The 53800-nt window shown below is 48.0% G+C and overlaps 4 protein-coding genes across 4 annotated transcripts; all 4 read left to right on the top strand.

The window, feature by feature from the left end:
- Positions 1 to 6660: 6660 nt before the first annotated feature.
- On the top strand, positions 6661 to 7723 carry LOC123093969 (germin-like protein 8-5). The gene is made up of 2 exons (XM_044516032.1): positions 6661 to 6850; positions 6976 to 7723. Exons 1-2 carry the CDS (start codon positions 6730 to 6732, stop codon positions 7542 to 7544), a joined length of 690 nt encoding a protein of 229 aa, XP_044371967.1. The 5' UTR covers positions 6661 to 6729; the 3' UTR covers positions 7545 to 7723.
- Positions 7724 to 31191: 23468 nt separating this feature from the next.
- Positions 31192 to 32247, top strand: LOC123093970 (germin-like protein 8-11). The gene is made up of 2 exons (XM_044516033.1): positions 31192 to 31376; positions 31503 to 32247. The coding sequence occupies exons 1-2, from the start codon at positions 31256 to 31258 to the stop codon at positions 32069 to 32071; spliced, it is 690 nt and encodes a 229-aa protein (XP_044371968.1). The 5' UTR covers positions 31192 to 31255; the 3' UTR covers positions 32072 to 32247.
- A 7202-nt stretch (positions 32248 to 39449) lies between these two features.
- LOC123093968 (germin-like protein 8-5) lies at positions 39450 to 40545 on the top strand. Its single transcript, XM_044516030.1, has 2 exons — positions 39450 to 39682; positions 39808 to 40545. The coding sequence occupies exons 1-2, from the start codon at positions 39562 to 39564 to the stop codon at positions 40374 to 40376; spliced, it is 690 nt and encodes a 229-aa protein (XP_044371965.1). The 5' UTR covers positions 39450 to 39561; the 3' UTR covers positions 40377 to 40545.
- A 3943-nt stretch (positions 40546 to 44488) lies between these two features.
- LOC123093967 (germin-like protein 8-11) lies at positions 44489 to 45555 on the top strand. The gene is made up of 2 exons (XM_044516029.1): positions 44489 to 44672; positions 44797 to 45555. The coding sequence occupies exons 1-2, from the start codon at positions 44552 to 44554 to the stop codon at positions 45363 to 45365; spliced, it is 690 nt and encodes a 229-aa protein (XP_044371964.1). The 5' UTR covers positions 44489 to 44551; the 3' UTR covers positions 45366 to 45555.
- The last annotated feature ends 8245 nt before the right edge of the window (positions 45556 to 53800 follow it).

Genomic DNA, 53800 nt, shown 5'->3' with positions numbered 1-53800 from the left:
AAATGATTATTATTTGAAATGTTTCTGCGTACCGAGCTGGTGATAGAAGCATTTCATCTCGAAACAGAATTTCACCTGCTTTATAAAGGAAGCTACACAACTGAATGATACATGGTGTCGAGGAAATCCTCATACAAGATTATCAAAGAAAAGCACAGCAAAACAAGCCAAACACGTTAACAAGCTCAGAAAGTACACAACTAGATGCCTCAACCATTCTGCTGAGAAGAAGCACGGGAGAGGCTGGACCACCTTCATACCCAACCAGGACCGCCACCAACATGAAACCACGCACCACCTAGGATTCTAGGAGAAACCACTAGACTTTGTTGCACAGTCACGACCCAACTACCGCCGGAGAGGACCCTCTGGCCTCTTGCACTGAACAGAGGAGTGTCATCCATGTCGGCAAGCAGGAAGGACGAAGAGAGGATGTCGTCACGTGTAAAAGATAGGTGCAAACGATATCGCGAGTCACCGGAGTTTAGGGTAGGGTCGATTGGATCTCCACACCATTTTGAACATGTAGCCACAACCGAAAGAAAGTCGCACTCATCGGCGACACCCCAAAGAGGGTCACGACGCAATGCACCACTACCATCGCGTCTATCGTGGCAGTCAAGTGTATTCGTCCTGAACTGGCGGGGAGGAGAGGCATGGCAATGCCCCCAAGAGGGACATGAGACCCGCAAGCATCACGGCCACAGGATTGAGGCTCTGAGCTTTCATTCAGACCCTCCCCGGCACCTCGCCAAGGGGGACTCAGGCCACCAGAACCACCACAATAGGTCGAGAACTCTAGATCAGGTTAAGGCCTTCGCCACCACTGACGGGTGACCACAATGCACCTCGCCACCCCCATGACCAAGAAACACCACCATGCTACTCAATGGAAAGTGAGAAATGCAGACTTCCATCCAGGGTCATCGTCCCGGCATCCAACACTCCAACCTCGCACACCTGCACCAACATATGTTGGTCCAAGATCTTCAAAAGGGGACATCAAAACCCTAGCAAGGCTTGGCCTGGCCCAAGCCCACAGCCACGGCCAGATCTGGTCAGACCCAAGACTGTTAGTGACCCAATGTGACCACATTGGGTTGGTGCATGGAGGAACTCACCATCAAAGGACCCTCACCCACGAGCAACGAAGTGCATTCATTCCTCATCTGACCATAGTGTTGCCCCTAATATGGGTGAGTGTCGGCTCCAGCCAAAGTTTGTTCATCCACACATACAAGTGAGGTGGACCACAACCCCACTAGTCAGGGCATGCCATCTCAGGCAGCTGGAACTCCTCCAATAGCGATGGATAGCAGCGGCGCCATTGCCAGGTCTTCAGCTTGTGTTCTATCTCCGTTGCAACCTTCAGCTTCTTGAACGCTTCAAACGCCTCATCTTTAGATTGTAGGAGAACGACCCACATGTATCTCGAGTAGTCATCTACCACAAGGAAGAAGTACTTCTTTCCTACGTGAGTTTGCCGGGGTGATAGGGCCACATAGATCACCATGGAGCAGCTCGAGTGCATCACTTGCATGATAGGTAGACTGAGTAGGGTACGACCTACGGTACTATTTTCCAACCATGCACATGTCACATACTCAATCAACATGGTCGATAAATGGCATCCCGGATACCATCTCCATCTTTGACATCTTCTTCAAGGCGTATAAGTTAACGTGTCCAAATCTAGCATGCCATAACCACGAATCATCATCACTCTTGCCAAGCTAACACTCTGGTTGAGAGTGATCAAGGTTGAGGATATAAACCTTGTTCCGTGTGTGTTTCACACGCGCTAGCACGTATGGGAGGTTGTCAAAGATCGTCATCACTCCGTTCTCAATATCCACCTTGCATCCATTCTCGTCAAGTTTTCCGATAGAGATGACGTTGTTGCGAAGCCGTGGGGTGTAGTATACTCTGGTGAGTATGTGATGTTCTCCTGTGAGACCCTCGAAGAGGACATAACCTTGCCCGCAAATCTCCACATCTGAACCATCACCGAAATTAACCAAGCCTTGAACATCATATTCTAGCTTGAGGAATTTCTCCTTGCACCCCATATGTGGTTACTAGCTAGCACCCGTGTCTAGATGCCATGACATGTTCTGGTTTCCGAATAACTTTGGTATTACTTTCTTCTCATGAAGTAGCACCTTCTAGTTTGGTTACACAACCACCATTTGGACGAGATCACAAACTTCGGCCATCGGAAGACCTGGATGTTTGTCTTCCTGCTTCGCCAAATTTGCATTGATCTCCCGCTTGTTAAGCTCCGGACAATCCTTCGAAAAGTGACCCATCTCGTTGTAGTTATAGCACTTTACCTCAGACATACCCAAGTTTCATGGCTTCCGCTCTTTAGATCAGTCCGCCTTAGACCTTGTGGCTTGCCTTTTCCATTTCCTTTTCCGGTTTGTCCGCCGTGCTTCACACTGCTCGAGCCATCACCATGTTGCGTCTTACTCTGCTACTTCGGGACTCCCAATCTGCGCGCGAATACATGAGTTGGTCACCACCTCCTCCTTCTGGCAGTCACGAGCATTTTCTTCCCATGTCCGCAAGCGTCTGGTCGCCTCTGTTATGGTCATGTCGTCGATGTCGTAAAGCTACTCCAGTGTGCCGATGATGTACGTGAATTTGTCAGTCACCAAACCGAAAATTTTCTACATGATCTCGTCGTCTCGAGCTTTGCACCAAGCACATGGATCTCTCCCTCCAAAGTATTCAAACGCATGGCATAGTCATTCACCAATTCAATTTCTTCCATCTGCACTTGTGAAATTGGCACTTCAGCACTTGTGCCCGAGCGTGACGCGAGCTTCTCTGATCCTTATCTCTTTGAGTGCGTTCCCCACCTCTCTTGCCTCCTCAATATCAACCAATGTCATCAACATGGAATCCGGCACAGACTGGGCTATGGCGGCCATGGCACCTTCGTCGCACTCCTCGTTGACGTCGTCGTCCGTGATAGCCTGCCACACACGAAGGGTTCGAAGAATGATCTTCATGTTCAGCGCCCACACGTCGTAGTTGGCGTCAGTGAGCATGGGGTACTGGATGGGGATGTTACGATGCGCCAGTACGTTGGCGCTGCATGTTCCGCCACCACTAGTTGCTGACTTGCCGCCCTTTTTCACCTTGTTGCCGTTCTTGTTCTGCTTGGAACCGTTGTTGCCGTACTTGGAGTTGACCGACTCCTTGTCGCTGATCGTCAAGGCTCTGATACCAACTGTTGGTTTTTGATCTTGCTAGATCAAATCACTCAGAGGTGTGTACGCACGTACAAGCTAGCAAGCACACATGCACACTGCTTGATTGATGAACAGTGCCTATGCACGTCTCGCCGTACGTGCGTAATGTAGCCTGGCCTAGCTAGATCGATCGTATCGAATCAATTTCGATGAAACAGCTTCTCTCGTTGTAAACTTGTTGTCAAAACTGAACAGAGGGAAACTGATTTTGCGGTGCGGACACCTTGCACCTTTTCTGATTTTTCCTTACGTATATAGAGGGATACAGACTTGCCACGTCCAACTCGCTGCCGACTCGGCTGGCAACCAACACGACGCAACCTTGACTCGGTACAAACACCTCGTCCAGTTTACACTCAAACACTAGTGAACTATCTTTAGGACTCTCTACCTACGTAGACTACAACTAGGTTGATTACTACACTTCCAGCCTGCAGACTAGTACTACTCTTCACCTTCCCGATGCCCTGCTTGTGCCCGACGCTGACAGCTCCTAAGCCGCCATGAGCTCGAGTGGCATCTCCGAGGACGATGCAACCCTGTCGGTTCCCTAGCCCCTTCGTACAACTTCCCCATCAATGACAAGCACAATGATGTGCGATGTCTTCGTTATTTTAGGTGTCATATTGAGTGTTTAAGGTGATGTTTATCTTAACAAGTCATCAGATTATGTTTAGTACCATGTTAAACAAGTAGCACATTCATTAGTTTAGAACTTGTTAGATGCAAAAGCTAGTGCCCTAAAGGTGCTACTAACCTGTCAGTTTGGAGTTGTAGCCATGGCCACGAACGAACTGGGATCTACTTCATTTTATACCGACAGATGATTCTGATTCAACGTAAGTTCACTATGAGATTAATATTTAAAACTGAAGACAAGGCATCAGGTGGTATACAAATTTATAAGGAAATACAAGATTCCCCTTATGATAAAGTTTTTCCATGGTCGATGCACAGAAATTGCATCTTGCCCAAGGATAACCTTCTAATGAGAGGGTGGACTGGGAATGATCAATGACACTTCCGTGGGCATAAAGGGACAGCGATAACCTCTTAGCTAACCCGACATGGCAGGTTACACTATGTCCTTTTAGTCTAAGTAGACCACCAGATAGCAACGAGGATAGGACTAGTGTGTGGATTAACTCTTTTCCCTTGTCCATGGAAATTGGTTATCTGTGGGGGAGGCAGCAATACGTTGGACAATTTGAAAACTAGGAACTCTGCTTGCTTTAATATAGAAATTTCCCGGATGATCCTGTTGTTATATTCTAGAGCCTAATAGTAGGAGCATTTCGCAGAAATGACATGATGGAGGAAGAATTGAAGAACGGGTCTTAAAGTTCAATCTGGTGATCCAGGAGGAGTATGCTCGAAGCTGTGGTTGGAACCCGGTTGTGCTCAGGATTGCAGTGTGAAAAGCTGAATGTGCAAAAGTTTTGCTTCGTAGAGTTGTTGTTGTGGTCTCTCCCTTTCTGGTGTATGTAAGACTTAGTTTATTAGTCCTTTGCTATGAACCTGCTCTTTTAGTTGCCATTTGCTCTATTTTCCTGCATGTCTTTTTTGAGCTTACTTTTGGATCGGAACTCTTGTAAATTTAATTAGCCGGTTGTTTAATGGAAACTGATGAGGTGTCTCGTTTTCCAAAAAACCATATGATCGTTATTTTTTTCAAAATTTAGAACTAGAAATTTGATTTTTGCTACGTTTAAGAAACTAGGCACACTGAACACCAGGTTCCAAAAACCAGCTCCAACATATATAGACAACCTGCATAAATATACGAGAAGTGATTACTATCTGAGTTGGTTCTTTGTAACAAGCTTGTGATAGAAGCATTTTATTCGTCTGATGGAAACATCCTGATCTTTTCTTCAACAAACCTACCAACTCGTGCACCTCTGACAAAGTAACCAGTTTATGGGTGGCCACCCAGTGTAGTCACTGGATATACTGTTTAGCTCTAATAAAAGGTGCAGGTGAGGTTTGGTATCATGAACGTAGGCAGGAAAGCCAACCGAGATTGTTAGATTTATGCACTGAACTGGCCATGATGAAACTCTTATCAAGAGGATGCTACTACTCCTAGTAAGATCGTCATATCTCTCTTTTTGGTTAGGCTGGTTCATTAACGCCGGCGCCTCTTCCTGCAAGTACTCAACTACTGCGAGAGAAATTTAACCATGTAAATATATATATATATATATATATATATATATATATATATATATATCTGATTACCATGCTGATAACAGGGGCTGCTACATATATTAGTGTATTATAGGTGGATTCATGTATGGGTCCACGCGCCTTGATTTCTTCCTTGTCGGCACAATCCCTTAGCTACTGCATCGTTTTATGTTGGTGGATTTCATGAAAAATCTGCTGGATAATATATAATTTGCTTATACTAGTGTTGTAGTTCGAAAAGATAGATTGCATGTATTTTATAATAACTTCTGGAAAGAACAGGTTGATAATACTTCTTGCAACATGTTAACTAGTCTTGCTAAGATCATGTGAAAAGTTCCTCCTCTCCACCGTCATGGCCTATGTGGCAGCTCTCCTTTTGGTTGGGCACTTCGTCCACTAAGGTCGCCACTTCCTGTAAATACTCAACCACTTCGAGAGACATCTGACCAAGTAAATACCAGATTGACATGATGATAACGTACAGGGGCTGCTACATGTAGCAGATGTATTAGGTGGATTCATGTGTGGATCGACGCGCCTCGCTTTCTTCCTTGTTCGCACACAATATGCCGCGTCATCTTATGTTGCTGGATTTCATGACAAATCTACAGGCAAATATATAATTTTATAGTTTGAAAAGCTCGATTGCACACATTATTCTATATCAACTTCTGGAAAGAACAGGAGTAGTAGTCACTTTATATCTCTTAAGAAGTCATGCAGGCACCCATGAATCAAGCCCACGCATGAGTAGGTGACAAAATTTGTCAAGGTCGGCCTGGAGGTAGAAAACGATTGATGGCCTTACATGAATTGGCTTTTCTCAACTGCTCTTTGACTAACTTTGTGCATGCGCACCAGACCACCAGTTCAGACTCTGACCAAGTATGTGATACTGTATCTAGTTAAACTAGTGGAATTTCAGTTGTTTATCTTGTCAGTATTTCTTATCTTCAAAATATTTTCCTAAATGGTGATGGGTGGTGACTTTTCCTGGAACAAGCCCTGCATGCATCGTGCCGACTCAGGAGAGAGTTTCACATTGCTTCTTTGATAACGGGAGACCATTTCCCTGTAAAGTTATGCAAACTAGTTTAATCAGCAACGGGAGACCATTTCAATCTGTTGATCGGTTGCACTTGACTTTGTCTATTGCTCACGAGTTCTGAGCCTATATAAACACATGCATCCCCTGCATGTTTAAACCATCGTCACTCACGCCACCAACAGAAATAGGAATACGAGAGAACAGAAGAGCCAAAGACACTAAAACAAAATGGCATCCTCCTCTTCCTTTCTCCTCCTTGCTGCACTTCTTGCATTAGTCTCATGGCAGGCCACTGCTTCTGATCCTAGCCCACTCCAGGACTTTTGTGTCGCCGACATGAATTCACCAGGTACTATCCATTTTGTTATCATGTTTTCACCAAATACATATGTTGAAATCTATTTCTGGAAATTATATGCAAGCCAAAACAACTTTGTAAAATCTGAGCTTACATGTACATCTCTTGTGCCCCAGTCCGTGTCAACGGGTTTGTTTGCAAGAACCCGATGGAGGTCAACGCGGACGACTTCTTCAAGGCGGCCAACCTCGACAAGCCTAGGATGCCCAACAAGGTTGGATCCAACGTCACTTTGATCAACGTCATGCAGATTGCTGGACTCAACACCCTCGGCATCTCAATTGCACGCATCGACTATGCTCCCTTGGGTCAAAACCCACCACATACGCACCCTCGTGCCACTGAGATCCTCACGGTGCTCGAGGGAACATTGTACGTTGGTTTTGTCACATCCAACCAGCCCGCCCCCAACAAAAACAAGTTCCTCTCCAAGGTGCTCAACAAAGGTGATGTGTTTGTCTTCCCCGTGGGGCTCATCCACTTCCAATTCAACCCCAACCCGCACCAGCCCGCTGTTGCAATTGCCGCACTAAGCAGCCAGAACCCAGGGGCTATCACAATTGCCAATGCAGTGTTTGGGTCAGACCCACCAATATCAGATGATGTTCTTGCCAAGGCATTTCAGGTGGAAAAGAATACAATTGACTATCTCCAGGCCCAGTTCTGGGAGAACAACCACTACTAAGATAGACATTTTTCAATTACCCGGAGACCAGTGCACAAGTGAAGGACACGGTTGAGTTCCTAGATATGCATCCTAATCTATAAAATAAATGGAGCATATGTCATTCCAATGTGTGTCTGTAATCAGTGAATGTATTTCTACCTTCCGAATAATTGACAATATTATATTTGTCACACTAATATGATCTCATTTGCTTGTTTTGGAATCTGACGTGTCTTATTTATCAAAAAAAAAAACTGGGTTCATTTCCCCTTGTTATGAAATAATATATTATTATATGACAATTAAATATATGTTTAATGATGGGGTCAACACCTAGGATTTTCTTGGAACCCTGTTGTGCTCAGGATTATTATATGTTTAATGTTGTTGGAACCCTGTTGTGCTCAGGATTGAAATGTGAATGTTGAATTTGCAAAAGTTGCTTTGTCGAGTCATTGTTGAGGTATCTCGCTTTCTGGTGCATGTAATAAGTAAGTTACGGTCCCTTTCCTATCGAGCTTGCTTTAGTTGTTTTAGCTTCCTTTTGGTTCAAAACTCTTGTAAGTTCGACAAGCAGTTTCTTTAATGGAAATCGATGAGGTGGCTTGTTGTATCAAAAAACAGATGAGTGTTATGCTTTTGCCTTATGTTAAGTACTTTTTTTTTGCTAAGTTTTAGAAATTGGGCACATAGGGGACCAGGTTCCGAAAATCAGCTACAACATATTACGGTAAACATGCATAAATATACAAACAAGCTATTATTACCTGAGCCCCCACCACCACCACCACCACCACCATCCAAATGATTATTATTTGAAATGTTTCTGCCTACCGAGCTGGTGATAGAACCATTTCATCTCGAAACAGAATTCCACCTGCTTTATAAAGGAAGCTATACAACTGAACGATACATGGTGTCGAGGAAATCCTCATACAAGATTATCAAAGAAAAGCACAGCAAAACAAGCCAAACACGTTAACAAGCACAGAAAGTACACAACTAGAAGCCTCAGCCATTCTGCTGAGAAGAAGCACCGGAGAGGTTGGACCACCTTGATACCCAACCAGGACCCCCACCAACATGAAACCACACACCACCTAGGATTCTAGGAGAAACCACTAGACTTTGTTGCACTGTCACGACCCAACTACCGCCGGAGTGGACCCTCTGGCCTCTTGCTCTGAACAGAGGAGTGTCATCCATGTCGGCAAGCAGGAAGGACGAAGAGAGGATGTCATCACCTGTAAAAGATAGGTGCAAATATGATATCGCGAGTCACCGGAGTTTAGGGTAGGGTCGATTGGATCTCCACACCATTTTGAACATGCAGCCACAACCGAAAGAAAGTCACACTCATCGGCGACACCCCAAAGAGGGTCACGACGCAATGCACCACTACCACCGCATTTGTCGTGGCAGTCAAGTATATTCGTCCAGAACTGGCGGGGAGGAGAGGCATGGCGATGTCCCCAAGAGGGACATGAGACCCGCAAGCATCACGGCCACGGGAATTGAGGCTCTGAGCTTTCATTCAGACCCTCCCCGGCACCTCACCAAGGGGCACTCAGGCCACCAGAACCACCACAATAGGTCAAGAACTCTAGATCACGTTAAGGCCGTCGCCACCACTGATGGGCGACCAAAATGCACCTCGCCACCCCCATGACCAAGAAACACCACCATGCTACTCAATGGAAAGTGAGAAACGCAGCCTTCTATCCAGGGTCGTCGTCCTGGCATCCGACACTCCAACCTCGCACACCTGCACCAACATATGTTGCTCTAACATCATCGGAGGGGGACATCAAAACCCTAGCAAGGCTTCGCCCGGCCCAAGCCCATAGCCACGGCTAGATCTGGTTAGACCCAAGACTATCAGTGACCCAATGTGACCACATTGGGTTGGTGCATGGGGGAACTCACCATCAAAGGACCCTCACCCACGAGCAACGATGTGCAGCCATTCCTCATCTGACCATAGTGCTGCCCCTAATCTGGGTGAGCGTCTGCTCCAGCCAAAGTTTGTTGATCCACACACACAAGTGAGGTGGACCACAACCCCACTGGTCATGGCGTGCCATCTCAGGCAACTGGTGTTAGAAGGGAAAGACAGGATTGGTGGAATAGTTCGTTGTATTGCTTGAGCCTCATGGGCATATATATAAGAGAAATGATCATCTTGGAGTACAAGGCAAGGTAGAAGAATATCCTATGCTATCCTAGCTTTCCTAATAATCACGATACTCAACATCCCCCCGCAGTCACAACGGTAGCGACGCAGATGGTGAGACTGGAGAAGAATCCGAAGGCAAGCTGACGGACACCCCCCCCCCCCCACAGTCGTAACGGTCGGTGCATTGTGGAGTTATGGCTGGAGTGAAAACCGACGATGTTGCTCAAGTAGGCGGTAGCCCTTTGTGCCGTTTGTCGATGTAGCCGAGAGCGTGGGTGGTGGAGCCGTGTTCAAGGTAGCCATGCAAAGAATGCTGTGATCGATGTCGAGTCGTTGTAGCCGGTGTCGAGGAAGTCACCGTGGAGCCACGGGCGCAAGGAGGCGCCAAGTTAGTCATGGGCGCAGTGGTGTCGAAATAGTGGTGCGCCAGGAAGTAGATGATGTTGACGACGCGTCGCGCCGGGGTTGCCAACCCCGGGGACACATCGTAGACGAAGGCACGCGTCGGTGTTGGCAGCACCGGTCATGCGTAGACGGACGAAGATGAAGTTGACGAAGCGCCGCACCAGGCTTGCAAGGCCCGGGGACACGTCGTGGACGAAGGCACGCGACGGTGTTTCTAGCTCCGAGCGTGCGTAGACTGGGACCTGCACGAGCTGTATGCCATGCCGAAGAAGTCGAAGAGGCCAGCAGAGAAGGAGTCGATGAAGGTTGTGGCGCCAGTCGGCGCGGGGCCAATGTAGCCCGCGGTTGTTGGAATAAATGAAGCGGTCGGGGTAGATGACGGCGACACTGGCGACGGGCTGGTGTTGGACGAAGATGAAGGGGGTGGATGGGCGGCTGCGGCGGCTACGGGGGTAGTGGCGGCGACGGCCGAAGAAGAGCGGTGGCGGCTGCGGCTAGGTTAGGAGTGCGGCGGCGATGCTCGAAGTAGGCGAAAAACCCTGACAACGTGACGAAGACCGGCGCGGAATGGACCGCGGGCCACGGCGCTACGACCCAAAGGGGCGACGCAACAACGGCGGGCAGGTCGGGGCGACAGCGGGAAGACCTCAGGGAGGCGGTGGGAACCGCGGGCCGCAGCGCTACGGCCCGAAGGGGCTGGGCAGCGGCGGAGCGCGGGCTGGTGCAACCGCTGGGACGGCCTCGGGGCGGCGGCGGGGACCGCGTATCACGCCACTACGACCCGTATGGGCGACTCAGCGGCGACGCATGAGTCGATGCAGCCGCGAGGAGAACCACGGGGCGGTGGCGCTGTGGGACGACGGGGCAACGCAACGGCAGCCCGTTGCTCGATTGGTGGAGGGGCACGCTGAACTCGGGGGACGATCTTCACAGGACCTGTGGAGGCGCGCGTAACCGAGGGGCCAGGTCGGTCGCGCGGTGTAGATGAAGCGGATCACGGCGGCGAGCGGGTGATCAAGCCGATCGCGCGCTAGGTCGGGGACGCCACTCGGTGGAGACGGCGGCGGAGTCCAAGATGAGGTCGGCGACGACGGACGGCGTGGAACATCGTGCAGACGAGCGTGTCAGCACCGGCACCTGGGCTGCCAAAGCAACGCCGGCACCTGGGCAGCGAGGCCCAAGCGACCAACAGAGCAGGGATGCCCGAGTTGAATCAGCCGACGAGCCTGACGCTGCCGTCCCGATGCAGCCGAGGACGTGGCCGCGAGATAGACCGCCAGGCCGCCGTGCAGACACGGCGGAGGCGGGTGGCATTGATCGATTGGCGGGCCGACGCGCGAGCAGCTATTATGATTGGCCACCGCATGGCGCGAGGCCGCCGGGTGTAGGCGATGCAGGTATCCCGATCGGAGCAGGGCGGTGACGGCCGGCGCAGGGCGACGGGCGGGCCGGCGCACGGACGACGGCCTTGAGAGCTGCCTGTCGCGCGAGGCCGCCGGATCAGTGAAGTAGCCGACCGGTCGCACCGATGTTGGAGTAGAGGCGCAGGGTGTCGACGACGACGGCGGGCAACGCGAACTGATCTTAGATCGGAAAACCAAAAAGTAAACGCCGATCAAACCGATCAACAAGAGAGGGGAAACCCCGAGCAAGGGCTCGGGAAAAGACTCTCTAGGGCAGCCGGTCAACACGACCGGCGGACGAACCCGAGGTACGGGCGACGTTGCCCCCGGCGGCGGTCATGGAGGCCGACCGCCCCGGAGGCGGCGCGCGGGTGCGGAAGCGTTGGGCTAGGGTTTAGGATTGAGATAAGGCTAATACCATGTTAGAAAGGAAAGACAGGATTGGTGGAATAGTTCGTTGTATTGCTTGAGCCTCATGGGCATATATATAGGAGTACATGATCATCTTGGAGTACAAGGCAAGGTAGAAGAATATCCTACGCTATTCTAGCTTTCCTAATAGCGATGGATAGCAGCGGCGCCACTGCCGGGTCTTTAGCTTGTGTTCCATCTCCGTTGCAGCCTTCAGCTTCTTAAACGCTTCAAACGCCTCATCTTTAGATCAAAGGAGAACGACCCACATGTATCTTGAGTAGTCATCTACCACAAGAAAGAAGTACTTCTTTCCTGCATGAGTTCCCGGAGTGATAGGGCCACATAGATCACCATGGAGCAGCTCGAGTGCATCACTTGCATGATAGGTAGACTAAGTAGGGTACGACCTGCGGTACTGTTTTCCATCCGTGCACATGTCACATACTCGATCAACATGGTCGATAAATGGCATCCCGGATACCATCTCCATCTTTGACATCTTCTTCAAGGCGTATAAGTTAACGTGTCCAAATCTAGCATGCCATAACCATGAACCATGATCACTCTTGCCAAGCTAACACTCCAATTGAGAGTGATCAAGGTTGAGGATATAGAGCATGTTCCGTGTGTGTTTCACATACACTAGCACGTATGGGAGGTTGTCAAAGATCGTCATCACTCCGTTCTCAATATCCACCTTGCATCCATTCTCGTCAAGTTTCCCGATAGAGATGATGTTGTTGCGAAGCCGTGGGATGTAGTATACTCCGGTGAGTATGTGATGTTCTCCTGTGAGACCCTCGAAGAGGACATAACCTTGCCTGCTAATCTCCACATCTGAACCATCACCGAAATTGACCAAACCTTGAACATCATATTCTAGCTTGAGGAATTTCTCCTTGCACCCCGTATGTGGTTACTAGCTAGCACCCGTGTCTAGATACCATGACAGTTCTGGTACCCAGATAACTTTGGTATTACTTCTCATGAAGTAGCACCTTTTGGTTTGGTTACACAACCACCGTTCGGACGAGATCACAAACTTCGGCCATCAGAAGACCTGGATGTTTATCTTCCTGCTTCGCCAAATTTGCGTTGATCTCCCGCTTGTTAAGCTCCGGGCAATCCTTCGCAAAGTGACCCATCTCGCTGCAGTTATAGCACTTTACCTCAGACATACCCAAGTTCCGTGTCTAGATACCATGACAGTTGACCGACTCCTTGTCGCTGATCGTCAAGGCTCTGATACCAAGTGTTGGTTTTTGATCTTGCTAGATCAAATCACCCGGAGGTGTGTACGCACGTACAAGCTAGCAAGCACACAGGCACACTGCTTGATTGATGAACAGTGCCTATGCACGTCTCGCCGTACGTGCGTAACGTAGCCTGGCCTAGCTAGATCGATCGAATCGAATCAATTTCAACGAAACGGCTTCTCTCGTTGTAAACTTGTTGTCAAAACTGAACAGAGGGAAACTGATTTTGCGGTGCGGACAACTTGCACCTTTTCTGATTTTTCCTTACGTATATAGAGGGATACAGACTTGCCACGTCCAACTCGCTGCCGACTCGGCCGGCAACCAACACGACGCAACCCCGACTCGGTACAAACACCTCGTCCAGTTTACACTCAAACACAAGTGAACTATCTTTAGGACTCTCTATCTACGTAGACTACAACTAGGTTAATTACTACACTTCCAGCCTGCAGACTAGTACTACTCTTCACCTTCCCGATGCCCTGCTTGTGCCCGGCGCTGACAGCTCCTGAGCCGCCATGCGCTCGAGTGCCATCTCCGATGACGATGCAACCGTGTCGGTTCCCTAGCCCCTTTGCACAACTTCCCCACTCCCTTCCATCAATGACAACCACAATGATGTGTGATGTTTTCGTTATTTTAGGTGTCATATTGAGTGTTTAAGGTGATGTTTATCTTAACAAGTCATCAGATTATGTTTAGGACCATGTTAAACAAGTAGCACATTCATTAGTTTAGAACTTGTTAGATGCAAAAGCTAGTGCCGTTAAGGTCCTACTGACCTGTCAGTTTGAAGTTGTAGCCATGGCTGCGAGCGAAGTGGGATCTACTTCACGTTACACCGACGGATGATTAAAATTCAACGTAAGTTCACTATGAGATTAATATTTAAAACTGAAGACAATGAATAAGGTGGTATATAAATTTATAAGGAAATTCAAGATTCCCCTTATGATAAAGTTTTTCCATGGTCGATCACAGAAATAACATCTTGCCCAAGGATAACCTTCTAATGAGAGAGTGGACTGGGAATGATCAATGACACTTCCGTGCACATAAAGGGACAGCGATAACCTCTTAGCTAACGCGACATGGCAGGTTACACTATGTCCTTTTAGTCTAAGTAGACCACCAGATGGCAACAGGGATAGCACTAGTGTGTGGATTAACTCTTTTCCCATGTCCATGGAAATTGGTTATTTGTGGGGGAGGCAGCAATACGTTGGACAATTTGAAAACTATAGGAACTCTGCTTGCTTTAATATAGAAATTTCCCCGATGATCCTGTTGTTATATTCTAGAGCCTAATAGTTGGAGCATTTTGCAGAAATGACGTGATGGAGGAAGAATTGAAGAACGGGTCTTAAAGTTCAATCTGGTGATCCAGGAGGAGTATGCTCGAAGCTGTGGTTGGAACCCGGTTGTGCTCAGGATTGCAGTGTGAAAAGCTGAATGTGCAAAAGTTGCTTCGTAGAGTTGTCGTTGTGGTTCCTCCCTTTCTGGTGTATGTAAGACTTAGTTTATTAGTCCTTTGCTATGAACCTGCTCTTTTAGTTGCCGTTAGCTCTATTTTCCTGCATGTCTCCTTTGAGCTTCCTTTTGGATCGAAACTCTTGTAAATTTAATTAGCCGGTTGTTTAATGGAAACTGATGAGGTGTCTCGTTTTCCAAAAAACAATATGATCGTTATTTTTTTCTTAAATTTAGAATTAGGAATTTGATTTTTGCTACGTTTAAGAAACTAGGCACACTGAACACCAGGTTCCAAAAACCAGCTCCAACATATATAGACAACATGCATAAATATACGAGAAATGATTACTGTCTAAGTTGGTTCTTTTAACAAGCTTGTGACAGAAGCATTTTATTCGTCTGATGGTAACATCCTGATCTTTTCTTGAACAAACCTACCAACTCATGCACCTCCGACAAATTAACCATTTATGAGTGGCCACCCAGTGTAGTCACTGGATGCACTGTTTACTCTAACAAAACGGGCTGGTGAGGTTTGGTATCATGAACCTAGGCAGGAAAGCCAACCGAGATTGTTGATTTATGCACTGAACTGGCCCTAATAAAACTCCTAGCAAGAGGATGCTACTACTCCTAGTAATATCGTCATATCTCTCTTTTTGGTTAGGCTGGTTCATTAATGTAGTCGCCTCTTCCTGCAAGTACTCAACTACTGCGAGAGAAATTTGACCAAGTAAATATATATCTGATTAGCATGATGATGACAGGGGCTGCTATACATATTAGTGTATTATAGGTGGATTCATGTATGGGTCCACGCTGTTGGTTATAAGCCACGGCGATCGCGTCGGGCGTGCGTGTGTGCGTGCGCGGGACGCGTCGGGTGCATGGCATGCGTGCGTGTGTGACTGTTTGGCCATTATCTGGCCAGAGTCTGACCCATATCCGACGTGTGTCCGGGGCATTACTGGGTTGAGTGTTTAGACTAGGGTAGGGGCGCGTGCTGTGTGTGCATGCGTGGCGCTGGACCAGGTGCAGCCGTTGGTGCGCAGGTCAGGGTGATCGAGTAGGGGCCGTTGCGGGCTCGCCGCGTCATGGACGCGATCGTGCACGGAGTGGACGCGGTCGGAGCGGGCCGAACCGTGTGCTCGGGCGGGTGCAGACGTGGGGTTCGTGCCCATCGTCTGCCCCGGGTAAACCGTGCGCTCGGGCGGGTGCAGACGTGGGGTTCGTGCCCAACGTCTGTCCCGGGTATAAAACCCGCGAGGGGCGCGTTGTAATGGTTGTGGTGTCGAGTATGAGCTCCTGGAATTGACGTCGTTGCGTCGGAAAAACCACCGTGCCCCCTGTGTCCTTCTTCCTCTTCTGATCTTCTTCTTCCGTGTGTCATTCGAGTGCAGCAGAGGGAGAGAGAGTGAGTACTACGGTGAGAGAGAGAGAGAGAGCTAGGGCAAGGAGCAGCAACAACAATTGGCATCAGAGCGACCATGCTAAAGTGCGGCCGTGGCGCGCGGCGGCGACCGCGGCGGACATGCAGGCTATGTCGCGCGGGGAGCGCGTGGCGACCTTGACGCACGGCGAGTTCACGGTCGTGCGGTGTGATGTCGTGCTCGAGACTAGCACAGCGGTAGCGGAGGCGAGGAGGTCGCGGAAAACCGACGTGGTGGCGCAGAGGTTGCGGCGGCTCGGCGCAACGGCCGTGGGGGGCACGGAGACGCATCATGGCGGCACACGGAGCACCGCTGCAACTGCAGCGAGTGGCGCTTGATGAGGCGTCGTGCAGTGGAGTTCGGCGGTGCGCGAAAGAGGCCGGCGAGGTGGGCGCGCGGCACAGCGACTGCAGCGGCTTGTGCGGGGTGTCGTGGTTCTAAGTCTGACAGTAGAATGGGGGGTAGGTATGGAGAGGCAAGATCTTAGCTATGGAGTAGTTGTACACACGAGTGTTTAACGAGTTCAGGCCCTTCTCTGAGGAAGTAATAGCCCTACGTCTCGGAGCCCGGAGGCGGTCGACTGGTTTATGTGTATATGAGTTACAGGGGTGCGAACCCTTCTACCAGTGGAGGGGGGTGGCTTATATAGAGGACGACAGGACCCCAGCCAACCCATGTAGCAGAGGGTTAAAGTACATTAAGGCCGGGCATTACTGGTAACGCCCTACATAAAGTGTCATCCTGACCATTAAGACTACTTAATTACAGACCGTTTGGATACAGAGTAGATCCCGAACTCCTGGTGGTCGAGTGAGTCTTCATGGTCGAGTGTCTTTAGGTTTGTCGAGTGTCTTCTAGCCGGTCGAGTGGAGTCTCTCTTGGTCGACTAAAAGGTAGCTTCGTCTAAGGATGTCCTTGGGTATGGTATCCTGGATAGGTCCATGACCCTACCCTAGGTACATAACATCATCATTAGCCCCCGAATGGATCGAGGTTCGAGTGAGGAAGGAGTTGATGATTTTCTCCGACCTATTTCCCGTGCTTTGATTATGTCGTATCTTGGATCGGCGATTTTTCTTTCGGCGTTGGCGTCAACTTTTACTTCAGTCGCCTTGATCCATTCTTGTCTTCTGTCGAGTGAACTTTTTGAACTTTAGTGAACTTCCGAGCGACGGACCGCAGGAAAGATATCGTCTGACAGATTGATCTGCCGTTAGCGGATTTTGTGGGATCCGAATTTTGGGAAGCGCGCGAAACGGGGCGGACCACGGTACTCGGAGGGGATAAGGCGCGGACGCCTCGATTTCCGCACCGCCTTTTTCGCCACATATCGTGCGTGCGCGACTGTTTCGGGATGTGACAGGACCACCCGGGCCTACTTGTCAACCACTCGGAAGTGTCCTTATATAAAGCGTCGGGCGAGGGTTTTTTGAACAGTGCCTTCCCATCCTTCTCTCTGCCCGCTGCGCCTGCTCTCGCCTCTGCTTATCCACTCCTCGCGCGCTTCGCCGGCGATAATGGTGAAGGAGAAGAGGCGGCCTTGGAGCGCGTGAAGAAGGCGACGGCGGTGGGGAAAGCGAAGGGGAGAGCGTCCAGTCGGGGCGGATCTTTGTCAAGATCCCGCCTGCCAAAGGGTTGGGTCCAAGGGGATTGGATCCGCTCGACCATCACCGAGACGGAGCTCAATGACCTGGCCAACGAGGGTCTGATCCCCCATGGGTCAGCAAGGCTTCCGGGGTCCGAGTGTCAACCGCAGCGGCAGGAGGGTGAGTGCGTCCTCCTAGCCACTCATATCGATCGTGGATTCTCTCTGCCGCCGAGTGTTTTCTTCCGAGGGTTCTTGAACTTCTTTGGGGCGCAACTCCACCATTTCACTCCCAATTCTATCGCCCATCTCGCTGCTTTCATTTCCATGTGCGAGAACTTCCTGGGTTGTCGACCTCATTGGGGTCTCTTTAAGCACATATTCACCTGTCGCTCACAGACGGTGAAAAAGGCGAGTCCGGGTGACGAGTGGACTAAGGTTATCTAGATGTGCGGGGGTCTTGGGATTCAGATGAGGAATAAGAGTACTTTCCCGGCCATGACCCTTCCTGAGTCGGTCAGAGGGTGGCAGTCGACTTGGTTTTACTGCCAAGACGAGCCGACGCCGGGGCAGTCGACTGGTCTCCCTCCGTTTTGCATGGACCGGGTGGACAAACCCTCTTCTCTGAAAGTGCTTCCTGAGGAGAAAGCTCAGGTAAAAATGCTGATGGAGCGTGTAGTCCAACTCGTTAGGGACGGAGTGACGGGTATGGATCTTCTGGAGGTCTTCCTTAGGCGGCGCATCCAACCACTTCAGTACCGAGGCCATCCGATGTGGCTGTATTGTGGTACCGAAGACACCACTCGGGTCCATCCAGAAGCGGTCGACGACACCACACTGAAGAGGTGGGTGGCCGCAATCACGGGGAATAAGGACAACCCTCGAGGGGCTAGGAGGATCCCACCACTCGACTGTACCTTCACACTAGACACGGTATGGCCACTTATTTCCAATTGCAATCTTGCTTTATTCATTCTGCTTCGCTGCGAATTGGTCGAGTGATCTTTGTTTTGCTTTGTTGCCTGACAGGCCACCACGGAGTTATACTCGATGCCCAATGGAGCGCAAACACCGACTGAGGAGGAGGAAGGAAGTGGGGGCGAAAGCCTGGAGGAGTGGGATTCGGATGCTGGCGACGATGATGAGGGTGATGACTCTGGTGAGGAGGAAGAAGAGGAGGAGGAGGAGGAAGTTGTACCTCCTCGCTCGGAAAGACGCTCGAAGCTTGTCCATGATCCCGCGGTCGAGCGCGGTAAGGGGGTCGCAACCGTCACGCAGTCGTCCAAGCGCCCTCGGACTACTTCTCCGGCGCCGACTGAGAAAGCTCCGAAGCAATCTCGGGTGGCGCCATCGAAGTCGGCGAAGGTCTTGCCGAAGATGAAGATGGTGATCCCCATTATCTCAGGGTAATGGTGTAGCTTGAATTTGTCTGCTCCTCATGAACTTATTCTTGGTTGACTCACGAGCTAATCGACTGTCTTCTGAAACTGCAGTGCTCCTACTTCTGATACCTCGGCCAGAGCTGGAGATCAGGAGATGGAGGATGATGTTACTTCGAAACCTGGTATGACTCTTGGAGTTCCACCTTTAGTCGATTGGCTTCTGTCTCTAATTTTGATTCTTTTTCTGCAACTTCTTCATCTAACGTCGTTATCGATCTTCCCGACGACGACAACGAGGAACCACCAAGGCAAAGGAGGAGCAAGAAGGCGTCTGCTGGCAAGGCGACTCGGGACGTGCCAGCACCCGAGACGTTGGTCGTGGAGGGAGACAATGTCACTGGGCCTACCGTAACCTTTGCGGTGCCGTTGACGAGTGCTCGTCCTTCGTCGTCGAGTGCTGCTCAACCCTCGCTTTTCTCAACCTACCCCGTTCCAGAAGACCAAGCTAGTGCTGCTAAAGAAGCAATACGCCAAGCGGGGGTCATGATGGAGCAAGTTAAGGCAATACGACAAGCCAGCCAGGCAGCCTATGACGCCAGTTCGGCTCTTCACAGTAATGTTCAGGTCAGTCGGTCACTGCATGTTCTGTTAGGATATGATATCTGAAAACTCTTCTTTCTGAAATTCTTAGATTTTGTCCTACACCCACTGGGTGTGTCGATTGAAATTCCGGATTAGTGGGGGCACGCTGAGTGCACCCACTGGGTGTAGTCCCCAAGGCTATGGTCGACTGCTGGCAGTCGACCATAGGCTTTATGTCTTAAGTTTTTTCCTTACTCAACTAGGTCGAATAGATTCATAGACCGGTGGGGGCACGCTGAGTGCACCCACTGGGTCTAGTCCCCGAGACTGTGGTCGACTGCTGGCAGTCGACTATAGTCTGAAGAACATCTTCCGTTTTTTTATTGTTGGTCGACTGGTCGACTCTAACTGATGAAACTAGTGGGGGCACGCTGAGTGCACCCACTGGGTGTAGTCCCCGAGACTGTGGTCGAATGTTTGTATTCCGCCATAGTCTTAGAAACGCTATGATCTTTCCTTAATCACTCGGAAGTGAATTGTCTTTGACATCTGTCGATTGGTTCTTCGTAGAAATCCTGTGACCTTGCGGCTCGTTACACTGAGTTGGAGAACAAACACATTCAGCTCGAGCTTGATCTGAAACTGGCCCAAGAGAACTTGACGAAGGCGAAGGAGGAAGCTAAAGGTATGTTTGGTGAGACCTTCGACGACTGCCTTTGCCTCTCACTCATTTTCGAATCTTAATCTCACTGTAACTTTGCAGACAAAGTGAGGGATGCCCTGAAGAAGCAAGACCTTGACTTGGCTGAGATGCAAAAAACTGCTTTAGAGAAGACCAAACTTGCAGATGAGAAGCTGGCTTCAGTGACCAAGCTTGAAGAAGAAAACACCAATTTGAAAGCTGCTCTTGATGCTGCCAACCAGGAGGTCAGTCGACTGAAAAGTGACAAGACCACTCTGAATGACAAGGCCAGTGAGTTGATGAGAAAGAAGAACGATCTAGAGGCTTATCTGGGTGGACTCGCCAAGAAGTTGTTCCTCATGCTTGAAGGTAATCTTTTGTATCAAACAAATATTTTAACTGTAAGCTCCGATTGTTGTCTTGACTCGGTGGTTGTGCTTGCAGAATTTTGCCAGAACTTTGAAGAGGAGACTGGTCGACTGGAAGTAAACCTGTACCCCATCAACTCTCCCGTGAAAGATGAAGTCGCCATGAATGTGCTCCGGCTTGAATCTCGTGTTGCTGCTGTCATCGACTATCTCGCAAGGCTGAAAGTCGCAACTTCTCGCATCGACACAACACTCTGGCCAAGAGAGACACTCCAGAATGACCTCGAGTCTCTGGTGACTCGACTGAACAAGGTCCCAAGTCGAGTGCAGGAGTGGAAGAAGTCTTCGGCCAGGTGCGGTGCGGATGTTGCTCTGTCTCTGGTCCGTGTTCACTGCAAGGATGCACGAGAGGACAAGCTGGTGGCTCTTAGGGTGGCTAATACCAAGAAGCACAATTTCCGATCTTTCATGGAGACCTTCATTGCTGCTGCCACTCGGATTGCAGATGGAATTGACCTGGACGAGTTTGTTGCACCTTCCAGCCCTCCACAGGAGGGGTAAAAAACTTCCGAGCTTGATACTTTAAATTTGCCTCGGTATGCCGAGTGAGTTTTGTAACCGACAAACCTTAACAGGCCTAGCGCCTGAGCACTTTCGGTTCCGTTAGGTGTTATCCGAACTTGGATTCAACGTTGAATATGTTTGCATTTGGTTTGAGGTGTCTTTTGCAGGTTAAAGCGAAGCCCTCATTGCAATCGACTTGTTCCTCAATACACTTAGGCGAGCAATGGGCTGCAGCTAAGCCCCCGAGTGAGAGGTTTGCTCTCCACTCGGTAGGATTTTCAAAAACTTAGGCGAGCACTGGGCTGCGGCTAAGCCTCCGAGTGGGAGATTTGCTCTCCACTCGGTAGGATTTTCAAAAACTTAGGCGAGCACTGGGCTGCAGCTAAGCCTCCGAGTGGGAGGTTTGCTCTCCACTCGGTAGGATTTTCAAAAACTTAGGTCAGCACTGGGCTGCAGCTAAGCCCTCGAGTGGGAGGTTTTCTCTCCACTCGGTAGGATTTTAGATACTTAGGCGAACACTAGGCTGCAGCTAAGGCCCCGAGTGGGAGGTTTGCTCTCCACTCGGTAGGATTTTCAAGAACTTAGGCAAGCACTGGGCTGTAGCTAGGCCTCCGAGTGGGAGGTCTGCTCTTCACTCGGTAGGATTTTGTATTGGTGGCGTAGCTCGGAAGGAGAGGGTAGCAGTCGACCTGCACCTCGTCCTCCTTGCAGAGCGCACGTTGTATTTGTGGCGTAGCTCGGAAGGAGAGGGTAGCAGTCAGACCTGCACCTCGTCCTCCTTGCAAAGCGCACGTTGTATTCGTACTTAGGCGAGCGCAATGCTGCAGCTAAGCCTCCGAGTGGAAGGCTGGCTTACCACTCGGTAGGATTTTGTTTATCTTAGGCAAGTACTTGGACTGCAGCTAAGCCTCCGAGTGGAAGGCTGGCTTACCACTCGACAGGATTTTGTTTATCTTAGGCGAGTACTTGGACTGCAGCTAAGCTTCTGAGTGGAAGGCTGGCTTACCACTCGACAGGATTTTGTTTATCTTAGGCGAGTACTTGGACTGCAGCTAAGCCTCCGAGTGGAAGGCTGGCTTACCACTCGACAGGATTTTGTTTATCTTAGGCGAGTACTTGGACTGCAGCTAAGCCTCCGAGTGGAAGGCTGGCTTACCACTCGACAGGATTTTGTTTATCTTAGGCGAAACGGATTTCGCAGCTAAGCCTTCGTGTGGGGACTGGCTCACCACTCGGTTAGGATTTTTTTACAAACTTGGGCGAATCGGATTCGCAGCCAAGCCACCCACTGGGGATTGTTTTGTGTGGACAAAAGAAATAACGATTACTGGGCAAATTATAAAGCTCTTGTCTTTGATAAATAAACTACAGAAGTACTTTTATTACAACTCATCCGAGTGAATACTTAAGTGTAAAAGGGGCGGAGAAGCTCCGCGTTCCAAGCTAGGGGCTCGTCGATCTGATGCTCGACATTGTAAAGACGGTATGCTCCATTGTGGAGAACCTTGGTGACGATGAAGGGACCTTCCCAAGAAGGAGCAAGCTTGTGTGGTTTCTGCTGATCCACTCGGAGAACTAAATCTCCTTCCTGGAAGGCTCGACTCTTCACGTTTTTGGCGTGGAAGCGACGTAAGTCTTGTTGGTAAATGGTCGATCTGATCAGAGCCATCTCCCTTTCTTCCTCTAAAAGGTCGTCTACATCCTGCCGCGCTTGTTCTACTTCAGCTTCGGTGTAGAGCTCGACTCGGGGAGCATTGTGGAGAAGGTCACTCGGCAAGACCGCTTCAGCTCCGTAGACCAAGAAGAATGGAGTTCTTCCAGTCGACCGGTTGGGCATGGTCCTTAACCCCCAAAGCATCGAGGGAAGTTCGTCGACCCATGCGCCAGCCGCATGCTTAAGATCACGCATCAAACGGGGTTTCAACCCTTTGAGAATCAAACCGTTGGCTCGTTCTGCCTGTCCATTCGACTGTGGATGAGCGACTGAAGCATAGTCGACTCGTGTGCCTTGAGACGTGCAGAAAGCTCTGAATTCTTCGGAATCGAAGTTTGACCCGTTGTCAGTGATGATGCTGTGCTGGACTCCATATCTGAATATCAATTCTCTGATGAAGCTGACAGCAGTACCGGCATCGAGGTTCTTGATGGGTTTAGCTTCGATCTACTTGGTGAACTTGTCGACTGCTACCAGCACATGGGTAAAACCGCTTCTGCCTGTTCTCAAAGGACCGACCATATCCAAACCCCATACTGCAAAGGGCTAGACGAGTGGTATAGTCTTCAAAGCTGACGCAGGCTTGTGTGACATATTGGAGTAAAATTGACATCCCTCGCACTTGTCGACTATCTCCTTCGCCATTTCATTCGCTCTTGGCCAATAAAATCCGGCTCGGTATGCTTTGGCCACGATGGTCCGAGAGGACGCATGATGGCCATAGGTCCCTGAGTGGATGTCATCAAGGATTATTCGACCTTCCTCCGGTGTTATGCATTTCTGACCAACTCCAGTCGCGCTTCCTCTGTACAGCTGTCCCCTTATCACGGTAAAGGCCTTAGATCGGCGGACGATCTGTCGAGCCTCTTCTTCGTCCTCCGGGAATTCTTTCCTTAAGATATACGCGATGTATGGTACTGTCCAATCGGGAGTGATCACTAAAACTTCCATGATCAGGTCGACCACTGCTGGGACTTCAACCTCAGTCGGATTCGTAACACTCTTAGGTTGCGGAGCTTCGTCGGTAAAAGGATCTTCCACGACTGACGGAGTGTGGATATGTTCCAAGAACACATCACTGGGGATGGCTTCTCTCTTGGATCCTATCTTTGCCAAATCATCAGCTGCTTGATTTTTCAGTCGGGGTATGTGGTGGAGCTCTAACCCTTCGAACTTCTTTTCGAGCTTCCTCACTGCATTGCAGTATCCAGTCATGGCTGGGCTTCTAACGTCCTATTCCTTCATCACCTGATTGACCACCAAATCTGAGTCGCCATAGACCATAAGGCGACGGACGCCCAGTGAAATGGCCATGCGCAACCCATACAAGAGTGCTTCATATTCTGCTTCATTGTTGGAGGAACCAAAGTGGATTTGGAGCACATATCTGAGTTTATCTCCTCGGGGGGAAACCAAAACAACCCCAGCACCAGAACCATTTAACATCTTAGATCCATCAAAGAACATGGTCCAATGCTCCGAGTGAACTTGAGTCGGCTGCTGTTGCTCAATCCACTCGGCAAGGAAATCTGCTATAGCCTGGGACTTAATGGCTTTCTTTGCCTCGAATTTGACATCAAGGGGAAGGAGTTCAATCGCCCATTTAGCCACTCGACCAGTTGCATCTCTGTTGTGCAGAATCTCTGACAATGGTGCGTCGCTGATGACTGTAATGTCATGATCAGAGAAATAGTGAGCAACCTTCTTCATGGTCATGTAGATCCCATATACAAGCTTCTGATAATGAGGATATCTTTGCTTCGATGGGGTCAAAACATCAGAGAGAAAATACACTGGGCGCTGAACTTTGAAGGCTTTCCCTTCTTCTTCCCGCTCGACCGTAAGTACTGTACTGAGGACTTGTCCTGTGGCTGCAATATAAAGCAACAGAGGTTCTTTGCTGATTGGAGCAGCAAGCACCGGCTGGGTGGAGAGCAGAGTTTTTTAACTCGGCAAACGCTGCATCAGCTTCTGGAGTCCACTCGAACTTGTCTGCCTTCTTCATCAGTCGGTAAAAGGTCAATGCCTTTTCACCGAGGCGAGAGATGAATCGACTTAACGCGGCCAAGCATCCAGTAAGCTTCTGGACGTCGTGCACACGCACAGGGCGTTTCATTCGGAGTATGGTGCCAACTTTTTCTGGGTTAGCATCGATTCCTCGTTCTGAAACGAGAAAACCGAGTAACTTTCCGCCAGGTACTCTGAATGTGCACTTCGATGGATTGAGCTTGATATCATACCTTCTGAGATTGGCAAATGTTTCAGCTAGGTCAGTCAATAGGTCGGAATCCTTTCGCAACTTGACCACGATATCATCCATGTACGCTTCCACATTCCGACTGATTTGAGTGAGTAAACACTTTTGAATCATTCTCATGAACGTGGCTCCGGCATTCTTGAGGCCGAATGGCATGGTGATATAGCAGAAGCACCCGAATGGAGTGATGAAAGCTGTTTTGATTTCGTCAGGTCCATACAGACGGATCTGATGATACCCGGAATAAGTGTCTAAAAAGACAATCTCTCGCACCCTGCGGTCGAGTCGACAATTTGGTCGATGCGAGGGAGAGGAAAATGATCTTTTGGGCAGGCCCGATTGATATGTTTGAAATCAATGCACATGCGAAGTGAGTTGTCCTTCTTGGGAACCATGATGACATTGGCGAGCCACTCGGAGTGGTATATCTCTCAGATAAACTCTGCTGCAAGGAGTCGAGCCACCTCCTCGCCAATGGCTTTTTTCTTCTGAACGGCGGACCGTCGAAGATGTTCTTTAACAGGTTTCGCTTTTGAGTCGACTCTAAGGCGATGCTCAGCCAGCCCCCTGGGAACACCCGGCATGTCAGCTGGCTTCCATGCAAAGATGTCCCAGTTCTCACGGAGGAACTGGATGATCGCTTCTTCCTATTTAGAGTCGAGTGTTGTGGAAATATGGGTCGGAGCTGCATTGGGGTCAGTCGGGTGGATATGAACTGGCTTCGTCTCCCCAGACGACTGAAATGCTGACTCTGTGGCGGGCTTCTTGGCCCGCAGCAAATCACTCGGATCTGCATTCTTCTTGTATTCCTCCAGCTCTACCACTGTTATCTGGTCATCCGCAATCTTTGAGCCTTTCTGGAAACACTCTTCTGCCTTCTTCCGGCTGCCAGTGATAGTGATCACGCCTTTGGGGGCAGGCATCTTTAATTTGAGGTACACATCACATGGTCGAGCCATGAAGTGGGCATAGGCTGGTCTTCCCAAAATAGCGTGGTAGGCGCTTCGGAAATCCACGACTTCAAATGTCAGCTTCTCTTTGCGGAAATGCTTCGAGTCGCCGAACACTACATCCAGAGCTATTTGGCCGAGTGACTCAGCCTTCTTTCCAGGGATGACTCCGTGAAAACTCATGTTGCTGGAACTGAGCCTGGACATCGAAATGCCCATTCCCTTGAGCGTGTCTGCATACAGTATATTCAATCCACTGCCGCCATCCATCAATACCTTCGTCAGTCGAGTGCCTTCGACGACTGGGTCGACCACCAGCGCTTGCCTCCCAGGGGTGGCAATGTGAGTAGGGTGATTAGACTGGTCGAAAGTAAGGGAGTTTGCGACCATCTCAGATAGCTTGGCGTCACCGGGGCGACCATATTGACCTCACGGTTGATCACTTTCAGTCGACTTTTACTCTCTACATCAACAAAAATCATCAGAGTGGAGTTGACATGAGGGTACTCTCCATCACTGTCTTCCTTGTCCTCGGCCTTGTCCGACTCCTTCTCTTTGTCCTTCGGCTGTTTTTCTTGAAACTGCTGGATTAAGAGCCGGCACTGGCGAGTGGTATGCTTTGGGTAGATGAAGTTACCCTCTTCGTCTTTCTTTGTGTGTATATGACACGGTAAATCCATCACGTCATTACCTTCCTTATCCTTTACCTTCTTGGGGTTCCAAGATCCTTTGGGCTTCCCTTTGAATTTGCCCTGAGTCACGGCCAGAGCCTCTCCAGGAGCACCTGGCTCGGCTTTCCACTTCTGCTTCCGACTGGAGTTTCCTTTCTCCGACTGACTCGGCTTGTACTTACCTCTCCGGAGTTGGTCCTCTTCTTCACCATTGGCGTACTTGGTGGCTATTTCCATCATCCGACTCAGGGTCATATCTCCAGTTCGACCAAACTTCAGGCTCAACTCTCTGTTCTTGACACCATCCTTGAAGGCGTAGACCGCTTGATGGTCCGACACATTCTCCACAGTATGATGCAAAGTGATCCATCTCTGGATGTAATCTCTCAGTGTTTCACTCGACTTTTGTACGCAAACTTGCAGCCCTGTCAATCCGGCCGGTCGCTTGCAAGTTCCCTCGAACGTCCTGACGAACACTCGGGAAAGATCTTCCCAGGTGTAAATGCTTCTAGGAGCTAACTGATTCAACCAAGCCCTGGCCAAACCCTCTAGCATAAGTGGTAAATGCTTCATGGCCACCTCATCATTACCGTCACCAATCTGAACAGCCACTCGGTAGTCTTCAAGCCAAGTTTCAGGCTTAGACTCTCCGGTGAACTTACTTACTCCAGTCGCCAATCTGAAGTTGCGGCTCTGATGGCTCTACTAAAGCATTCTGGACCTGAAACATGGACTCGGCTGCTTGTGGGCACATCTCTGTCATGGCCACCTCTGTGAGCTCTGTTTCGGTCGACCAAACCTTGCACGATGACGGATCTCGCGTCAAAGCCTGGCTCCCTGGGGTCGACTGGAGCTCTCCGCCCAACACCGAGCTGGCGCCTGTCATCTTGCTGCCGATGGGCGTTAGACCCACTTCTCGGGGGAGGAGTGGGCGCTCGACGCCTATCATCATGATCAAAGCGATCATCATAGTGGTCCCGCCGGCCTTCACGTCCAACTCGCCTCGGAGGCGACCTTGGGCTGTGAACCGACTGAACAGTATTCGCAGCGACGGATCGACTGTGAATCCTGTTGCGCAACTGTGACACAACTGAATTCTGATCTCCTGCCGCCCGGAGCAAATCTCTGATCTGCATCAACCCTCTTCCAGCCTCCGACTGAGAGGGCTGAATTGACTCCGCTATACGGGCTGCAGCTGCCAAATTTTGAATCGGGGTTCGATATACCTGAGTCGGTTGCGGAAAGAGCTGACGTCGGCGGGAGTCGGGTACTCGCTGACGCGCACGCTCGTCGAGTGCTCGCTGGAGGTTTTCCAGACGAGTGCGTTCAGCCAAGTTGGCCAAACGCCCCTCTTCCAGGGCACGAGCCTCAAGAGTTTCTCCTGCAATGGGAGTATGCAGGGCATCCATGTTCCGGCGGCGAAGTTCTTCCCTTTGCTGAGAAGTGAGTGGCTCGGGCTGATACTCTTCGTGGGCCTGAGCGGGGTCGCCCCAATCGTCCATCCCGTCATTGGGGGGGAAACCGGGAGGGCTACGAGGCCCGTTGACCATCAGGACCTCCGCCGCTGGATCACTGCTATCGCACTCGGATGCAGTCTCTACGGAGCCAGTCGACAGGTCGAACAGGCCGTAGAGAGATTCGTCGGGCTCAATTGCCGCGACTTGGGTGCTGGCTGATTGGCGATCCACTGCGTGTCTCACCCATTGCTGGAGCCTCGACCGACCGGAGCGCTTGCGCTGGCGGGAGACAGGGAGGGAAGACAACACAGGAGTCGACCGGTAAGGAGTCGACGGCTGCCACAGCAGGACGCCGTGGACACACGCCCGAAAGTGCGTCGCCCCGCGGACGGGGAGCGCGTCGATGTCGAGTGGTGCCTCCTGGAGCCAAGCGGAGTCGTCGGCGATGAAGGCGAGCGCACCGAGACGGATCTCGCGGCCCTCGATCAGAGCTCCACCGGAAACCATGATGAAGGCAATCGGACAAATTGCAACTTCTCCAAAAAGTCGCTAAGACACCTGCCCCACGGTGGGCGCCAACTGCCGTGGTTCTAAGTCTGACAGTAGAATGGGGGGTAGGTATGGAGAGGCAAGATCCTAGCTATGGAGTAGTTGTACACACGAGTGTTTAACGAGTTCAGGCCCTTCTCTGAGGAAGTAATAGCCCTACGTCTCGGAGCCCGGAGGCGGTCGACTGGTTTATGTGTATATAAGTTACAGGGGTGCGAACCCTTCTACCGGTGGAGGGGGTGGCTTATATAGAGGACGCCAGGACCCCAGCCAACCCACGTAGCAGAGGGTTAAAGTACATTAAGGCCGGGCGTTACTGGTAACGCCCTACATAAAGTGTCATCATGACCATTAAGACTACTTAATTACAGACCGTTTGGATACAGAGTAGATCCCGAACTCCTGGTGGTCGAGTGAGTCTTTATGGTCGAGTGTCTTTAGGTTTGTCGAGTGTCTTCTAGCCGGTCCAGTGGAGTCTCTCTTGGTCGACTGAAAGGTAGCTTCGTCTAAGGATGTCCTTGGGTATGGTATTCTGGATAGGTCCATGACCCTACCCTGGGTACATAACATCATCACTAGGGGCGTACATGGCGACATCGACGATGATGGACTCACATGCTATAGTTCGTGGCTTAGGGGGTGAGTGTTGGGCATAAGCCACGACAATCGCGTCGGGCGTGCGTGTGTGCGCGCGGGGGACACGTCAGGTGCGTGGCGTGCGTGCGTGTGTGAGTGTCTGGCCATTGTCTGGCCAGAGTCTGACCCATATCCGACATGTGTCCGGGGCAGGACTGGGTTGAGTGTTTAGACTAGGGTAGGGGCGCGCGCTGTGTGTGCATGCGTGGCGCCGGACCAGGTGTAGCCGTTGGCGCACAGGTCAGGGTGACCGAGTCGGGGCCGTTGCGGGCTCGCCGCGTCCTGGGCGCGATCGTGCGCAGAGTGGACGCGGCCAGAGCGGGCCGGACCGTGCGCTCGGGCGGGTGTAGACGTGGGGTTCATGCCCAGCGTCTGCCCCGGGTATAAAACCCGCGAGGGGCGCGTTGTAATGGCTGTGGTGTCGAGTATGAGCTCGTGGAATTGGCGACGCTGCGCCGGAAAAACCACCGTGCCCCCTGTGTCCTTCTTCCTCCTCTGATCTTCTTCTTCCTTTTGTCATTCGAGTGCAGCAGAGGGAGAGAGAGTGAGTACTACTGTGAGAGAGAGAGAGAGCTAGGGCAAGGAGCGGCAACAACACACGCGCCCTGATTTCTTCCTTGTCGGCACATTCCCTTAGCTACCGCATCGTCTTATGTTGGTGGATTTCATGAAAACTCTGTTGGATAATATATAATTTGCTTATACTAGTGCTGTAGTTCAAAAAGATAGATTGCATGGAGTATTTTATAATAACTTCTGGAAAGAACAGGTTGATAATACTCCTTGCAAGATGTTAACTAGTCTTGCTAAGATCATGTGAGAAGTTCCTCCTCTCCATCGTCATGGCATATGTGGCAGCTCTCCTTTTGGTTGGGCACTTCGTCCACTAAGCTCGCCGCTTCTTCCTCAAAATACTCAACCACTTCGAGAGACATCTGACCAAGTAAATACCAGATTGACGTGATGATAACGTACAGGGGCTGCTACATATAGCAGATGTATTAGGTGGATTCATGTGTGGATCGACGCGCCTCGCTTTCTTCCTTGTTCGCACACAATATGCCGCGTCATCTTATGTTGCTGGATTTCATGACAAATTTACAGGTAAATATATAATTTTATAGTTTGAAAAGCTCGATTGCACACGATATTCTATATCAACTTCTGGAAAGAACAGGAGTAGTAGTCACTTTATATCTCTTAAGAAGTCATGCATGCACCCATATGAATCAAGCCCACCCATATAGTAGTAGTCATTTTATATCTCTAGGTAGAAAACGATTGATGGCCTTACATGACTTGGCTTTTCTCAAACTGCTCTTTGACTAACTTTGTGCATGCGCACCAGACCACCAGTTCAGACTCTGACCAAGTATGTGATACTGTATCTAATTATACTAGTGGAACTTCATTTGTTTATCTTGTCAGTGTTTCTAATCTTCAAAATATTTTCCTAAATGGTGATGGGCGTGGTGACTTTTCCTGGAACCAGCACTGCATGCATTGTGGCGACTCAGGAGAGAGTTTCACATTGCTTCTTAGAAGGGAAAACGTGTCTTAAAGGGAACCTGTAAAGTTATGGAAAATAGTTTAATCAGCAGCGGGAGACCATTTCAATCTGTTGATCGGTTGCACTTGACATTGTCTATTGCTCACAAGTTCTGAGCCTATATAAACACATGCATCCCCTGCATGTTCAAACCATCGCCACTCAGGCCACAAACAGAAATAGGAAGACGAGAGAACAGAAGAGCCAAAGACACTAAAACGAAATGGCATCCTCCTCTTCCTTTCTCCTCCTTGCTACACTTCTTGCGGTAGTCTCATGGCAGGCCAATGCTTCTGATCCTAGCCCACTCCAGGACTTTTGTGTTGCCGACATGAATTCACCAGGTACTTTCCGTTTTGTTATCATGTTTTCACCAAATACATATGTTGAAATCAATTTCTGGAAATTATATGCAAGTCAATACAACTTTGTAAAATCTGAGCTTACATGTACGTCTCTTGTGCCCCCAGTCCGTGTCAATGGGCTTGTTTGCAAGAACCCGATGGAGGTCAACGCAGACGACTTCTTCAAGGCGGCCAACCTCGACAAGCCTAGGATGCCTAATAAGGTTGGATCCAACGTCACTTTGATAAACGTCATGCAGATTGCTGGACTCAACACCCTCGGCATCTCAATTGCACGCATCGACTATGCTCCATTGGGTCAAAACCCACCACATACGCACCCTCGCGCCACTGAGATCCTCACGGTGCTTGAGGGAACATTGTACGTAGGCTTTGTGACATCCAACCAGCCCGCCCCAAACAAAAACAAGTTCCTCTCCAAGGTGCTCAACAAAGGTGATGTGTTTGTCTTCCCCGTGGGGCTCATCCACTTCCAATTCAACCCCAACCCCCACCAGCCCGCTGTTGCAATTGCCGCGCTAAGTAGCCAGAACCCAGGGGCTATCACAATTGCCAATGCTGTGTTTGGGTCAGACCCACCAATATCAGATGATGTTCTTGCCAAGGCATTTCAGGTGGAAAAGAAAACAATAGACTATCTCCAGGCTCAATTCTGGGAGAACAACCACTACTAAGTCAGAGCTTTGTTAATTACCAGGAAGGCCAGTGCACAAGTGAAGGACATGGTTGAGTTCCTAGATATGCATCGTAATCTATAAAATAAATGGAGCATATGTCATGCCATTGTGTGTCTGTAATCAGTGAATGTATTTCTACCTTCTGAATAATTGACGATATTGTATTTATCGCACTAATATGATCTCATTTGCTTCTTTTGGAATCTGATGTGTCGTATTAATCTATCATAACAAATAAAATTATGGGTTCATTTCCCCTTGTTCCGAAATAACAGATTATTATATGATAATTAAATATATGTTTGATGCTGGGGTGAATACCCAGGATTATCTTGCAATACATGTGAAGTATGCCACGGTTGGAACCCGGTTGTGCTCATGATTGATATGTGAATGTTGAATTTGCAAAAGTTGCTTCCTGGAGTCGTTGTTGAGGTATCTCGCTTTCTGGTGCATGTAATAAGTAAGTTACAGTCCCTTTGCTATCTAACTTGCTTTAGTTGTTGTTAGCTCGATTTTCCAGCATGTTTTATTTTAGCTTCCTTTTGGTTCAAAACACTTGTATGTTTGATTGACGTTTTTTAATGGAAATCGATGAGGTGGCTTGTTGTATCAAAAACCATTGGATTTTATTTGTCTTATGTTATGTACTATAAGATTTTTGCTAAGTTTTAGAAATTGGCACACCGGGGACCAGGTTCAAAAATCAGCTCCAACATATATGGTAAACATGCATAAATATACAAAATAAGTGATTATTAATGAACCCCCAAAAATGATTATTATCTTAATTGTTTCTTCTTAACAAGCTGGTGATAGAAGCATTTTATCTCAAAACAAAATTTTGCCCTCTTTATAAAGGAAGCTACAAAGCCGAACGATACATGGTGTTGAGAAAATCCTCATACAAGATGATCTAAGAAAAGCACAGCAAAACAAGCCAAACATGCTAACAAGCACAGAAAGTGCAGAGATGCCTCGAGCATGCCGGCGAGAAGAAGCAAAGGAGAGGTCGGACCAGCTTGATACCCAACCAGGACCGCCACCAACACCAAACCACACGCCACCTAGGAGAACCCACTGGACTTTGTTTACCGTAACGACCCAACTACCGCCGGAGAGGACCCTCTGCCCTCTTGCTCTGAATCGAGAAGCGCCATCCACATCGGCAAGCAGACAGGACGAAGGGAGGACGTTGTTGCATGTAAAAGATAGGTGCAAATGATATAACGAGTTACTGGAGTTGAGGTAGGGTCGATTGGATCTCCCCACCATTTTGAACAAGCAGCCGTGATGAAATATAGTCACTCACTGGCGACACCCCCACGAGGGTCACAACAAAGTGCGCCACTACCACTGTGTCTGTACGGGCGGGCAAGCATATTCATCATGAACTAGCAGGGAGAATAGAGCCATGGCGATGCGCCCAACAGGGACATGACACCCGCAAGCATCACGACATAGGCGTTGAGGCTCTGAGCTTTCACTCAGACCCTCCCCAACACCTAGCCAAGGGGGACTCAGGCCACTAGAACCACCACAACAGGTCGAGAACTCAAGATCAGGATAAGCCCTTTGCCACCACCGACGGCGACAGCTTCACCAAGACTACTAGCCATAATGCACCTCGCGCACCCCGATGGCCAAGAAACACCGCCATTCTACTCAATGGAGAGCTAATGTCCATCCTGCCATCTAGGGTCGTCGCCCCGACGTCCAACACTCCAACCCTGCGCACCTCCACCAACATGTTGGTTCAAGATCATCGGTGGAGGACATCAAACACTAGCAAGGCTTGGCCCGACCCAAGCCCACAACCACGACAAGATCCGGTCGAGCCCAAGACTGCCAGTGACCCCATATGACCACGCCGGGTTGGTGCATGGAGATCACCATCGGAGGAGCCTCACCCACGAGCGGTGGAGTGCAACCATACCTTGTCTGCGGCAATCACCCATCATAGGTCAATGACCACGGTGCTGCCCCTGATTTGGGCAAGCGTCAACTTCGGTCAAAATTCCCAAATCCACAGACACAAGTGAGGTAGAACACGGCCCCACTGCTCATGGCATACCGCCTCAGGCAACTGGCCCACCTCCGACATCATGGGCTAGCAGTGGCGCCACTGCTAGGGTCTAGAGTAACCCACATAGATGGGGGAGTTGAGGTGAGAGGAGGGACACGCCATCGCTAACTATTGCCACTCGGTGCTTTGTCAGCATGGTGCCAACCGATGGCGGCGAGGGAAGGATGATAGGACAGGGGCCTACGGCCGACGATGGAGATGGCTTAGGTTTTGACTCCTAGAAGTTTTTTATTCGTTTGATCGAAACATCTTTTCTGTATCAAGACTAGCATACACACCTCCAAGAAATTAATCATTTATGATTGGCCACCAGGATTAATATCATTGGTGCATTTTTTACTGTAACAAATCATGCAAGTTGAGCGTAGTCAAGAAAGGCCATGCCTAATATCAGACAACAAGTAATTGGGGACCGAGAGAGTATATAATAGTTGTGCTAGCTAGGTGCATTCATGCATGGAATGACGCGCCTTGATTTCTTCCTCGTTGACCCAATCCGTTAACTACTTTTTTAGGTGAACTAGGGAATATATTCAAAGTTCAAAGTCGGAGCAATACAAGCAATGACTGGCAAAATCCCTAGGCACATACGGCAACCAGAGGGAAATGCTGAAGCCGCATTTGCAATGGCGTGATCTTCCAAATTTTCTTCCCTGCACTCATAGCGAAAACTAATTTTTACAAAATCATTCATGGACTCCTTTATTTCATCTATAACCAAAGCGTATAGAAGATAACGTTCTCCCTTTGATGTTTACCACTACTTGCATGCAGTCCGAGACGATGATCACATGTGTGACGTTGAGGTCCCTCTCCAAAGCAAGAGCCTCATTGCATGTGTGTGCTTCAAGGCTTGCAGCACCACCAGGCCCTCGAAGGTTACTGCTGAAGATCCCAAATAGTTGCCATCCTTGTCCCTGCATATCGCTGCGGCCGCCCCTGCCTTGCCATTGCGAGAGATAGCCCCATCAACATTTATCTCTACTGCATCTTCACCGGGCGCAATCCAACTGTGAACTCGGTGCTGGGGTGGTATTGTATTTGTGACTAGCTTTCGAACAGTAGCTATATCAAGGTCCTCCAAGTAACGATTTATGAAGCACATAGTAGATAGAGGACTTTGGAATTCATCATCATGTATGGCCCTTCTCCTTGCCCACCAAATTGCCCACATTGAGATGAGTACCCTTGCTAGCAGTGCAAGGTTGAAGAGTTAAATATCCCAAATTGCCCACATTAAAACTCTAGCACTAAGAGTATCCGTTAACTACTTCGCCATCTTATATTGTTAGACTCTAACGTCTCTAAGCAATCTAAATTTTTTCTTTCTTTTTTTGATATCACTCGGAGGACTCATGAAATTCCATTACATCTCTGACGATGATTTTTTTTAATCGTATGTAGGTTAAGTTGTTAACACACATCGTTAAATGTATAAATATATCTTGTGCATATATAGTACTATTCATGACAAGTCCGGTGGCAAATATATTGTTAGCTCTATTTTCTTGCATGCCTTGTTTTAGCTTCCTTTTGGTTTGAAACTCGTGTAAATCTGATTAGTCGGCTGTTTAATGGAAATTGATGAGGTGTCTCATTCTCTAAAAAAACATATGATTGTTCTCTGTTCTTCGTAAATTTAGAACTAGAAATATGATTTTTGCTACATTTTAGAAACTAGGCACACCGAACACCAGGTTCCAAAAACCAGCTCCGACATATATAGACAACATGCATACATATACGAGAAATGATTATTATCTGAGTTGGTTCTTTGTAACAAGCTTGTTATATAAGCATTTTATTCGTCTGATGGAAATATTTTGATCTGTTCTTTATCAAACCTACCAACGCACACCTCCGACATATCAACCAGTTTATGAGTGGCCTCCCAACCTAGTCACTGGATGCACTATTTACTCTAACAAAAGGGGCAGGTCAGGTTTGGTGTCATGAACATATGCAGGAAAGGCAACCGACATAATTAGATTATCGAAAAAGGGTTTCCCCCGCTTTGTATACAAAGCAACCAACCAAACCATACAGGGATAGGTGTTTGGCCGGAAGCAGCACAGTCACGCCCAAAAGAAACGACAGAGAAAGAGCAAAAAAAACAAATGCCGACAACGGCGGATCAACAAAAATGAAGAAGCCCCGCAATCGCTGCGCCCACCGGGCTCTTCCACTAGGCTCCAAGACTCCGAAGTGTCGGCACCAGTCAACACCTCCAAGAAGGATCGTGATGATGACGACGCTGCTGCCAAGGGTTTCCCCTGGTACACGATGAGGCGAGAGGAAGGGTAGCCCCCGACGCCCTCCCGGAAGGTCAGGTGGCACCCACAGGCGCCACCGCGCCGGAGTCGGCCACACCGACATGGGTTTCCCCCCATCCCAACCCACACCTCGGGCGCTCCGGATCCAGCCACCAAACCAACCACCACCCTGCGCCAACGCGGTCATGAGGCCCCCACGCCGTCTCACCATGGCACCGTGAAGTGAGGACATCGCGGCGAAGAATCAGAGCCGGGACTAGGGCATCAGCACCGTCGGCACGCGGGAGGGCCCCACCTCCACCGCCAGCGACGGTAGCCGTCCGGATGCAATAGCAGGAGCACACCAGGCCCATAGGCCCACTGGCCCGGCCGAGCCCTCATGGGCCCGTAAAGCTCCCGCCTTTGCGCTGCTGCCGGCACGCCGTTGGCGCCGACGCCCCATATCCGAGCCGCTCCTCCTCCTCACCGCGCCACAGACAACGAGACCACACCGGGGGGCCGGCCCGCTAGGGCCCAGATGGGGCCCGTCAGGCAGAGATCTGGGCCGGGGGCACGTCGTCAGCCACCCAGCACCACCACGCCGCGCCACGGCCAAGGAGCAGCGCCATCACCACGCCTGTCGCCGGCCGCCGCCGCAGGGCCGCCGGACCACAGCAAAGCCGGGCTGTACCGCCGCCACCTCCCTGCCCCGGAAAGGGAGCACGAGCGCGCGGGGACGAGAAGGCCCGCCGCCGCCGGCACCACCCGGGCCAGCGCCGGGGGCGCCCGACGGCGGCGGCGGGGGGAGACTGGGGATGAGGGGACACGCTGGCAAGGAGCTCGAGCTCCGCCCCGGCCACCTCCCAGGGAGGCGGCGCGAGGCGGATCTGGACGGAGGAAGGGGGAGGGCGGAAGGGGGGCGGAGGTGGGGCGCGAGGTCGGCGGTCGGCGGCGGCGGGAGGGCCGGCGGCAGCGGGAGGAGATGAGGGGAAACCCTAGCGCCTAGTCGCGGGAGGGGAGGCTTAGCCTAGCGAGTCCAAGGATAGCTAGCTATTCTAGTGGACTTGCTCAGGAACTTCGACATAATTAGATTTATGCCCTGAACTGGTCATGATAAAACTTTTAGCAAGACGATGCTAACTGCTCTTACTAAGATCGGCATATCTCTCCCCTTTGGTTAGGCAGGTCCATTAATGTTGTCGTCTCATCCTGCAAATACTCAACTACTGCGAGAGAAATTTGACCAAGTAAAGATATATCTGATTACCATGATGATAACAGGGGCTGCTACATATATTAGGTGTATTAGGTGAATTCGTGCACGGATGCACACACCTCGATTTCTTCCTTGTCGACAAAATCCGGTAGAGCTACCGCATTGTCTTGTCTTGCGAGATTTCATGACAAATCTTTTGGAAAAATATATAATCTCCTTACACTAGTGTCATAGTTTGAAAAGATAGATTGCACATCTTTTATAATAACTTCAGGAAAGAGCAGGTTGATAGAACTCCTCGCATAAATATACGAGAAATGATTACTATCTGAGTTGGTTCTTTGTAACAAGCTTGTGATAGAAGCATTTTATTCGTCTGATGGAAACATCATGATCTTTTCTTCAACAAACCTACCAACTCTGCACCTCCGACAAATTAACCGTTTATGTGTGGCCACCCAGTGTAGTCACTGGATGCACTGTTTACTCAGAAAAAGGGGCAGGTGAGGTTTGGTATCATGAACGTAGGCAGGAAAGCCAACCGAGATTGTTAGATTTATGCACTGAACTGCCCCTGATAAAACTCTTAGCGAGGGGATGATACTACTCCTAGTAAGATCATCATATCTCTCTTTTTGGTTAGGCTGGTTCATTAATGCTGTCGTCTCTTCCTGCAAGTACCCAACTACTGCGAGAGAAATTTGACCAAGTAAATATATATCTGATTACGATGATGATAACAGGGGCTGCTACATATATTAGTGTATTATAGGTGGATTCATGTATGGGTCCACGCGCCTTGATTTCTTCCTTGTCGGCACAATCCCTTAGCTACCACATTGTCTTGTGTTGCGAGATTTCATGTCAAATCTTTTGGAAAAATATATAATCCCCTTACACTAGTGTCATAGTTTGAAAAGATAAATTGCACATCTTCTATAATAACTTCAGGAAAGAGCAGGTTGATAGAACTCCTTGCAAGATGTTAACTAGTCTTGCTAAGATCATGTGAAAAGTTCCTGCTCTCCATGGTCATGGCCTGTGTGGCAGCTCTCCTTTTGGTTGGGCACTTTGTCCACTAATGCCGCCGCTTCTTCCTGAAAATACTCAACCACTTTGAGAGGTATCTGACCAAGTAAATATCATATTGACGTGATGATAACATACAGGGGCTGCTACATACCAGATGTATTAGGTGGATTCATGTGTGGATCGGGCGCGCCTTGATTTCTTCCTTGTTCACACACAATCTGCCGAGTCGTCTTATGTTGCTGGAAATCATGACAAATCTACCGGCAAATATATATGAAAAGCTTGGTTGCACACATTATTCTATATCAACTTCTGGAAAGAACAGGAGTAGTAGTCACTCTATATCTCTGTAGAAGTCATGCAGGCAACCATGAATCAAGCCCACGCATGAGTAGGTGACATAATTTGTCAAGGTCGGCCTCGAGCTAGAAAACGATTGATGGACATGACTTGGCTTTTCTCAACTGCTCTTTGATTAACTTTGTACATGCGCACCAGACCACCAGTTCAGACTATGACCAAGTATCTAATAACTGTATCTAATTACACTAGTGAAATTTCATTTATTTATCTTAAAAATATTTTCCTAAATAGTTATGGGTGGTGACTTTTCCTGGAACCAGCCCTGCATGCATTGTGGCGACTCAGCAGAGAGTTTCACTTTGCTTTTTGAAGGGAGAACGTGTCTTAAAGGGCACTTCTAAAGTTATCAAAATAGTTTAATCAGCAGCCAGAGACCTGTTCAATCTGTTGATCGGTTGCACTTGACTTTGTCTATTGCTCACGAGTTCTGAGCCTATATAAACACATGCATCCCCTGCATGTTCAAACCATCGTCACTCAGTCCACAAACAGAAATAGGAAGACGAGAGAACAGAAGAGCCAAAGACACTAAAACGAAATGGCATCCTCCTCTTCCTTTCTCCTCCTTGCTGCACTTCTTGCATTAGTCTCATGGCAGGCCACTGCTTCTGATCCTAGCCCACTCCAGGACTTTTGTGTCGCCGACATGAATTCACCAGGTACTATCCATTTTGTTATCATGTTTTCACCAAATACATATGTTGAAATCTATTTCTGGAAATTATATGCAAGCCAAAACAACTTTGTAAAATCTGAGCTTACATGTACATCTCTTGTGCCCCAGTCCGTGTCAACGGGTTTGTTTGCAAGAACCCGATGGAGGTCAACGCGGACGACTTCTTCAAGGCGGCCAACCTCGACAAGCCTAGGATGCCCAACAAGGTTGGATCCAACGTCACTTTGATCAACGTCATGCAGATTGCAGGACTCAACACCCTCGGCATCTCAATTGCACGCATCGACTATGCTCCCTTGGGTCAAAACCCACCACATACGCACCCTCGCGCCACTGAGATCCTCACGGTGCTCGAGGGAACATTGTACGTTGGCTTTGTGACATCCAACCAGCCCGCCCCCAACAAAAACAAGTTCCTCTCCAAGGTGCTCAACAAAGGTGATGTGTTTGTTTTCCCCGTGGGGCTCATCCACTTCCAATTCAACCCCAACCCCCACCAGCCCGCTGTTGCAATTGCCGCGCTAAGCAGCCAGAACCCAGGGGCTATCACAATTGCCAATGCAGTGTTTGGGTCAGACCCACCAATATCAGATGATGTTCTTGCCAAGGCATTTCAGGTGGAAAAGAATACAATAGACTATCTCCAGGCTCAGTTTTGGGAGAACAATCACAACTAAGTCAGACATTTGTTGATTACACGGAAGATTAGTACATAAACCAAGGATTTGGTTGAACTTCTGAAGCATCCTTATCTATAAAATAAATAGAGAATATGTCATGCCATTGTATGTCTGTAAGCCATGAATGTATTTCAATGTTATGAATAATCAACAATATCTTTTTTCATCACTCTGATATAATGTTGTATGCTATTTTGCATATTATGCGTCGTATTTCCCATAACAAACGAAAAATCGGGGTTGTTTTCCCTTCTCCGATACAATAGTCGATTATCTAGTAATTTAATATAAGTTTGCTGGTTTGATTGAACACATCGGGAAATTCTACATATATAGTGCTTGTGTGCAATACATGTGCGGTACTATAATGTCAGCCATTGGATATGATGAAAAAGGAGTTCCATCCTTTATATTATAAAGAATCCATCACCGCATTACAACCGAGTAGACCGATATAAACACACACCATCACCAGACACAATACACATGCAAGACAAGATACAAGGTGTCGGCCACTGACACACCACCCCACCGGCTACCAGGCTAACTACAGATATGCGAAGAACACCGTTTGGCGTCGATGGAGACCTTCACCATGAACCACAACGAAGAGGTGAGACGAACAACAATGAAGCTAGGACTCAAAAAGGGTGTCTTCTAGAGGGGTACGAGCACTGATAGCCGCCACCGCTCGAACATGTAGATCAAGTTTTCATCCGGAAGAAGTTGTCAATTGCCCAACAATAATGTGTTTACTATGCCATTACCTGCTTTCGAGAGAGAAGTCACTAGTGAACCTATTGCCCCAGGTCCATTCTCTATTATTATTTGTATTGCTTTATTGCTCTCTTTACTAATTTGCCATTTGACATATCATTGCCTATCACTATTTGCTTTTAACCTTGTAACTAGCAAGACGAAGGGATTGACAACCCCTTGCCAAGTTGGGTGCAAGCATTTTTTTTTTTGCGTGCGGGTGCTGCTTATCTTGCTAGCTTGTGGACTCCTATTGGTTCGATAAACGTTGATTCTTAACTGAGGGAAATACATTTTACTGTTGTGCTACATCACCCTTCCTCTTCGGGGAAATCCAATAGGTCCTATGGGATTAGCACGGAACTGGTGTTGCATGATCTCATCTGTAAAGCATCGAGGGTGTGTACCTCCTCAGACACTTGCAGTCGTGTGGCGTTCGTCCGACATGGTTACTATGCGGTCGCAATTGTAGTCACGCACATCACCGTTCTTTGCTAGCTACACCAAATATCATGTTTGTCCAGCAGGTGGGCGTTGCCTAGACTAATAGATTGATCGATGTGGGTTTTCCGAGCTTAAGGGCCTCTTCTCCATGGGTTTGTATCTCGTGGTGATCCCTGGTGGGTTGACTCCACCTCGGGCTCCATGCGCCTCGATGGCATATTTGTCTGTGCCTATCTGTCAATCTCTATCCCGGGGAGGACGGTCGAGGGTTTCAAGCCAGTCACGTTTTGAAAGCGCGCTGTCCTCGGCCTCCGCGTCCAACTAGTCCAGCAAGTTTCTGTGGGGTAAGATCTGTTAGCACCAATCTGTTCGAGCTTGCCCTTGGGCCTCCTCTCGGCCCTAAGGAGCTCGGTCCATATGTCGTTTAGCTCATCTTCTTCGGTCTTGAGACGTTGGGACTTCTTTTTGATGCTTTTGGTCGTACTAGCCAACCGCTTGCACAGAGTTTTGAGTTGGGGTACCTCAAGGGGTTGCTCGAAAGCGTCATACTCATCGGGGGCGGAGGCTTCCTTCCTCCTTGTCCTCCAAATTATATTCTTCATCGTTGGGGTCATCGACGTCCCCATTGATCATGTCGTCGCCGTTGTTATTGCCGGCGCCATTGTCTAGTGTGTGGATTAACTCTTTTCCCGTGTCTCAGTGGAAATTGGTTATCTATGGGGCAGACAACAATTCATTGGACTATATGGAAACTAGGAACTCTGCTTGCTTTAATTTAAAAAATCCTAGATGATCATGTTGTTCTATTCTAGAGCCTAATAGTTGGAGCATTTTGCAGAAACGACGAGACGGAGGAAGAGTTGAAGAAGGGGTCTTAAAGATCAATCTGGTGATTCGGGAGGAGTATGCTTGAGGCCATGGTTGGAACCCGATTGTGCTCAGGATTGCAGTGTGAAAAGTTGAATGTGAAAAAGTTTCTTAGTAGAGTTGTTCTTGTGGTCTCTCCCTTTCTGGTGCATGTGAGACTTAGTTTATTGTTCCCCCGCTGTGAACCTGTTCTTTTGGTTAGCAAATAGCCTATTTTCCTGCATGTCTTGTTTTAGCTTCTTTTTGGTTCCAAACTCTTCTAAACTTGATTAGCCGTTTGTTTAATGGAAATTGATGAGGATGCTCATTCTCTAAAAAAACTTATGATAGTTATTTTTTCTTCTTAAATTTAGAACTAGAAAAATGATTTTTTTTCTACATTTCAGAAACTAGGCACACCAAACCAGTTTCCAGAAACCAGCTCCGACATATATAGACAATATGCATAAATATATGAGAAAAAAATATTATCTGAGTTAGTTCTTTGTAACAAGCTTGTGATAGAAGCATTTTATTTGTCTGGTGGACATATCTTGATCTTTTCATTCACAAACCTACCAACTCGCACCTCTGACAAATTAATCAGTTTATGTGTGGCCACCCAGCCTAGTAACTGGATGCACTGTTTACTCTAACAAAAGGGGGCAGGTGAGGTTTGGTGTCATGAACCTAGCTAGGAAAGCCAACCGAGATTGTTAGATTTATGCACTGAACTGGTCATGATAAAACTTCTAGCACGAGGATGCTAACTACTCTTACTAAGGTCGTCATATCTCTCCTTTTGGTTAGGCAGGTCCAATTAATGTCGTCGCCTCTTCCTACAAATACTCACCTGCTGCGAGAGAAATTTGCCCAAGTAGATACATATCTGACTACCGTGATGATAACAGGGGCTGCTACATATATCAATTGTATTAGGTGGATTCGTGCATGGATCGACGCACCTCGATGTCTTCCTTGTCGGCACAATCCGCTAGCTACCGCGTTGTCTTATGTTGCTGGATTTCATGACAAATCTGTTGAAAAATATATATTTTGTTTATATTAGTGATCATAGTTTGAAAAGATAGATTGCATATATTTTATAATAACTTCTGTATAGAGCAGGTTGATAAAACTCCTGGCAAGATGTTAACTAGACTTGCTAAGATCATATGAAAATTTCCTGCTCTCCATCATCATGGCTTCTGTGGCAGCTCTCCTTTTGGTTGGGCACTTGGTCCACTAATGCCGCCGCTTCTTCCTGAAAATACTCAAGTACTTCGAGAGACATCTGACCAAGTAAATATCAGATTGACGTGATGATAACGTACAGGGGCTGCTACATATAGCAGATGTATTAGGTGGATTCATGTGTGGATCGACGCGCCTCGGTTTCTCCCTTGTTCACACACAATCTGCCGCGTCGTCTTATGTTGCTGGATTTCGTGACAAATCTATAGGCAAATATATAATTTCATAGTTTGAAAAGCTCAATTGCAAACATTATTCTATATCGACTTCTGGAAAGAACAGGAGTAGGAGTCACTCTATATGTCATTAGAAGTCATTCATGCACCCATATGAATCAAGCCCACGCACGAATAGGTGACATAGTATGACCTTGAGCTAGAAAACGATTGATGGCTTTCCTCAACTGCTCTTTTACTAACTTTCGTGCATGCGCATCAGGCCATCAGTTCAGACTATGACGAAGTATATGATACTGTATCTAATTACACTAGTGGAATTCATTTATTTCTCTTGCCGGTGTTTCCTATCTAAAAAATATTTTCCTTGATAGTGATGGGTGGTGACTTTTCCTGGAACCAGCCCTGCATGCATTGTGGCGACTCGGTGAGATGGAGAAACATTCATAATTAGAGAGTGTTTCCTTATATTGCTTCTTCGAAGTGAAAACGTGTCTTACAGGGAACTTGTAAAGTTATAGTTTAATCAGCACCCAGAGACCACTTCAATCGGTTGCACTTGACTATGTCTATTGCTCACGAGTTCTGCGCCTATATAAACACATGTATCCCCTGCATGTTCAAACCATCACCACTCACGCCACAAACAGAAATAGGAAGACGAGAGAAAGGAAGAGCCAAAGACACTAAAACGAAATGGCATCCTCCTCTTCCTTCCTTCTCCTTGGTGCACTTCTTGCGCTGGTCTCAAGGCAGGCCACTGCTTCTGATCCTAGCCCACTCCAGGACTTTTGTGTCGCCGACATGAATTCACCAGGTACTATCTGTTTGTCATCATGTTTTCACCAAATACATATGTTGAAATCTATTTCTGGAAATTATATGCAAGTCAAATCAACTTTGTAAAATCTGAGCTTACATGTACGTCTCTTGTGCCCCAGTCCGTGTCAACGGGTTTGTTTGCAAGGACCCGATGGACGTCAAAGCAGACGACTTCTTCAAGGCGGCCAACCTCGACAAGCCTAGGATGCCCAACAAGGTTGGATCCAACGTCACTTTGATCAACGTCATGCAGATTGCTGGACTCAACACCCTCGGCATCTCAATTGCACGCATCGACTATGCTCCATTGGGTCAAAACCCACCACATATGCACCCTCGCGCCACTGAGATCCTCACGGTGCTCGAGGGAACACTGTACGTTGGCTTTGTGACATCCAACCAGCCCGCCCCCAACAAAAACAAGTTCTTCTCCAAGGTGCTCAACAAAGGTGATGTGTTTGTCTTCCCCGTGGGGCTCATCCACTTCCAATTCAACCACAACCCCCACCAGCCCGCTGTTGCAATTGCCGCGCTAAGTAGCCAGAACCCAGGGGCTATCACAATTGCCAATGCAGTGTTTGGGTCAGACCCACCAATATCAGATGATGTTCTTGCCAAGGCATTTCAGGTGGAAAAGAATACAATTGACTATCTCCAGGCTCAGTTCTGGGAGAACAACCACTACTGAGACAGACATTTGTTAATTACTCGGAAGACCAGTGCACAAGTGAAGGACATGGTTGAGTTTCTAGATATGCATCCTAATCTATAAAATAAATGGAGCATATGTCATTCCATTGTGTGTCTGTAATCAGTGAATGTATTTATACCTTGTGAATAATTGACAATATTATATTTGTCACACTAATATGATCTCATTTGCTTGTTTTGGAATCTGACGTGTCTTATTTATCAAAACAAATTAAAATTCTGGGTTCATTTCCCCTTGTTATGAAATAATAAATTATTATATGACAATTAAATATATGTTTAATGATGGGGTCAACACCTAGGATTTTCTTGCAATACATGTGAAGTATGCCATGGTTGGAACCTGTTGTGCTCAAGATTGAACCTTGGACCAGAAAAGTCTGTCCGAACACACGTATTGGAGGTTGTCAAAGATCGTCATCACTCCGTTCTCAATATCCACCTTGCATCCATTCTCGTCAAGTTTCCCGATAGAGATGATGTTGTTGCGAAGCCGTGGGATGTAGTATACTCCGGTGAGTATGTGATGTTCTCCCGTGAGACCCTCAAAGAGGACAGAACCTTGCCCGCAAATCTCCACATCTGAACCATCACCGAACTTGACCAAGCCTTTAACATCATATTCTAGCTCGAGGAATTTCTCCTTGCACCCCGTCATGTGGTTACTAGCACTCGTGTCTAGATACCATGACACGTTTTGGTTTCCGGATAACTTTGGTATTACTTTCTTCTCATGAAGTAGCACCTTCTGATTTGGTTTCACAACCACCGTTCGGATGAGATCACAAACTTCGGCCATCAGAAGAACTAGTCGTTCGTCTTCCTGCTTAGCCAAATTTGTCTTGATCTCCCGCTTGTTAAGCTCCAGACAATCCTTCGCAAAGTGACCCATCTCGTTGCAGTTATAGCACTTTACCTCAGACATACACAAGTTCCGTGGCTTCCGCTCTTTAGATTGGTCCGCCTTAGACCTTGTGGCTTGCCTTTTCCTTTGCCTTTTCCGTTTTGTTCACCGTGCTTCGCGCTGATCGAGCCTTCGCCAATGTTGCGCCTTACTTTTCTACTTCAGGACTCCGAATCTGCATGCAACTACATGAGTTGGTCACCACCTCCTCCTTTACCCTTCCGACAGTCACGGGCATTTTCTTCCCATGTCCGCAAGCGTCCGATCGCCTCCGTTATGGTCATGTCATCGATGTCGTAAAGCTGCTCCAGTGTGCCGATGATGTATGTGAATTTGTCAGTCACCAAACCGAAAAATTTCTCCATGATCTCGGCTTCCTCGATCTTTGCACCAAGCGCACGGATCTATCCCACCAAAGTACTCAGACGCATGGCATCGTCATTCACAAATTCAGTTTCCTCCATCTGCACTTGTGAAATTGGCGCTTTAGCACTTGTGCCCGAGCGTGACGCGAGCTTCTCCGATCCTCATCTCTCTGAGTGCGTTCCACGCCTCTCTTGGTGTCTCAAACTCTGGCAATGTCATCAGCACGGAATACGGCACATACTGGGCTATGGCGGCCATGTCACCTTCGTCGCACTCCTCATCGACGTCGTCGTCCGTGATAGCCTACCACACATGAAGTGTTTGAAGAATGATCTTCATGTTTACCGCCCACACGCCGTAGTTTGCATCAGTGAGCATGGGGTACTGGATGGGGATGTTACGATGCGCCAGTACGTTGGCGCCGCCCATACCGCCACCACTAGTTGCTGACTTGCCGCCCTTTTTTACCTTGTCACCATTCTTGTTCGCCTTGGAACCGTTGTTGCCGGACTTGGAGTTGACCGACTCCTTGTCGCTGATTGTCAAGGCTCTGATACCAACTGTTGGTTTTTGATCTTGCCAGATCAAATCACCCGAAGGTGTGTACGCACGTACAAGCTAGCAAGCACACAGGCACACTGCTTGATTGATGAACAGTGCCTATGCACGTCTCACCATATGTGCGTAATGTAGCCTGGGCTAGCTAGATCGATCGAATCCAATGGATTTCGACGAAACGGCTTCTCTCGTTGTAAACTTGTTGTCAAAATTGAACAGAGGGAAACTGATTTTGCGGTGCGGCCAACTTGCACCTTTTCTATTTTTTCCTTAGGTATATAGAGGGATACACACTTGCCACGTCCAACTCGCTGCCGACTTGGCAGGCAACCAACACGACGCAACCCTGACTCGGTACAAACACCTCGTCCGGTTTAGACTCAAACACTAGTGAACTATCTTTAGGACTCTCTACCTACGTAGACTACAACTAGGTTAATTTCTACACTTTCAGCCTGCAGACTAGTCTACTCTTCACCTTCCCGATGCCCTGCTTGTGCCCGACTCCGATAGCTCCCGAGCCGCCATGCACTCAAGTGCCATCTCCGAGGACAATGCAACCTTGTCAGTTCCCTAGCCCCTTCGCACAACGTCCCCACTCCCTTCCATCAATGGCAACCACAATGATGTGTGATGTTTACATTATTTTTAGGTGTCATATTGAGTGTTTAAGGTGATGTTTATGTTAACAAGTCATCAGATTATATTTAGTACCATGTTAAACGAGTAGCACATTCATTAGTTTAGAACTTGTTAGATGCAAAAGCTAGTACCCTAAAGGTGCTACTGACCTATCAGTTTGGAGTTGTAGCCATGGCCAGTGGGATCTACTTCATTTTACACCGACGGATGATTGCAATTCAACGTAAGTTCACTATGAGATCAATATTTAAAGCTGAAGACAAATGAATCAGGCGGTATATAAATGACAGTTCCATGGACATAAAGGGACAGCGATAACCTCTTAGCTAATCCGACATGGCAGGTTACAATATGTCATTTTAGTCTAAGTAGACCACCAGATAGCAACGAGGATAGGATTAGTGTGCGGATTAACTCTTTTCCCGCGTCCATGGAAATTGGTTATCTGTGGGGGAGGCAGCAATACGTTGGACAATTTGAAAACTAGGAACTCTGCTTGCTTTAATATAGAAATTTCACGGATGATCCTATTGTTATATTCTAGAGCCTAATAGTTGGAGCATTTCGCAGAAATGACGTGATGGAGGAAGAATTGAAGAACGGGTCTTAAAGTTCAATCTGGTGATCCAGGAGGAGTATGCTCGAAGCTGTGGTTGGAACCCGGTTGTGCTCAGGATTGCAGTGTGAAAAGCTGAATGTGCAAAAGTTGCTTCATAGAGTTGTTGTTGTGGTCTCTCCCTTTCTCGTGTATGTAAGACTTAGTTTATTAGTCCTTTGCTATGAACCTGCTCTTTTAGTTGCCGTTAGCTCTATTTTCCTGCATGTCTTCTTTGAGCATCCTTTTGGATCAAAACTCTTGTAAATTTAATTAGCCGGTCATTTAATGGAAACTGATGAGGTGTCTTGTTTTCCAAAAAACCATATGATCGTTTTTTTCTTAAATTTAGAACTAGAAATTTGATTTTTGCTACGTTTAAGAAACTAGGCACACTGAACACCGGGTTCCAAAAACCAGCTCCAATATAAATTTTTTGTAGAAAAGGAGGATGACTCCCGGCCTCTGCATATGGGCGATCCATATGGCCACTTTATTAATTATTCTCACAAGACCTTACAAAGTAATACCACAGTAAGCCTAAAGCCGCCGTCTAAGCAACAAACTGTCGCTACACCTATCCAGTTGATTAAGGGGCGCAGATAGCCTGGGCCTAATACCAAACAGACATCGCAGCCAAACCTAACATCTAAGACCTGAGGACCCATCTAGGACGCCTGCCGGGCATGGGTCTCGCCGGTCCGGCGTGCTCTCAGAGGCCGCCGCCACCAACTGCCACCGCTCCATCTTCAGAACTGTACTGATGCATCAACCTTGCTCGGTCTAGCTATCATCGACGCCACCATAGCGCCCAACGGCACCTCCTCCCTGCGCGCAAACAACTGAGCACGTCGCGGTCGCCACTGATACAGCTCAGCACCATGCTGCCAAGTACCACCAGCCGACACAGCTTGAAGTCTTTGGAGAATCTATTGTGCGTAGCACCTGCCGACCAGGCATGACAAAGCGTAGCACCTGTCGGTCAGGCATGACTTGACATCTCCACCGAAGCTTCGTGCAAGACGGAGCCGCTCCAACTCCTGCCTCTGACTTCCAGCGCTGCTCCACAAATGATGCTCCCAAGAGAGACACGACACCGCAGTGCCGCCATCGTCCGATCTGGAACACCAGATCCTAGGGTTTCCCCCAGAGCAGCACGAGTGGGTCGACAGCAGTTACATGACGAGGCCTCCATCAAGGTAACGGAGTAGAATGCCGCCATCGCCTGCCAACGGCTCGGTTTTCACCGGCAACCATGTTTCCGCACACTAGTAGAAACAGGGCTATCGTTCAGGCCTGGCCATCCCATTTGTCCCAGTTCCTCATGAACCGGGACCCATGGGGGGGTTAGTCCCGGTTCATGAGCCCAGGAGGCCGGCCGGGGCCTCGAGGGCATTGGTCCCGGTTCGTCTGGATCCATTTGTCCCGGTTATAGGCATGAACCGGGACCAATGGGCCGCGCTCCTGGCACACAGACATTGGTACCAGTTCATGCCTTTAACCGGTATATAAGGGGTGGCTTTAGTCCCGGTTCATGCCACGAACCAGGACAAATAATTTTCTATATATACCCATCGCCGCGGCAGAGCACTCCACAGTGCTCTGTTTTTTCAAGCCGGCGAGGGGAGGACATTTGGGTGCTCTAGTTCACCTCCTATGCACATGAGGTGTTCGATGAAATGCCCCAGCCACACTAGTTAATCTTTCTCCTCTCGAAACTCGACCTCCGAGCTCCATTTTCCCCGAGATTTGTCTAGGTTTAGCAGTCAGTCCCGTCCCATCCTCGTCTTCACCGCTGTCGATCGCCCGCGCCGATCTCGTCGCCGGCACCACGTGGTGAGCCTCTTGTTCTTATCTTCTTTCTGAAAGAAAAAAATTCTTACTTCAGATAGATACTTGTCTAATTTTCTTACTTTTATTATTCCTTGTTATTATATAGTGCGATGGTTTTGGTATCCGCCCCCATTGGCCCTCGTCCTGTTTATGGTTCAGATGTGGTATATATTATCTTTTCATAACTATTTGGTTCATTTATTGTTTATGACAATTATGCCGACCAATGTGACATAGATTTTATTTATCTAGGAGGTTGTTTAACCGGAAATTCCAACCGACCCTATTGTCGAGAGGTTAAATTTAGTTGAAGAAGAAAACAATTACTTGAAGGAAAAAATAAGAAAAATTGAGGAGGAGAAAATGATATTGGAGTTGCATGTTGCGGATGTCGTCGATGATCACAAGATCAAGATGGATGCAATGTGGTTGAAGATTAAAAAGATTAGAAAATATGCCATTCATACCGAAGCTTGGTATCATTATGCAGTTGGATCAGTTGTTACCTTGGTTGCGATTATGATCGCATTTGTTGTTGCATTGAAATGTTTTACATAATTTCAATATATGGTTTAATTAGATGCTCTGGAGAGCTATATGTTGTTCAATGAGAACTATGTATGTACTTTGGTTTTAATGTGATGATGAACTTCTATTAGTGACGATATGTGTGTGAAATGATGATACCATGCCAACTTGGAACCTTTTCAGAGTTCATTTCAAATGCTTTTCAATTGCATGGTCTTATAGCTCAAAATAATCAGTAAATGCATGAAAAATAACAAATGTAGTCAGAAAGGGTTATTAATTGATGATGTGGCTTTGAATGGTGCATTTTGAACACAGAAAAACTATGGAGTTCAAATAACTTAAAAAATGAATTCCCTTTGTAACAGACGAGTTTCCGTATGAAACCCTGATACTTCGAAAGAGATTGTCCGTTTTGTACACGAAGTGCGTCCAGTTTTTTTTTGTAACCCTCTCTACTTTCTCGCACATGCTATGTGGGTGAAATGATGATACCATGCCAACTTGGAACCTTTTCAGAGTTCATTTCAAATGCTTTTCAATTTCATGGTCTTATAGCTCAAAATAATCAGTAAATGCATGAAAAATAATAAATATAGTCAGAAAGGGTTGTCAATTGATGATGTGGCTTTGAATGGTGCATTTTGAACACAGAAAAACTATGGAGTTCAAATAAGTTAAAAAAATGAAATCCCTTTGTAACAGACGAGTTTCCGTATGAAACCCTGATACTTCGAAAGAGATTGTCCGTTTTGTACACGAAGTGCATCCAGTTTTTGCCGTAATCCTCTCTACATTCTCGCACATGCTATGTGGGTGAAATGATGATACCATGCCAACATGGAACTTTTTCAGAGTTCATTTCAAATGATTTTCAATTTCATGGTCTTATAGCTCAAAATAATCAGTAAATGCATGAAAAATAACAAATGTAGTCAGAAAGGGTTGTAGATTGATGATGTGGCTTTGAATGGTGCATTTTGAACACAGAAAAACTATGGAGTTCAAATAAGTTCAAAAAATGAAATCCCTTTGTAACAGACGAGTTTCCGTATGAAACCCTGATATTTCGAAAAAGATTGTCTATTTTGTACACGAAGTGTATCCAGTTTTTCCCATAACCCTCTCAACTTTTTAGCACATGTTATATGGGTGAAATGATGATACCATGCCAACTTTCAACCTTTTTAGAGTTCATTTGAAATGCTTTTCAATTTCAAGGTCTTATAGCTCAAAAAAAAACCAGTAAATGCTTTTATAAAACTCTAATAGCAAAAGGAATCAACTAAAAAGCTTTTATAAACCTCTAGTATTTTTTAAACTAAAATTATGTAAAATTTATGCAACTAAAATTATCAAAGTATTTTCTGTTCAAAACATGAAAAGCAGAAAGAATTATCATAAATAATATTTTTGATAGAAACTAAAATAACAAAATCTGTTTTTGAATATAATGATAAAACGCAGTAATATTAAATAGGAGGAAAAAGAATCACTCAAAATATATTTTTATAGCGAAGTTTTTCACAAACTAGTGATTCACATAAATTTCAAAGAATTAAAATTTAAACTATTCAAATTTGGAAACTAATGGAGTAACAGAAAGATTATAATTATTCTGAGCTAAAAGCAAAAAAAAAATAAAAAAATAAAGCAAAAATCAAAAGAAAATAAATAATTCAAAAAACAAAAAAAATACTGGAAAAAATAAAAAAATGCCGCCTAATGGGCCACACGGCCTGCATACGACTAGAAACCCATCTCTACATGGGCCAGGATGCAGGCCCGCAGGCCCAATAGGCCCAACACGGCAGTGACAAGGGTAGGAAACTAATGCCTGCATATTAGAGAGGAGCTCAGCACCTGAGCTGCAACACAGCTTATAAACAGGTGTTGAGCTCTCTCAGCTAGCGAGGTGGGACTAAACTTCCCACCGCATCGTGCTGTGCAAGGCCTTTGGTCCCGGTTGGTGGCACCAACCGGGACTAAAGGGTGGCTTTGGTCCCGGTTGGTGGCACCAACCTGTACCAATGACCCCCCCTTTAGTCCCGGTTGGTGCCACCAACTGGGACTAAAGGCCTCTGCTTCCCACCCTTTGGGCTGCTGAAAAGAGGCCTTTGGTCCCGGTTGGTGCCACCAACCGGGACTAATGCCACCATTAGTCCCGGTTTGTGGCACCAACCGAGACTAAGGGCTTTGCTATATAAGTTCACACTTAGGAAATTTTCACCCTCATCTCGCAGTTGCCACCCCCGACGACGCCAACGACATTGACGCCGCTAGGCTGCCCCGATGTCGCCCGTCGCCCCCACCGTCGTCGTCGCCGTCGCCCCCGCCATCCCTGTTGCCCGTGCCCTCGCCGTTTCCCGCGCCCTCGCCATCGCCCGCTCCCCCTGCCCCGACGCACGCCGCCCCGGCCCGCCCCCGTCGTCGCCGTCGCTGTCGCCCCCTACCCCGAGCATGCGCCCACTGCCCCGTCACGGTCCTCGCCGCCGACCCCGCGCTCCTCCTCACTTGGTCCGGCCGGCGCCATTATTTTCATTTATATATATGCTTGTTTTTTTCATATGTATATGCTTGTTTTTTCATATATATGCTTGTTATCATAATTTTTTTGTTCATATATATATATATACAATGATTTGTTATAGAATATGATGTTTTTTCATAGATGATCACATATATGATGTATGCATGGATGTGGATGAAATATGATAGATGTAATTTTTTATAGAACATGATGTTTTTTTATTCATAGTTTTTTTTGTTCATGAGAGAGGCGGGGACATCGAGGGATCATAGATGTAATTTTTTAGAACTTTTTATCGTGCATAGACCGATTTTAGACCACGGGAGCACCCCCCCCCCTATCGTTGCAAAAGTTGCTAAGTGATATTAAGAAGGAAGAAGAAGAAAAAGAAGGATAGGAAATAAGAAAATAAGAAGAGGAAGAAAGAACAAGAGGAGAGGAAGAAGAGGAGAAATA

Source organism: Triticum aestivum, chromosome 4B (assembly GCF_018294505.1).
Source record: "Triticum aestivum cultivar Chinese Spring chromosome 4B, IWGSC CS RefSeq v2.1, whole genome shotgun sequence".
Classification (NCBI taxonomy): domain Eukaryota; kingdom Viridiplantae; phylum Streptophyta; class Magnoliopsida; order Poales; family Poaceae; genus Triticum; species Triticum aestivum.
The sequence above is the reverse complement of the archived record's forward strand: the minus strand, read 5'-3'. Positions and strand labels throughout refer to the sequence as shown.

What these genes read in the sequence shown, in the direction of transcription:
- LOC123093968 (XM_044516030.1), top strand. Translation starts at nt 39,562, where the DNA reads ATGGCATCCTCCTCTTCCTTTCTCCTCCTTGCTGCACTTCTTGCATTA. An exon ending in CGCCGACATGAATTCACCAG is followed by an intron (nt 39,683 to 39,807) that starts GTACTATCCATT and finishes CTTGTGCCCCAG; the next exon opens with TCCGTGTCAACGGGTTTGTT.
- LOC123093970 (XM_044516033.1), top strand. Translation starts at nt 31,256, where the DNA reads ATGGCATCCTCCTCTTCCTTTCTCCTCCTTGCTACACTTCTTGCGGTA. An exon ending in TGCCGACATGAATTCACCAG is followed by an intron (nt 31,377 to 31,502) that starts GTACTTTCCGTT and finishes TTGTGCCCCCAG; the next exon opens with TCCGTGTCAATGGGCTTGTT.
- LOC123093967 (XM_044516029.1), top strand. Translation starts at nt 44,552, where the DNA reads ATGGCATCCTCCTCTTCCTTCCTTCTCCTTGGTGCACTTCTTGCGCTG. An exon ending in CGCCGACATGAATTCACCAG is followed by an intron (nt 44,673 to 44,796) that starts GTACTATCTGTT and finishes CTTGTGCCCCAG; the next exon opens with TCCGTGTCAACGGGTTTGTT.
- LOC123093969 (XM_044516032.1), top strand. Translation starts at nt 6,730, where the DNA reads ATGGCATCCTCCTCTTCCTTTCTCCTCCTTGCTGCACTTCTTGCATTA. An exon ending in CGCCGACATGAATTCACCAG is followed by an intron (nt 6,851 to 6,975) that starts GTACTATCCATT and finishes CTTGTGCCCCAG; the next exon opens with TCCGTGTCAACGGGTTTGTT.